The following is a 72,089-nucleotide window of genomic DNA, read 5'->3' as shown; positions in this document are numbered from 1 at the left end:
AGGGGAGATTGAACATAAGCAGCAGGCATACACGCACAGGGTCATGTGCCCAGTGTAATTACTGACACACAGGGCATGTGCCCAGTGTAATTACTGAAACGAAGGGTGATGTGCCCAGTGTAATTACTGACACGCAGGGTGATGTGCCCAGTGTAATTATTGACACGCAGGGTGATGTGCCCAGTGTAATTACTGACGCGCAGGGTGATGTGCCCAGTGTAATTACTGACACGCAGTGTGATGTGCCCAGTGTAATTACTGACGCACAGGGTGATGTGCCCAGTGTAATTACTGACACGAAGGGTGATGTGCCCAGTGTAATTACTGAAACGAAGGGTGATGTGCCCAGTGTAATTACTGACACGCAGGGTGATGTGCCCAGTGTAATTACTGACACACAGGGCATGTGCCCAGTGTAATTACTGACACACAGGGCATGTGCCCAGTGTAATTACTGAAACGAAGGGTGATGTGCCCACTGTAATTACTGATACGCAGGGTGATGTGCCCAGTGTAATTACAGAAACGAAGGGTGATGTGCCCAGTGTAATTACAGAAACGAAGGGTGATGTGCCCAGTGTAATTACTGACACACAGGGTGATGTGCCCAGTGTAATTACAGAAACGAAGGGTGATGTGCCCAGTGTAATTACTGACACACAGGGAGATGTGCCCAGTGTAATTACAGAAACGAAGGGTGATGTGCCCAGTGTAATTACTGACACACAGGGTGATGTTCCCAGTGTATATTTTACCTGGGTGAATTCTTCCACAGGACATTGGTTGGTAGAATATCTATGAAGATATTGCACAGACCGTCAAGTTTGGGAGCTCCATGCTGGGTAAGGTCTCTCTCATTGTCATGTAGATTGGCAGGGTTTAGAAGTTTGATGGCTCAGATCATGCTCTGCGAATCTGTCGTTTATGCCCTGGATCAGGTGTGAGATGAAGTCTGTGCACACTCGCCTTTATGCGCTCACATTGCCATCCCCGCTGAATTGGAGTTTGTGGAGCACTGAGTAAAGACAAGCTGCATACTCAAAGTACTTGTATATGTTGTTTCCGGTGTCTTTGTTTCTAGCAATTTTCTCTGTGCCGTTTGACGTGTTGGAGGCCACAAGCGCAACATGATGCGCACCACAGTGCACTTGGAGCAGGTACAGGTTTCTGACCCACCCCTGTGCGTTTTCCAGTCATGACACTTGCACCGTCGCTGCCCAGTCCCGCCACGTTCTTAAAATTGATACCCTTTGTTTTGAATGTTGCCAGAATGGCATTTGTGATTGTTTCGGCATCTACATGCGGTATCATTACATATGTTAAGAAGATAGTATTTGCCTGGCCCTCATGCACATACCTCACGGCCATCACAAGTTTCGTCTCGACTGCAACTATCACAGACTCGTCTATGATTATTTAAACACAGACTACGTTCTGTTTCCTGTATGTCCTTCTCAGTTAGTGTTTGACCTATGTGTTTTGGTGGTACCCGACTGAAGGGCAGGGCAGCCGTTTTCTTTTTGCAGCTCTATCAACACTGAACTTGCTGTCTGGTATGTCCTCTATTTCCATATAGTATACAGTTCGCAGTTGCACCATTTTGTAGTCGTTTGTTTGCTTTTCTCCATATTCAAATGTTTGTCTAAGTGACAGAGACTGTCTCTGTCACATTCTGTCGCAGTCTCTCTCACAGTCTCTGTCACTGTCTCTGTTACATTCTGTCGCAGACTCTCTCACATTCATTTTGATTTGCGGAGGCTATAAAGAACCCTAGTAGTGTTCTTTCTGTGAATTGACTCATCATTGTTTATGTTGGCTAGCCATTACATTAATTTAAGCTTTTTCCTGCGGTTTAAACGTAACCTAGCAATGAAAGTGTTACTCCCACCACACACACCCTCCCTGCACTGCCGCAGACAGGCAGAGAGAAAGTGTGTGGTTTGGAGGATGAATGAGACGTTTCGGATAATCACAGAGATTAAATATAAACATTTGGAACTTGAAATTGAATGTCATGGACAGTACAAATGCGTTTTCAGAATGCAACACACATTTTTTTCTGCGTAAAATAAATAAATAATAATTGCATAATTAAGGTCACCTCTGCTCTAGTTGCACATGTAAAATGCTGGTAGAAATGAGGTAAAACAGATTTCAGTTTTCCTCAGTGGTGGAAAAAGTACCCAATAGTCATATTTGAGTAAAATTAAAGATACCTTAATAGAAAATGACTCAAGTAAAAGTGAAAGTCACCCAGTAAAATAGTACTTCAGTAAAAGTTTTAAATATAAAGTATCAAAAGTAAATGTAATTGCTAAAATATACTTAAGTATCAAAGTAAAAATAAAAGTATAAATCATTTCAAATTCCTTATATTTAGCAAACCAGATGGCACACGTTTTTTTTACATTTACGGATAGCCAGGGGCACTCTCCAAAACTCAGACATAATTTACAATCGAAGCATTCGTATTTCGTGAGTCCGCCAGATCAGAGGCAATAGGGATGACCAGGATGTTCTCTTCATAAGTGCGGGAATTGGACCATTTTCCTGTCCTGCTAAGCATTCAACATGTAACGAGTTCTTTTGGGTGTCAGGGAAAGTGTATGGAGTAAAAAGTACATTATTTTCATTAGGAATGTAGTGAAGTAAAATAAAAAGTTGTCTTAGGGTGAGAATTTTCTTGTTTGCTTATGGCGTTATACAGCTTGTTGAGTGCGGTCTTAGCATCGGTTTGTGGTGGTAAATAGACAGCTATGAAAAATATATATCTTATCTCTTGGTAAATAGTATGGTCAACAGCAGTGGTTCCCAAACGTTTTATAGTCCCGTACCCCTTCAAACATTCAACCTCCAGCTGCATACTCCCTCTAGCACTAGGGTCAGCGCCCTCTCAAATGTTGTTTTTTTCCATCATTGTAAGCCTGCCACACACACACTATACGATACATTTATTAAACATATGAATGAGTGTGAGTTTTTGTCACAAGCCGGCTCGTGGGAAGTGACAAAGAGTTCTTATAGGACCAGGGCACAAATAATAACATAATAACCAATACTTTTACTCTTTTATTTAACCATCTTACATATAAAACCTTGTTTGTTCATCAAAAATTGTGAATAACTCACCACAGGTTAATGAGAAGGGTGTGCTTGAAAGGAGGCACATAACTCCGCAATGTTTGGTTGTATTAGAGAGAGTCTCAGTCTTAAATGATTTTCCACACACAGTCTGTGCCTGTATTTAGTTTTCATGCTAGTGAGGGTTGAGAATCCACTCTCACATAGGTACAGTTGAAGTCGGAAGTTTACATTCACCTTAGCCAAATACATTTAAACTCAGTTTTTCACAATTCCTGACATTTAATCCTAATAAAAATTCCCACATTATTTTAAGAATGTGAAATGTCAGAATAATAGTATAGAAAATTATTTATTTCAGCTTTTATTTCTTTCATCACATTCCCAGTGGGTCAGAAGTTTACATACACTCAATTAGTGTTGGGTAGCATTGCCTTTAAATTGTTTAACTTGGGTCAAACGTTTCGGGTAGCTTTCCACAAGCTTCCCATAATACGTTGGGTGAATTTTTGACCATTCCTCCTGACAGAGCTGGTGTAACGGAGTCAGGTTTTGTAGGCCTCCTTGCTCGCACACGCTTTTTCAGTTCTGCCCACAAATTTTCTATAGGATTGAAGTCAGGGAATTGTGATGGCCACTCCAATACCTTGACTTTGTTGTCCTTAAGCCATTTTGCCACAACTTTGGAAGTATGCTTGGGGTCATTGTCCATTTGGAAGACCCATTTACGACCAAGCTTTACCTTCCTGACTGATGTCTTGAGATGTTGCTTCAATACAACCACATAATTTTCCTGCCTCATGATGCCATCTATTTTGTGAAGTGCACCAGTCCGTCCTGCAGCAAAGCACCCCCACAACATGATGCTGCCACCACCGTGCTTCATGGTTGGGATGGTGTTCTTCGGCTTGCAAGCCTCCCCCCTTTTCCTCCAAACATAACAATGGTCATTATGGCCAAACAGTTCTATTTTGTTTCATCAGACCAGAGGAAATTTCTCCAAAATGTACGATCTTTGTCCCCATGTGCAGTTGCAAACCGTAGTCTGGATTTTTTATGCCGGTTTTGGAGCAGTGGCTTCTTCCTTGCTAAGTGGCCTTTCAGGTTATGTCAATATAAGTCTTGTTTTACCGTGGATATAGATACTTTTGTACCTGTTTCCTCCAGCATTTTCACAAGGTCCTTTGCTGTTGTTCTGGGATTGATTTGCACTTTTCGCACCAAAGTAAGTTCTTCTCTAGGAGACGGAATGCGTCTCCTTCCTGAGCGTGATGATGGCTGCGTGGTCCCATGGTGTTTATACTTGCGTACTATTGTTTGTACAGATGAACTTGGTACCTTTAAGCGTTTGGAAATTGCTCCCAAGGATGAACCAGACTTGTGGAGGTTGTTGTGGAAATATTGAGTCAAATATTTGCACAGGTACCGGAACTTGTTGATTCAGTTAGACTTTATTACAAAGTAACAGAGCCGAGCAATTCCATGGAACATCTAAATTCTCATATCACAGAGCCCTGCCTTTATAGTATTCTGTCTTTGCATAACATATAGAATCCCCGCCCTACATATGAAAATAGCTTCCCTTGACCTTTCTCCACCATTATCTTTCCATCTCAGTTCTTGCTTGTTAACGCCCACATCTGACAGCTGTATAGATTATTTTATTTTATACCTTTATTTAACTAGGCAAGTCAGTTAAAAACAAATTCTTATTTTCAATGACTGCCTAGGAACAGTGGGTTAACTGCCTTGTTCAGGGGCAGAATGAAAGATTGGTACCTTGTCAGCTCAGGGATTTTAAATTGCAACCTTTCAGGTTACTAACCCAAGGCTCTAACCACTAGGCTACCCTGCCACCCCGTTATAATCGTAGTGGACAGTCTAGATGCTGCTAATAATAGAAATGTAAAGTCATGAGTTTTGCTCCCACAAGGTCTACAATTGTTTTTCTGAGGTCTTGCCTGATTTCTTTTGATTTCCCCATGATGTCAAGCAAAGAGGCACTCAGTTTGAAGGTAGGCCTTAAAATACATCCACAGGTACACCTTCAATTGACTCAAATGATGTCAATTAGCCTATCAGAATCATCTAAAGCCATGACATCATTTTCTGGAATTTTCCAAGCTGTTTAAAGGCAAAGTCAACTTAGTGTATGTTAACTTCTGTCCCACTGGAATTGTGATACAGTGAAATATAAGTGAAATTATCTGTCTGTAAACAATTGTTGGAAGAATGACTTGTGTCATGCACAAAGTAGATGTCCTAACCAACTTGCCAAAACTATAGTTTGTTAACAAGAAATTTGTGGAGTGGTTGAAAAACTCGTTTTAATGACTCCAACCTAAGGGTATGTAAAACTTCTGACTTCAACTGTACGTGGTTGCAAAGGGCCATCATTGTCTTAACAGCGCGATTTGCCAAGGCAGGATACTTTGAGCGCAGCCCAATCCAGAGATCTGGCAGTGGCTTCTGATTAAATGAAATTTTCACAGATCCGCTTGTTGCAATTTCGATGAGGCTCTCTTGTTCAGATATCGATAAGTGGACTGGAGGCAGGGCATGAAAAGGATAACAAATCCAGTTGTTTGTGTCATCCGTTTCGGGAAAGTACCTGCGTAATTGCGCACCCAACTCACTCAGGTGCTTCGCTATATCACATTTGACATTGTCCGTAAGCTTGAGTTCAATTCCCGTGAGAGAGTAACTTTTAATGTGATTGGATGTTAATTACTTGACTAGGCTACCTGTATTTGACATTGTGTTGTTATTTCGCTGAACACTAGATGGTTTAATTTTATTTTTGGCAGTGAAACGAGCCTACTTAGGCGAGGAAAAAAACCTCATCCAAATGTATAGCCCTGTTGGAAAATATAAACGGACTGTTTGAAGATTTGAAGATTTTTTTTTACAAAAAAAAGTATTAATCCTCAATTTGGGAATACCTGGTCTACAGCTTATTATGAGGTATTCTAACTCCGATAAGGAGAACCTTGAGACTTCCTTACTATTAGAGATTGCACACCAACTGTTGTTAACAAAGAGATTAACCTCTTCTGAGCTTCCCTGGCGCTGCCGTTCGGTCCTGCAAATGTATAGAAAAACCAGCTAGATTTATATTTTCCAGCTAGATTTATATTTACCATGTCCTTGTTCAGCCTTAACTCAGCAAAACATAGGATATTACAGTTTTCAGATCATGTTGATAGGATAGTCTCGAACGGACCTCATCCAGTTTATTCTCCAGTAATTGTACGCTCGCCAATAGAAAAAGGGTAAAGGCGATTTATCCACTCTCCGACGTAGTTTCTCCAAGTGTCCTGCACGCCGGCCTCTATAGCTCCGTCTCCTCCTTCTTCGAGTGTTGGGGATTTGGGCCTGGTAATCAATGTCTTTCGCCTCCGACTTATTGAAGTAGAAGGCCTCATCCAAATCGAAGTTAGTGATAGCTGTTCTGATGTCCAGAAGCTCTTTTCGGTCATAGGATACGATGGAGGAAACATTACATGCACAAAAAATAATCTGATCAGTAAAAATAAGACACAAAATAGCATAATTGGTCAGGAGTCCGTAAAACATCCGCTATAGCTTCCAGTGGTCACATGGTACAAGTAGAGTATAACTTGTCACTGGCTGTTTAGTGCTAAATTATTACATGATTGTGAGGGGTTCTGTGTTTTTGGGAGAGTTGGAAATGGAGGAAAGATGAGTTTGAGATCCTAAGAAAATGGTGGGAGATGGGTAATATACTAAGGGTGTTTTGCCAGCAGCACTCTGCCCATGGGACAGCTAGGATAAGGTCTACTATTCAGAGGCTGGAGCAGCATATTAAAGACAGGGTCCTGATTCCAACCAGAGTTAAGCATGCATAAATGGAACAAAATTCCCTTTTTATGCCCTTTTCTCTCTATGCGTATTCTGACCTTGAACATGAGAATAGTGTGCTATTCACCTGCTTTTCATTTTGGGTGAAGATCGAATAAATAAAGGTGTAGCAAGAGATACACCTTATTCTGACCTTGGCTTAATTCCCTAATAATTCCACCACCTTTACGCGCGAGGATGAATAAGGTCTAGCGAACCTACCGACTCTTCTCTGAGAGGTTGTTGGTACTCATAGAGAAACGTGTTGCTGCTATTGCTACGAACAGGTAAGTGTCGGATCTTGAGTCATTAGTGGGGAGGGGTGCCTGTTCTGTGGGGATGAGGAGACAGTGCAGCATCTGTTTTTTCTTTTTCCAGGATGGAAGGGTTGTTTCTGTCCTGGGTGGGTGGTGGACAGGCCTAGGTTTGGGGATGACTCTGGACCTACAATTTGGAGGGCCTAGGAATAGCATAGCCAACAGGCTAGTAAACTACCTGTTGGGGCAGGCAAAAATGCCAATGTGCCAATGACCAGGAAACATGAGGTGAAGTGAGCGGGGTGTACAGACCCCAGGGGCTGGTGAACCATCTGGGGGATTTTGTAGTGGTGTGGGAAGTCAGGGGGGTTCGATGTACAGTGGACAAGGAGTGGGGATTATTTCTAACTTTCTAGGTCTGTTAAAATGAAATAAAGTTTTATTTTAATGTAACTATTGGGTCAATAAAGGTATTTTTTAATCTCTCTCTCTCTCTCTCTCTCTCTCTCTCTCTCTCTCTCTATGGGCCTAAAGACAACAGGAGTGTAGAGGCTGCATCTTCACCCCTGACAATTGCTCTCCAAATAGGTCCCTTTGACTTGAACTCTGGTCCAGGTGAAGCACCATTTATCCTCCATGGTCCTCCCAGCTGATAATGTTCCTACTCTCCTGCCATACAATTGCCATCCATCTCAACAGCACCCAAAAGAGGTGCTCCAAAACATTGCCCATGTAGAGCCTCTCCCTCATCCCTATGAGGTGGAGGGACATTACAAGGCCTATAAAAGATAGCCTCTCCCTCCCACATTCTTCAACACTAGGAGGAGCACTCAAGAGGAGAGGTAATGGTGGAGAGTGTGTGTTTGTGTGTGTGGGTGTCTGTATATTTGTATGTGTGTTTGTATGTGTATTTGTGTGTGTGTGTGTGTAGTGTGAGTGGGGGTTTCACTTAGACGGAGTTAAATGATATACAGAAGTGCTGTAGCAATTTATTTGCATTGGTAACCTCCATGGGATGCCAAGTTGATACCCAGGCAGTTCAAAACCCTGTAAGATAAATGTGCTGCCTCCCAGCTAGTCGAAGGCAGGCACACTGTGGCTGTGCTGCGAAGGCTACAGCCTATACTCACTGCATCCAAACCACCGAGGAACCAGAGCCAGCTTTGTTCTCTTTCTGTTTGCTGGCAGAGTTACGTGTGCAGAGTAACTTACAGCAAAGGTCAATCATGTCATAGCCCATTACATTTTTGATTAAATTGATCAATTGTTATGATGAGTTCATAATATTCGCCACGTCTCATAGGTCAGCTAATGGAGACATTATAATGATGCTCATGGAGCAGCTGCAGCATCTCCAACAGTAAAATCACTAGATTTGTCGCTAAAATGGAAAATACTTAGACCAAGACAAGAGATATTAGCAGTACTAGCACCATAGCATTGTCTCTATTTCTTATAACTATTGCTAGGCAGATGGCTGATAAAATGCTATATCATCAGACACAGACACATTCAGGCACAAACTGCTAGTTAGTTGATTCTGGGCTTTTTGAATTGGCAGCTCTTCAGCCGTAGCTCACTATTATTCCAACCCACTCATACTGAGGAGAGTGTGGAAAGCACAGCTTAAGAAGGAGATGCATGACCAAACTCCCAAATATTCGTAATTTGTTCTATGAAATTAAGACAGGTGATAGGTGAATATCTGTGATTACTTTATATTTACATGCCCATCCACCACCACCATCCAGCCTCAGAAGGAAAAGAGAAGATTTCACTTGGGCGCAGGCAGAATGCTTTAGCCATTGATTTTATTTGCTCATGGAATGCAGATATATTGAATGGGTTCTTTCTCATGTTATATGACTTGACCAGGGCATCCACCAATACATTAGCTGACCCATCAAATAGGCAGCAGTTAATACCTGCATTATAATTTATATTTTCCTAAATGGGATCTTTCCAGCCATTCCTTATCCATGTAGCATTCCAATCCTATGCCCTCTCTCTACCTCTCTTTCTCCCTCCTCAGTGCCTGTTGTTGACCCTGTTAATGATTGTGTTGCTGCATTATTGATCAGCCTGGCAGCAAGGTAAATGAAGGAAGTATAACTTGACATCATGGCCAGGGGTGGTCTGGCCAGCGAGCAGCGGACAGACGGGCCTACGGGGTCAGAGTGGAGGGGAGTTATTTTCTCCCTCATAATTCACAGGTTACTGAGACTGCTTTGACCTTGCTGCTCTGACGTCAGCCCCACCCACCCGGCTGACACACTGGGGGAGGGAGGGAGGGAGAAACAGGAGGAGGGAGAACGAGAGAGAAATTGGAGAAATACGAATTGTGGTGCATCAGTCAGTCCCCACGGTTGTCCATTTGTACGGCCCCTACGCATGCGCGCACGCACACACACACAGAGTCTTATGTAGCTAACCTTGTGGGGACATACAATTCAGTCCCATTCAAAATCCAATTTTCCCTAACCCTTAACCTTAACCCTGAAATAGAACCTTAACCTTAACCCTAAAACTAACCCTAGCTCCTAACCCTAAACCTAATTCTAAACCTAACGCTAATTCTAACCTTAACCCTACACCCATTACAAATATAATTTCACCTTGTGGGGACCAACAAAAATGTTATGTCCCCAGTTGGTCAAATTTTTGTTAGTTTACTATTCTTGTGGGGGCTTCTGGTCCCCACAAGTATAGTTAAACATGTCCACACACACACACACACACACACACACACCCAGGCACGCACGCTGACACACGGACACACACATTCAGACAACATCCATATTCTTAGACCTGGTTGCTAAGCAGTATTTGAGGCAACATTTTAAGAGTGATGTTTCAATTCTAAAGAAACAGCAGCGGCCACTGATTGGCTGAAAACACGGTGCGCGAGGTGGTTGTCAACAGCATGACAGAAATATGATGCCAAGTTTTCGAACTACCGGTAGTTTCTTTGAGAAGATATAAAGTGATCTGTGCATTTCAACAAAGCATAAATATAGTGAACAAAAATATAAATGCAATGCAATGTAAAGTGTTGGTTGGTCCCATTTTTCATGAGCTAAAATAAAAAAAAATCCAGAAATGTTCCATACTTTACAAAAAGCTTATTTCTCTCAAACGTTGTGTAAAAATGTGTTTGCATCCCTGTTAATGAGCATTTCTCCTTTGCCAAGATAATCCATCCACCTGACAGGTGTGGCATATCAAGAAGCTGATTAAACAGCATGATCATTACACAGGTGCTGGGGACAATAAAAGGCCACTCTAAATGTGCATTTGCTGGATGCGGAGGTCCTGGGCTGGCGTGGTTACACGTGACTACGGTTGTAAGGCCGGTTGGATATACTTCCAAATTCTCTAAAACGACGTTGGAGGCGGCTTCTAAACAGCTCTGTTGGACATTCCTGCAGTCAGCATGCCAAGTGCACTTTCCCTCAAAACTTGAGACATCTGTGGCTTTGCCAACGTCGTTTTAGAGAATTTGGAAGTATATCCAACCGGCCTTACAACCGTAACCACGTGTAACCACGCCAGCCCAGGACCTCCACATCCAGCTTCTTCACCTGCTGGATCGTCTGAGGAGGGGGAGGAGGGGTGCTGAGGAGTATTTCTGTCTGTAATAGTGCCATTTTGTGGGGATAGAATCATTCTGATTGGCTGGGCCTGGCTCCCCAATGGGTAGACCTGGCTCCCAAGTGGGTGGGCCTTCCTAGGCTGCACCCCTGCCCAGTCATGTGAAATCCATAGATTAAGGCCTAATTTATTTATTTCCTCATATGAACTGTAACTCAGTAAAATCTTTGAAATTGTTGCATGTTATGTTTATATTTTTGTTCAGTATACATCTACAGTATTTCACTTTTGCATGTCAAAAACTGAATGACCAAAGTTGCACCTGCTACTACTGTTTTGAACAGATTAGATTATATTATTTAGAACAAGCAGCCAACTCACGAAATAATGAGTGCACCAGGGAGAACGCAACAATGCAATAAGTGATAACACATTATCTAATTGGGGATAGCTAACTAACATAATGACACAAAGCATGACGCGCTAGCCAGTTAACTTTCATTCTGAAATAACTTAATATTTCAGAGTTACTCAGATATTAGATTAGAAAGATTTGCTAGTGTTTGTTATTGTTCCCCCCCTTGTGTCTGTGTGTGTGTGTGTGTGCATGTGTGTTTGGTGGGGATGGGGAGTTCTTCCGTGGGGTTTTAGGGTGAATCGGAGGACATGCACCAGCGGGGTGCCAGCAGCTATAGGTAGCTGCTTATTTAAGGTAGATAGCTAAATGGTTAATTTTACCAAAAAATCTACCAATTTCTCAATGTTTCTCAAATTACCGTAGCTGGCTAATTAATTTGATCATGCTTTGTGATACACCCGGTTATATGCTGTTTTAGCCCTATCACTTACAACAAGAACATTAGCCATGCTTTTTGTCCTACCAGAGCTTAATGTAAGGTTCTAACTAGTGTATCCTTCTGTCCTTCAAATCTTATTGGATGTAGTGGTCCGGTTTATCAGGTCCCAGGATCCCATGACTGTTAGGATTATTTATTTACAAGTTAATTACAATTAGCTTTTTGCATCTGTACCTGATAGAGCAGATCTAGTCTCACGTGTGGAAATAAGCTGTCTGGCGCGAGAGACTAAATGGGGAAGGGAGACTACAGCAGACCCAGAAGTTCTGACTGAACGGATTTGACCCCCCCAGGATGGTCCATTTACTTATGCTATTTTCATTGGGGCAGTTCCCCCTCATAGCAAATAGCTGGCACAACAATCAAAGCAATGTTCGTATGACCTATGCTCCCACGAAGCTGGCAGTCACTGAGGGCCTGAGTAGTAAGTAACTGAACAGCTTGTTTTGAACAATATATTTTTTTAACAATCCATGAATTATATAATATACACTGCTCAAAAAAATAAAGGGAACACTAAAATAACACATCCTAGATCTGAATGAATGAAATAATCTTAATAAATACTTTTTTCTTTACATAGTTGAATGTGCTGACAACAAAATCACACAAAAATAATCAATGGAAATCCAATTTATCAACCCATGGAGGTCTGGATTTGGAGTCACACTCAAAATGAAAGTGGAAAACCACACTACAGGCTGATCCAACTTTGATGTAATGTCCTTAAAACAAGTCAAAATGAGGCTCAGTAGTGTGTGTGGCCTCCACGTGCCTGTATGACCTCCCTACAATGCCTGGGCATGCTCCTGATGAGGTGGCGGATGGTCTCCTGAGGGATCTCCTCCCAGACCTGGACTAAAGCATCCGCCAACTCCTGGACAGTCTGTGGTGCAACGTAGCGTTGGTGGATGGAGCGAGACATGATGTCCCAGATGTGCTCAATTGGATTCAGGTCTGGGGAACGGGCGGGCCAGTCCATAGCATCAATGCCTTCCTCTTGCAGGAACTGCTGACACACTCCAGCCACATGAGGTCTAGCATTGTCTTGCATTAGGAGGAACCCAGGGCCAACCACACCAGCATATGGTCTCACAAGGGGTCTGAGGATCTCATCTTGGTACCTAATGGCAGTCAGGCTACCTCTGGCGAGCACATGGAGGGCTGTGCATCCCCCCAAAGAAATGCCACCCCACACTATGACTGACCCACCGCCAAACCGGTCATGCTGGAGGATGTTGCAGGCAGCAGAACGTTCTCCACAGCGTCTCCAGACTCTGTCACGTCTGTCACATGTGCTCAGTGTGAACCTGCTTTCATCTGTGAAGAGCACAGGGCGCCAGTGGTGAATTTGCAAATCTTGGTGTTCTCTGGCAAATGCCAAACATCCTGCACGGTGTTGGGCTGTAAGCACAACCCCCACCTGTGGACATCACGCCCTCATACCACCCTCATGGAGTCTGTTTCTGACCGTTTGAGCAGACACATGCACATTTGTGGCCTGCTGGAGGTCATTTTGCAGGGCTCTGGCAGTGCTCCTCCTGCTCCTCCTTGCACAAAGGCGGAGGTAGCGGTCCTGCTGCTGGGTTGTTGCCCTCCTACGGCCTCCTCCACGTCTCCTGATGTACTGGCCTGTCTCCTGGTAGCGCCTCCATTCTCTGGACACTACGCTGACAGACACAGCAAACCTTCTTGCACCAGCTCGCATTGATGTGCCATCCTGGATGAGCTGCACTACCTGAGCCACTTGTGTGGGTTGTAGACTCCGTCTCATGCTACCACTAAAGTGAAAGCACCGCCAGCATTCAAAAGTGACCAAAACATCAGCCAGGAAGCATAGGACCTGATAAGTGGTCTGTGGTCCCCACCTGCAGAACCACTCCTTTATTGGGGGTGTCTTGCTAATTGCCTATAATTTCCACCTGTTGTCTATTACATTTGCACAACAGCATGTGAAATTTACTGTCAATAAGTGTTGCTTCCTAAGTGGACAGTTTGATTTCACAGAAGTGTGATTGACTTGGAGTTACATTGTGTTGTTTAAGTGTTCCCTTTATTTTATATTAGAGTTCGGCCGTTTATGATTTTTCAATGCCGATACCGATTATTGGAGGACCGAAAAGGCTGGTACCGATTAATCGGCCGATTTTTTTGCAATTTATTTATTTGTAATAATGACAATTACAACAATACTGAATGAACACTTATTTTAACTTAATATAATACATCAATAAAATCAATTTAGCATCAAATAAATAATGAACAATTTTCAATTTGGTTTAAATAATGCAAAACAAAGTGTTGGAGAAGAAAGTAAAAGTGCAATATGTGCCATGTAAGAAATCTAACGTTTACGTGCCTTGCTCAGAACATGGGAATATTTGAAAGCTGGTGGTTCCTTTAAACATGAGTCTTCAATATTCCCAGGTAAGAAGTTTTAGGTTGTAGTTATTATAGGGATTATAGGACTATTTCTCTCTATACGATTTGTATTTCATATACCTTTGACTATTGGATGTTCTTATAGGCACTTTAGTATTGCCAGTGTAACAGTATAGCTTCCGTCCCTCTCCTTGCTCCTACCTGGGCTCGAACCAGGAACACATCAACAACAGCCACCCTCGAAGCAGCGTTACCCATGCAGAGCAAGGGGAACAACTACTCCAAGTCTCAGAGTGAGTGACGTTTGAAACGCTATTAGCGCGCACCCGCTAACTAGCTAGCCATTTCACATCGGTTACACCAGCCTAATCTTGGGAGTTGGTAGGCTTGAAGGGGTGGGTATAATTTGTGGAATGTTCCAACAGGAATCTGTTCCAAAAAAAGTAAAGTAAAAGGTTGCCAACCAACAACGCATACAAAGTAGCAACGCATACAAACCTAGCTAACTAGCTGCCGAATAGGCATAAACTCACCACGTAGCTTATTCTTAATGTTTGTCCATAGGCAACCAGAGTGAGGACAGACATTTTTCGGAATAAACGTGATGAGTGAATAACGCAATGAAATAGACCACTCCCTACCCGGTATCTTATTCTGCCGCTATACAACTTGTATGTGTTGTTTTTTGGCAACCTTGTTATTTACGATGGTTTTGGAATAGATTCCTGTTGGAACATTCCACAAATTATACCCACCCGGCTTGAAGTCATAAACAGCTTGAAGCACAGCGAAGAGCTGCTGGCAAAACGCACGAAAGTGCTGTCTGAATGAATGCTTATGAGCCTGCTGGTGCCTACCACCGCTCAGTCAGACTGCTCTATCAAATATCAAATCATAGACTTAATTATAACATAATGACACACAGAAATACGAGCCTTAGGTCATTAATATGGTCGAATCCGGAAACTATTATCTCGAAAACAATTTTTTTTTCTTTCAGTGAAATACGGAACCGTTCCGTATTTTATCTAACGAGTGGCATCCCTAAGTCTAAATATTCCTGTTACATTGCACAACCTTCAAAGTTATGTCATAATTACGTAAAATTCTGGCAAATTAGTTCGCAACGAGCCAGGCAGCCCAAACTGTTGCACATACCCTGACTGCGTGCAATGAACGCAAGATAAGTGACATAATTTCATGTTAGCAGGCAATATTAACTAAATATGCAGGTTTAAAAATATATACTTGTGTATTGGATTTAAAGAAAGGCATTGGTGTTTATGGTTAGGTACATTGGTGCAACGACAGTGCTTTTTTCGCAAATGCGCTTGCTAAATCAACAGCCGTTTGTTGAAGTAGGCTGTGATTCAATGAGAAATTAACAGGCACCGCATCGATTATATGCAACGCAGGACACGTTAGATAAACTAGTAATATCATCAACCATGTGTAGTTAACTAGTGATTATGTTAAGATTGATAGTTTTTTATAAGATAAGTTTAATGCTAGCTAGCAACTTACCTTGGCTTCTTGCTGCCCTTGCGTAACAGGTTGTCAGCCTGCCATGCAGGCTCCTCGTGGAGTGCAATGTAAGGCAGGTGGTTAGAGCGTTGGACTAGTAACCGGAAGGTTGCAAAAACGAATCCCCGAATCCCCCCTGAACAAGGCAGTTAACCCCCGTTCCTAGGCCGTCATTGAAAATAAGAATGTGTTCTTAATCTGACTTGCCTAGTAAAATAAAGGTGCAAAAAAAATAAAATAATGATAATATATATATTTAAAAAAAAAAAAAAAATCTGCAAATCGGTGGCCAAAAATACCGATTACCGATTGTTATGAAAACTTGAAATCGGCCCTAATTAATCGTCCATTCCGATTAATCGGTCGACCTCTAATATATATATATATATATATATATATATATATATATATATATATATATGTATATATATTTAAATAAAAGTGTTTATTTGTATTTTTTGGGACCAATCACAAGTGGAGCGCGGCCCCTAACGCCCTTATGGGTGAGGCGCCGCTGGATGTTAACGTGGTGTCTCAGCCAGTGAGCTCTGCCGGGTGGTGTGTGTGTGTGTGTGTGTGTGTGTGTGTGTGTGTGTGTGTGTGTGTGTGTGTGTGTGTGTGTGTGTGTGTGTGTGTGTGTGTGTGTGTGTGTGTGTGTGTGTGTGTGTGTGTATTTATGTTGGTGTACTTGTGTGTGGTGGGGAGGGTGATGACAGAAATAATACACACAGTTGCCGCGAGGGGCAGGCTCCATCCGTGCTCCGTCCGTGCTCCATCCATGCCTGGCATGCAAACCAGCAACAGGCTGAAGAGATCTCTTTTCTCTCTCTCCCCCCTTTTCTATCTCTCTCTCTCATATTCAATGTGCATACAGTTGGGATCTCATGTCCTTTGGTGAAATGTACACTATGAAATATAATTTTTTGCAAGCTTAGACTATAGTAGAAGACAGGAGGAGGTGGCGGTGATGAAGGTAACAGGTCCGTTCATGTTCTGTAGAAGATGACGAGGCATAACAGGGATTTGAGGCATGTGTCACATAACATACTGGGAGAGAATCTACAGTTGAAGTCGGACGTTTACGTACACCTTAGCCAAATACATTTAAACTCAGTTTTTCACAATTCCTGACATTTAATCCTAATAAAAATTCCCTGTCTGAGGTCAGTTAGGATCACCACTTTATTTTAAGAATGTGAAATGTCAGAATAATAGTAGCGAGAATGATTTATTTCAGCTTTTATTTTTTTCATCACATTCCCAATGGGTCAGAAGTTTACATACACTCAATTAGTGTTGGGTAGCATTGCCTTTAAATTGTTTAACTTGGGTCAAACATTTTGGGTAGCCTTCCACAAGCTTCCCAAAATTAGTTGGGTGAATTTTGGCCCATTCCTCCTGACAGAGCTGGTGTAACTGAGTCAGGTTTGTAGGCCTCCTTGCTCACACAAGATTTTTCAGTTCTGACCACACATTTTCTATATGATTGAGGTCAGGGCTTTGTGATGGCCACTCCAATACCTTGACTTTGTTGTCCTTAAGCCATTTTGCCACAACTTTGGAAGTATGCTTGGGGGTCATTGTCCATTTGGAAGACCCATTTGCGACCAAGCTTTTAACTTCCTGACTGATGTCTTGAGATGTTGCTTCAATATATCCACATAATTTTCCTGCCTCATGATTACATCTATTTTGTGAAGTGCACCAGTCCCTCCTGCCGCAAAGCACCCCAAAACATGATGCAGCCACCCCCGTGCTTCATGGTTGGGATGGTGTTCTTTGGCTTGCAAGCATCCCCCTTTTTCCTCCAAACATAACGATGGCCATTATGGCCAAACAGTTCTATTTTTGTTTCATCAGACCAGAGCACATTTCTCCAAAAAGTACGATCTTTGTCCCCATGTGCAGTTGCAAAGCATAGTCTGGCTTTTGTTATGGCGGTTTTGGAGCAGTGGCTTCTTCCTTGCTGAGCGGCCTTTCAGGTTATGTTGATATAGGACTCATTTTATGCTTCTACACCTGCATTGCTTGCTGTTTGGGGTTTTAGGCTGGGTTTCTGTACAGCACTTTGAGATATCAGCTGATGTAAGAAGCGCTATATAAATACATTTGATTTGATTTGATTTTACTGTGGATATAGATACTTTTGTACCTGTTTCCTCCAGCATCTTCACAAGGTCGTTTGCTGTTGTTCTGGGATTGATTTGCACTTTTCGCACCAAAGTACGTTAATCTCTAGGAGACAGAACGCGTCTCCTTCCTGAGCGGTATGACAGCTGCGTGGTCCCATGGTGTTTATACTTGCCTACTATTGCTTGTACAGATGAACGTGGTACCTTCAGGCGTTTGGAAATTGCTCTTTCTGAGGGCTTGGCTGAGTTCTTTTGATTTTCCCTTGATGTCAAGCAAAGAGGCACTGAGTTTGAAGGTAGGCCTTGAAATACATCCACAGGTACACCTCCAATTGACTCAAATGATGTCAATTAGCCTATCAGAAGCTTCTAAATGCATGATACCATTTTCTGGAATTTTCCAAGCTGTTTAAAGGCACAGTCAACTTAGTGTATGTAAACTTCTGACCCACTGGAATTGTGATACCGTGAATTATAAGTGAAATAATCTGTCTGTAAACAATTGTTGGAAAAATGACTTGTGTCATGCACAAAGTAGATGTCCTAACCGACTTGCCAAAATTATAGTTTGTTCACAAGAAATTTGTGGAGTGGTTGAAAAATGAGTTTAATGATGCCAACCTAAGTGTATGTAAACTTCCGACTTCAACTGCACATTCCAAATGGCACCCTATTCTCTATGTAGTGCACTACCTATGTGTCACGCCCTGACCTTAGAGAGTCTGTTTTGTTCTCTATTTGGTTAGGTCAGGGTGTGGCTTGGGTGGGCAAATCTATGTTTATATTTCTTTGTTGGCCTAGTATGGTTCCCAATCAGAGGCAGCTGTTCATCGTTGTCTCTGTTTGGGGATCATACTTAGGCAGCCCTTTTTCCCACCTATGATTGTGGGATCTTGTTTTTGCATTGTACTGTCTAGCCCTGCAGAACGTTACGGTTGGTTTTTGCATTTTCTTGTTTGTTGGTGTTCATTATTAAAGTTAATGATGTACGCCTACCACGCTGCACCTTGGTCTCCTCTTTCAAACGACGAGCGTAATACTATGACCAGTGTAGTGCACTATATAGGGAATAGGGTGCCATTTGGGACGTAGATTCTCTCCCAGTACGTAATGTGACACATGGCATTCCCACCAGTTATTTGTGCTGTTCTCCATCTCTGTAGTGACAAATTGCATGTTGTTTCTTGAAGTGTTTTTAGTTTGTCGCTCTTATTTGTTGTTTTGTTTGATTCTTTAAGGCTATTGTTAATGATTCTATTGGCAAGCTGTCAAAGCTGAAGTGACTTCTCAGATTCTAGTGTTGTGCAATTGGACTGTGCTATAGTAGCCACCAGGGCTTTTAAATCATGATTTGTACCCACTTTGACAGCTGCAAGGTTTGGTTCACAAGCCATTAGTCAATGCAGTGTTGATTATGAGATTGCAGTAAGAAACCCAATGGCACCAAATGAGATAAGTAACCTAGAAGTGAAATAATGATTTATATTGTCAGCATATAACATTGCTGGTATAATATTGTGATAGCATAAATCTTGAGAACGAGGGATTGTTTTGTTCATTTACAGTGTTATTTTCTGTACATGCAATATACGCTCCATTATCAAAGTAGACACTTGACTTGTGGCCTTCTATGTAAATTGTTCTTCCAACGCAATACTGCATGAATTGGGTTCCGATTTGATTCATCTGGCATAAATGTACACATCAATAGGGGTATTTTACATCAATGAGCCAACACACTAGTAGGCATATAGAGTTGAAGTCGGAAGTTTACATACACCTTAGCCAAATACATTTAAACTCAGTTTTTCACAATTCCTGACATTTAATCCTAATAAAAATTCCCTGTCTTAGGTCAGTTATGATCACCACTTTATTTTAAGAATGTGAAATGTCAGAATAATAGTAGAGTGAATTATTTATTTCAGCTTTCATTTCTTTCGTCACATTTCCCAGTGGGTCAGAAGTTTACATACACTCAATTAGTGTTTGGTAGCATTGCCTTTAAATTGTTTAACTTGGGTCAAACATTTTGGGTAGCCTTCCACAAGCTTCCCACAATAAGTTGGGTGAATTTTGGCCCATTCCTCCTGACAGAGCTGGTGGAACTGAGTCAGGTCTGTAGGCCTCCCTGCTCTCACACGCTTTTTCAGTTCTGCCCACAAATTTTCTATGGGATTGAGGTCAGGGCTTTCTGATGACCACTCCAATGCTTTGACTTTGTTGTCCTTAAGCCATTTTGCCCCAACTTTGGAAGTATGCTTGGGGTCATTGTCCATTTGGAAGACCCATTTGCGACCAAGCTTTTAACTTCCTGACTGATGTCTTGAGATGTTGCTTCAATATATCCACATAATTTTCCTGCCTCATGATGCCATCTATTTTGTGAAGTGCACCAGTCCCTCCTGCAGCATAGCACCACCCAACATGATGCAGCCACCCCCGTGCTTCAAAGGTTGGGATGGTGTTCTTCGGCTTGCAAGCATCCGCCTTTTTCCTCTAAACATAACGATGGTCATTATGGCCAAACAGTTCTATTTTTGTTTCATTAGACCAGAGGACATTTCTCCAAAAAGTACGATCTTTGTCCCCATGTGCAGTTGCAAACCGTAGTCTGGCTTTTTTATGCCGGTTTTGGAGCAGTGGCTTCTTCCTTGCTGAGCTTCCTTTCAGGTTATGTCGATATAGGACTCATTTTACTATGGCTGTGGATATAGATACTTTTGTACCTGTTTCCTCCAGCATCTTCACAAGGTCCTTTGCTGTTGTTCTGGGATTGATTTGCACTTTTCGCACCAAAGTACGTTCATCTCTAGGAGACAGAACGCCTCTCCTTCCTGAGCGGTATGACAGCTGTGTGGTCCGATGGTGTTTATACTTGTGTACTATTGTTTGTACAGATGAACGTGGTACCTTCAGGTGTTTGGAAATTGTTCCCAAGGATGAACCAGACTTGTGGAGGTCTACAATTTGTTTTCTGAGGGCTTGGCTGAGTTCTTTTGATTTTCCCTTGATGTCAAGCAAAGAGGCACTGAGTTTGAAGGTAGGCCTTGAAATACATCCACAAGTAAACCTCCAAATGACTCAAATGATATCAATTAGCCTATCAGAAGCTTCTAAAGCCATGACATCATTTTCTGGAATTTTCCAAGCTGTTTAAAGGCACAGTCAACTTAGTGTATGTAAACTTCTGACCCACTGGAATTGTGATACTGTGAATTATAAGTGAAATAATCTGTCTGTAAACAATTGTTGGAAAAATGACTTGTGTCATGCACAAAGTAGATGTCCTAACCGACTTGCCAAAACTATAGTTTGTTAACAAGACATTTGTGGAGTGGTTGAAAAACTCGTTTTATTGACTCTAACTTAAGTGTATGCCTACGGAGCTGTGAAGGAAACGGCACCTCCGTACCTTCAGGCTCTGATCAGGCCCTACACCCAAACAAGGGCACTGCGTTCATCCACCTCTGGCCTGCTCGCCTCCCTACCTCTGAGGAAGCACAGTTCCCGCTCAGCCCAGTCAAAACTGTTCGCTGCTCTGGCACCCCAATGGTGGAACAAGCTCCCTCACGACGCCAGGACAGCGGAGTCAATCACCACCTTCCGGAGATACCTGAAACCCCACCTCTTTAAGGAATACCTAGGATAGGATAAAGTAATCCTTCTAACCCCCCCCCCCCCCCAAACATTTAGATGCACTATTGTAAAGTGGTTGTTCCACTGGATATCATAAGGTGAATCCACCAATTTGTAAGTCGCTCTGGATAAGAGCGTCTGCTAAATGACTTAAATGTAAATGTAAATGTAAACTTCCGACTTCAACTGTACGTCTACACACAATATAGAGATCATACCTGATCTCACTGCAGCTAGGCAGGAAACAATCATGAGAAGAAGGAGATGATAATATAATAGTGGAGTAAAAGATAACAGTATCCCATTTTTCTCAGAGCAGGTTTGGGCTTAGGTTTTCCTCAAACCTTAGGAAATAAGTGTCTGTATGCTAGAAGCAACGGGGTAGTTCCTCAGCTCCAGACGTCAAGCCATTCTGGCAGTGGAGGCTCATCATAAGAGGCGTTTTTCCTTGCGCTGCTCTGCATTTGGGAGAGCAAACAGAGATCACAGGACAGAATGAGGCTTGTGAAGTGTCACAGTCAGACATTAGGAATCAGCACAACAGGCACTCCTTTGGTTCTCACTGAGCTTGGTCTGCCGAGCTGAGACGAGACGAGGGGACCTGCAGCTAGCCTATTTACTGTAGTACAACAGAACCTGTAGAACATGGCTGTGAAGTGGGCTGCTTTCTCTGTCTCTCTGACAACCCTTTCTATTTCAATTCACAGCTCAAGAGTTGCAATAGTTCAAAGAGCTTTGCTGGAACAGAGGCAGAGCGCGGAGCAAGGATACGTTTCTTCAGGAATGACTAATGAACATTGGGAGTTAAAAGAACTCTGTTACAGATATAGGATCTTTTTTGAGCCTGTTTGCTACAGAAGGAAAATAATTCTGCAGCAACAGGAAATGTGAATGATTACATGGATTTTAATTCATGTAGGTGTTGATACATTTTTCGTAAGGGAAAATCAAGCCTGATATGTCAAAGTGGAAATTACAAACTTCAAAAACCTTTTTAAACCTCAAATACACTACAAGATCCTACATCTGTAGTGGGAATCTATTCCCTACGGCTTTATAATGAAAAGTTAATACGACTGCTAACACAGACATCAGCCGCATAGCATAGATACTGTACAGTAAAAGTCAAATTAATATACTTGACTTGCCAATGATCTTAGAGCCTTCTTGGACTAACTGCGATATAGCCAAGGTGGGCGTTTAGAAATTGCATATGCAGCAAGTGTCATTGTGAGTCTTACTCAGGCAGGCTGTTCAGCACAGCTCTCAGCTGCACAACTCAAGAGCATGTCAAGGGCAGAAATGTATTACCTTGGTTTTCACTCAGCTTTAGTTCAAAAGTGACATTAAAAGTTGAAGTAAAAAACTGTCGGTGAATGTAAAGAGGGTAGTCCCTGTTCCACCTAAGTCATCCAGACAGTCACATCCTTGATCTCTCATGGGGGAAGAAGGAAGTGCTGTAGCAGCAGAAACATCTTCTATTTGTCTTCTAGTCCTTCTGAGCTCTGACTCGGCCATTATAGCTTCAACTTGAACTGTTGATCAACTCTCTGTTTGCAAGAAAACATTGGTCACATGCAAGCATGCATGCACAAATGCACACGTACTCCACTGAGAGATGAAGGAAACAGAATGTTCACGAGATCCAGGGCTAATACTGTACATTACTGATGGCTGATGGATAAATAACTCTCTCTTTATCTCTTTCTATCTCTGTAGTTCATTTGTCTAATGTTATTTTATAACGCTATAAATTGGAATTTGGTTATTACAGTACAGACCTTTTTCAGAACATCTCAGTGTAATTGCTAATCCAGATATATGGTTAGCCTGAACTGAAGCCTGTAGTTATTTCAAAAGCAGAAGTAGGCCTACAACAAGCGATATGGCTCACGTATTGTACAAGTCATAGTATCAAACACCAGGCATCTGTGTGTCAGGGGTTATCCAGGTTACGGAGGGAGTGTATTTCTTGGCTGAGTAGTGGACACCTGTAACAAAGTGGTTTCAACGATCTAAGGATATACAGTGCCTTCAGAAAGTATTCATACCCCAAAACGTATTCCACATTTTCTTATGTTACGGCCTAAATTCAAAATGGATGAAATGCCTTTATTTTCTCACCCATCTACTGTACACACAATACCCCATAATGACAAAGTGAAAACGTGTTTTTAGAGATAAAATGCAGAAATATTTCATTTACATAAGTATTCACACCCCTGAGTCAATACTTTTACATCTGCATTGCTTGCTGTTTGGGGTTTTAGGCTGGGTTTCTGTATAGCAATTCGTGACATCTGCTGATGTAAAAAGGGCTTTATAATACATGTTAGAATCCCATGTAAGAATCAAAGCGATTATAGCTGTAAGTATTTCTGGGTAAGTCTCTTAAGAGCTTTGCACACCTGGATTGTACAATATTTGCACATTATTCTTTTTAAAATTCTTCAAGCTCTATCAAGTTGTTGTTGATCATTTCTAGACAGCCATTTTCAAGTCTTGCCATAGATTTTCAAGAAAATGCAAGTCATAATTGTAACTAGGCCACTTATGAACATTCAATGTAGTCTTGGTAAGCAACTCCAGTGTATATTTGGCCTTGAGTTTTAGGTTATTGTCCTGCTGAAAGATTAATTTGTCTCCCAGTATCTGTTGGAAAGCAGACTGAACCAGGTTTTTCTCTAGGATTTTGCCTGTGCTTAGCTCTAATCCATTTATTTTTATCCTAAAAAACTCCTTAGTCCTTGCAGATGACAAGCATGCTCATGCAGCCACCAACATGCTTGACAATATGAAGAGTGGTACTCAGTAATGTGTTGTGTTGGATTTGCCCCAAACATAATGCTTTGTATTCAGGACATAAAGTACATTTCTTTGCCACATTTTTTGCCGTATTACTTTAGTGCCTTATTGCAAACAGGATGCATGTCTTGGAATATTTTTATTCTGTACAGGCTTCCTTCTTTTCATTCTGTCATTTAGGTTAGTATTGTGGAGTAACTACAATGTTGCTGATCCATCCTCAGTGAACTCCTATCACAGCTTGTTTTAAAGTCACCATTGGCCTCATTGTGAAATCCCTTCACCATGCTCTACGGTGGCCTATTACAAAACCTCCCTGGTGTTTGTGGTTGAATCTGTGTTTCAAATGCAGTCCTCGACTGAGGGACCTTACAATTATATGCATGTGTGGGTAACAGAGATGAGGTAGTCATTCAAAAATCATGTTAAACACTATTATTGTACACAGAGTGAGTCCATGCAACTTATTATGTGACTTGTTAAGTAAATTGTTACTTCTGAACTTATTTAGGCTTGCCATAACAAAGGCGTTGAATACTTATTGACTCAAGACATTTAAGCTTAACATTTTTTTATGAATTTGTACAAATTCTGACATTGTGGTGTATTGTGTGTAGGCAAGTGACACAAAATCTCAATTTAATCAACTTTAAATTCAGGCTGTAACACAAAAAAGTCAATGGGTGTGAATACTTTTTGAAGGCACTGTAAATAAAATACAGAGAGGGTGAAGATAAGATGTTTGCTTTGAAACTGGGGCAAACAATGGTGATGGAGTTCTGTGTCATGGCGGGGATAGAGGGGATGGAAGGGATTTCACATTTCAGAATGGGATTGAAGCTAGAGAATAAACTAGCTGCTTGATGAAAATGCCACCAGGGACAAGAAATGGGTTCTAGAATTGTGGTCGCATTCTGACAATGAATGAAGCTCCAATGATGGTACTGGGATGAGAAATGGAATTGAAAATAACATAGGAGGGGGATGACTTGAAGAGTTAAAAGTGCTGATTCAAACATGTTTGTTTGGGTGTAGGGTGGGAGCAGAATACATACAGTACACTACATGACCAAAAGTATGTGGCTCACAGTCGGCGTTCCAGTCAATGTTCCAATTAATCCCAAAGACGTTTGATGGGGTTGAGGTCAGGGTTTTGTGCAGGCCGTTCAAGTTCTTCCACACTGATCTAGACAAACCATTTCTGTACGGACCTCGCTTTGTGCACGGGTGCATTGTCATTCTGAAAAAGGAAAGGGATTTCCCCAAACTGTTGCCACAAAGTTGGAAGCATAGAATTGTCTAGAATGCTGTAGTATTAAGATTTCCCTTCATTGGAACTAAGGAGCCTAGCCTGAACCATGAAAAAAAGCCCCAGACCATTATTTCTCCTCCACCAAACTTTACTGTTGGCACTATGCATTCGGGCTAGAGGTCGACCGATTATGATTTTTCAACGCCGATACCAATACCAATTATTGGAGGACCAAAAAAGTTGATGCCGATTAGTCGGCCAATTTGTTTTATTTATTTGTAATAATGACAATTACAACAATACTGAATGAACACTTATTTTAACTTAATATAATACATCAATAAAATCAATTTAGTCTCAAATAAATAATGAAACATGTTCAATTTGGTTTAAATCATGCAAAAACAAAGTGTTGGCGAAGAAAGTAAAAGTGCAATATGTGCCATGTAAGAAAGCTAATGTTTAAGTGCCTTGCTTAGAACATGGGAACATATGAAAGCTGATGGTTCCTTTTAACATGAGTCTTCAATATTCCCAGGTAAGAAGTTTTAGGTTGTAGTTATTATAGGACTATTTCTCTCTATACGATTTGTATTTCATATACCTTTGACTATTGGATGTTCTTATAGGCACTTTAGTATTGCCAGTGTAACAGTATAGCTTCCGTCGCTCTCCTCGTTCCTACCTGGGCTCGAACCAGGAACACATCGACAACAGCCACCCTCGAAGCAGGTTACCCATGCAGAGGAATGGGAACAACCACTCCCAAATCTCAGAGCGAGTGACGTTTGAAACGCTATTAGCGCGCACCCGCTAACTAGCTAGCCATTTCATATCGGTTACACCAGCCTAATCTTGGGAGTTGACAGGCTTGAAGTCATAAACAGTGCAATGCATTGCGAAGAGCTGCTGGCAAAACACACGAAAGTGCTGTATGAATGAATGCTTACGAGCCTGCTGGTGCCTACCACCGCGCAATCAGACTGCTCTATCAAATCATAGACTTAATTATAATATAATAAACACACAGAAATACGAGCCTTAGGTCATTAATATGGTCGAATCCGGAAACTATCATCTCGAAAACAAAACGTTTTTTTCTTTCAGTGAAATACGGAACCGGTCTGTATTTTATCTAACGGGTGGCATCCCTAAGTCTAAATATTGCTGTTACATTGCACAACCTTCAATGGAATGTCATAATTACATAAAATTCTGGCAAATTGGTTCGCAACGAGCCAGGCAATGAACGCAAGAGCAGTGACACAATTTCATGTCAGCAGGCAATATTAACTAAATATGCAGGTTTAAAAATATATACTTGTGTATTGATTTTAAAGAAAGGCATTGATGTTTATGGTTAGGTACATTGGTGCAACAACAGTGCTTTTTTCGCAAATGCGCTTGTTAAGTCATCACCCGTTTGTTGAAGTAGGCTGTGATTCGATGAGAAATTAACAGGCACCGCATCGATTATATTAAACGCAGGACACGTTAGATAAACTAGTAATATCATCAACCATGTGTAGTTAACTAGTGATTATGTTAAGATTGATCGTTTTTTTATAAGATAAGTTTAATGCTAGCTAGCAACTTACCTTGGCTTCTTGCTGCCCTTGCGTAACTGGTAGTCAGCCTGCCATGCAGGCTCCTCGTGGAGTGCAATGTAAGGCAGGTGGTTAGAGCGTTGGACTAGTAACCAGAAGGTTGCAAAAACGAATCCCCGAATCCCCCCTGAACAAGGCAGTTAACCCCCGTTCCTAGGCCGTCATTGAAAATAAGAATGTGTTCTTAATCTGACTTGCCTAGTAAAATAAAGGTGTAATTATATATAGATTTTTTTATAAAAAACAAAAAAAATCGGCAAATCGGTGCCCAAAAATACCGATTGTTATGAAAACTTGAAATCGGCCCTAATTAATCGGCCATTCCGATTAATCGGTCGACCTCTAATTCGGGCAGGTAGGTTCCTCCTGCCATCCGCCAAAACCAGATTTGTTTGCCGGACTGCCAGATGGGGAAGCGGGATTCATCACTCCAGAGAATGCATTTCCACTGCTCCAGGGTCCAATGGCGGTGAGCTTTACACCACTCTTGTGTGCGGCTGCTCGGCCATGGAAACCCATTTCATGAAGCTCCTGACAAACAGTTCTTGTGCTGACGTTGCTTCCACAGGAAGTTTGGAACTCAGTAGTGAGTGTTGCAACTGAGAACAGACCATTTTTACACGCTACGCGTTTCAGCACTTGGTGGTCCCGTTCTGTGAGCTTATGAGGCCTACCACTTTTCGGCTGAGCCATTGTTGCTCCTAGACGTTTCCACTTCACAATAACAGCACTTACAGTTGACCGGGGCAGTTCTAACAGGGCAGAAATTTGACTGGACTGACTTGTTGGAAAGGTGGCATCCTATGGCATTGCCATGTTGAAAGTCAATGAGCTCTTCAGTACTCTACTGCCAATGTTTGTCTATGGAGATTGCATGGCTGTGTGCTCGATTTTATACACCAGTCAGCAACGGGTGTGGCTGAAATAGGCAAATCCACTAATTTGGAGTGTCCACATACTTTTGTATATATAGTGTACATATCCTGGACTTCAAAGATTGAAAAATTATAACATTTATGAAATAGCCTTAGAAACATCTAGTCATTTACCCATGGTTCAGCAAAGCTTATCTAATTCTCTTGCTTTTTTTCTCCAGCTAACTTAAACACACACACGCACACGCACACACGCACACACACACACACACACACACACACACACACACACACACACACACACACACACACACGATTGATAGTTCCCCCAGGGCGTTCTATTTCCACTGCATTAACAACATGATTCCCAACACAGCTCCACCTTTCCAAATACCAACTCAAAGTGCACACACACACTTTCGGCACAACTCAAAGCACAGGCTGTTTAGAACAAATTGGAAAAAATTCTCTAGATGAGCTTCTGTAATATTTCCCAGCTTAGCGTTGATAAAGAAAATATTTCCAGATAGATCAATACCTGATGTTTTTTCCTTACACATGCACAAATGGACAGGCCCCAGATGTAAATTAATCCTTTGCTCCACTTGGCTATGTTCTGTAATCTGCACCAGAGAGGCATCTATTTTAAAATAACGCCACACATTATCTAAAGCTGTTTATTATACCCCATCGGCTTTGATCACAGTAATACTCCAGCAACCAAATACATGACTCCCCCTTTGAAGATAATACCAGAGGAACCAAGGAGTCTAATGCTATACTTTCCTGGAAAACAAAACACATAGTTGTTGCTCCGTGGGTGTTTTGTATTTAAACTCCCCCATCCCCGGATCTGTTTCGGTCTGCAGCCAAAAGATTACTTGTCAAATATGTCTCTTTCTTCTTTCTTTTACTCTAAATGTCAACAAATAACTGGAGTTTTAGACAGTTCCTGTAAAATATGCATAGATCTCTTTTCCTCCCAACAGCATGGTGAGACCCCCCCCCATGAAGATGTTAACTCATAATTAATGAAATACTTGTATTTCGAAACTATTTCAAACAGTCGTCTGGCATAATCTTTATGGGGGTGTCCTAGCTTTAGGGGAAAGCTGGTTCCACCATTGGGGTGCCAGGACAGGGAAGAGCTTGGACTGGGATAAAAACTTTTAGATCAGCGTGTTATGAAAATGAAGTGCAACCAGCAAGGTTCTTTGGATGATTCACATTCTAACTGCCACATACTGTATATCTCATGACAAGAACATTAGTCTGAATAAACCCTATGTCAGTGTCAAGGGTAAAGATCATAAGAAATGGGAGAATAACTCTCACATAGAGCTGGACAGTTGACAACCATACATTTAAAGGAAGAAAAGGATCAGGGAGAAAAGTTCCCAAATGATCATTTTATCCAATTGAGCTCAGCTAAATGGAAGCTTCATGCTTGAATTATTAATCAACTTTGATAGCTTTACTCACATACAGTATTACAGCTTAATAATATTCCTTTGACATTTTAGCTTTTGAAAATGCAATGTGAGGCAGTAGTGGCTAGCTAGTTGTTAGTCTATGTTGAATGAGATGTCTTTTAGCCAGGGGTGTAAAGTACTTAAGTTAAAAAACTTTAAAGTACTACTTAAATAGTTTTTGGGTGTATCTGTACTTTACTTTTTATATTTTTGACAACTTTTACTTCACCACATTCCTAAATAAAAGAATGTACTTTTTACTCCATATATTTTCCCTGACACCCAAAGTACTCATTACATTTAGAATGCTTAGCAGGACAGGAAAAATTCACACACTTATCAAGAGACCAGCCGCGAGCTGCCCAGTGAAGCAAGCCTACCAGACGAGCTAAATGCTTTTTATGCTCGCTTCGAGGCAAGCAACACTGAAGCATTCATGAGAGCACCAGCTGTTGCAGATGACTGTGATCACCCTCTCTGTAGCCGTTGTGAGCAAGACCATTAAACAGGTCAACATTCACAAGGCCGTGGGGCCAGACGGATTACCAGGATGTGTACTCAGAGCATGTTTTCACTGAGATTTTCAACCTCTCTCTGACCGAGTCTGCAGCACCTACATGTTTCAAGCAGACCACAATGTCACTATGCCCAAGAAAGCGAAGGTATCCTGCTTAATGACTACTGCCCCTTAGCACTCACGTCAGTAGCCATGAAGAGACTTGAAAGACTGGTTATGGCTCAAATCCACACCATCATCCCGGAAACCCTAGACCCACTCCAATTCGCATACCGCCCCAACAGATCCACAGATGGCGCAATCTCAATCACACTCCCACCTGGACAAAAGGAACACCTATGTGAGAATGCTCTTCATTGACTACAGCTCAGCGTTCAAAACAATAGTGCCCACAAAGCTCATCACTAAGCTGAGGATCCTGGGACTAAACACCTCCCTCTGCAACTGGATCCTGGACTTCCTGACGAGCCGCCCCCAGGTGGTAAGAGTAGGCAACAACACATCTGCCATGCAGATCCTCAATAACCTCTCCCTCAAGGTGAGCAAGACAAAGGAGCTAATCATGGACTAAAGGAAAAGGAGGGCCGAACAGGACCCCATTCTCATCGAAGGGAATGTAGTGGAGCGGGTCGAGAGCTTCAAGTTCCTTGGTGTCCACATCACCAACAAACTATCATGGTCCAAACACACCAAGACAGTAGTGAAGAGGGCACGAAAACACCTTTTCCCAATCAGGAGACTGAAAAGATTTGGCATTGGTCCCCAGATCCTCAAAAAGTTCAACAGCTGCACCATTGAGATTATCCTGATTGATTGTATGGCAACTTCTCGGCATCTGACCGCAAGGCGCTACAGAGGGTAGTACGCACGGCCCTGTACATCACTGGGCCTAAGCTTCCTTCCATCCAGGACCTATATACTAGGTGTTGTCCGAGGAAGGCCCAAAAAATGGTCAAAGACTCCAATCACTCAAGTCAGATTCAGATCAACTTCATTATCCCACTAGGGGGAAATTCATTTGGTCATGTGCTTAAAAAGACAGTACATAAAACATGAACACACAAACTACACTAAATAATTTATTCAAAGTGCTACAGCTACACATTTAAAGTGAAAGTGCAATATACTGTATACTCAAGAGACGAACAGTCAATTTATTATACAGCCTAATGGCTGTTGGAATTAAAGAGTCCACATATCTATCTATCTGTTTTAATTTTATTTTGAAGAAGTCTTTCCCCTTGCTGCTGCTGTGGTGTAATGTTGAGTGAAGGGGGATGAGTACTGTCCTAATCGTCTTAATCAAACGCTGAAGCTTGACTTGGTCTTGCACTCGCATGTTTCCAAACATGCATATCAGACCACAGGACAGCGCACTCTGCAGGACACTCTGTAGGACACTCTGCAGGACACTCTGCAGGACAGATTTATTGAACATTTGTAATATATGGTGGTCGACATTAAAATGGATCAGTTTGTGTAAAAAAACATTCTCTGTTGAAATTTCTTTATCTTTGGAAAGGCATAGTCACTGAATTTCAGTTTATTGTCTATTTCGATTCCCAGGTACTTATGTGGTCACTCTATCAACTGATTCCCCATTGATCTTCGTAGGGGGTACTGGAGTTTTGTTCCTTCAATCTCCATCTCTTTTGTTTTCTTAACGTTTATTTCACAAAAGTTATTATCCCACACCATTGGACACATTTTTCTGTTTCTCTGTCAAAACCTTGTGGAGAGACTGGGTGGAAGAAACCCTAAACAGAGGTGTCATCTGCATATTTACAGTGTCATCTGCGTCAGAGGCTTGACAATCGTTTGTGTACAGTGTGTACTGCATCGATGAAAGTATGCAACCTTGAGGGGCTCCCGTATTCACCGTTCTAGAGATGGCGGAGTTAAACTTCGCTTGTTGGGTACGGTTCACAAGGAAACTATTAATCCACTTGATTAGTAGAGAGTTGACACCCAAATGTACCACTTTATCCACCTGTAGGTGGGGTTGGATTGTGTTAAACGCACTAATGAAATCAATTAATACAATTTTCATTAGGCTATTTGCCTTTTCTAAATGTTTGTAGATATTGTTCAGCATGAACAGTAACGCATTATCAACACCCCTGGAGGCACCGTAGGCGAATTGATTTGAGTCTAATTGGGATGAGAGACCAGAGAGAATTTGTTTTTGAATAATTGGGACAATCAGCGACTTCTTCCATAAGTCTGGAATTATCCCACTGTTCAGTGACAGCTGGAAAAGTTTCTGTAATGGTAATGTGAGCTAGTCTGCGCATGCCTAAAATGCCTTACTGCTGACGCTGTCTGGACCATATGATTTTCGTGGGTTGACATGTTGAATGTGTTGCTTGACGTCATTCACAGAGATCTGTATTTCAACAGCTGGTATGCTGTCTATACTGTGCAAGGCCACGTTCTGCTGCGATGTAAAATCACACATGTCAAACCTGTTCAAATCATTTGCAAAAGCAAGGTCATTTTTGACGGTCATACAATGTCTCTTTGATTTGTAGTCTGTGATGGTTTTTAGCCCTTGCCAGGCTTTTCTGCTGTCCTTGAAAAGGTTTTCTATTTTGTCTTTGTATGCTGCCTTGCGTCTGAATATTTTTCCTTTTCTCTTTACTGTCACCTGATTTAAACATAATTTTTTTCTGGTTGGGGAGTTTTTTTAATTCCTGAGTTACCCACAGTTTATTATTGGGGTAGATGTTAACTTTCTTTTTGGGAATAACGAGATCCTCACAGAAACGGATGTACTCAGAGACGGTATCCATTGCCTCTTCCAGGTCATCGGCGCTGTCCATCAGGGCTGCCCAGTCAGTGGACTCAAAACAGTCCTGGAGGGCTTCAGTTGCTTCTGGAGTCCAGCTTTAATTCTCCACCTTTTTAGCCTTCTCTCGCTGCAGACGCACTTTGTAGACTGGGATGAGCTGAGTCGTAGACTGTTCTCTCTGCTACCGCACGGCAAGCGGTACCGGAGCACCAAGTCTAGGTCCAAAAGGCTCCTTAACAGCTTCTACTCCCAAGGCATAAGAGTGCTGAACAATTAATCAAATGGTCACCCAGACTATTTACATTGACCCCCCCCCCCCCCCCTTTGTTTTTACACTGCTGCTACTCACTGTTTATTATCTATGCATAGTCACTTTACCCTTACCTACATGTACAAATTACCTAGACTAACCCCACATATTGACTCGGTACCAGTGCCCCCTGTATATAGCCTCATTATTGTTATTTTATTGTGTTACTTTTTATTGTATTTTTGACTTTAGTTTATTGAGTAAATATTTTCTTAACTCTATTTCTTGAACTCCATTGTTGCTTAAGGGCTTGTAAGTAAGCATTTCAATGTAAGGTCTACACCTGTTGCATTTGATTTGATTTGACATCCCTGGTCATCCCTACTGCCTCTGATTTGGCGGACTCACTAAACACAAATGCTTCATTTGTAAATGATGTCTGACTGTTGGAGTCAGCCTCTGGCTATCTGTAGATAGAAAAACAAGAACATTGTATCGTTTGGTTTGCTTAACATAAGCAATTTCAAATGATTTATACTTTTACATTTGATACTTAAGTATATTTAAAACGAAATACTTTTAAACTTTTACTCAAGTAGTATTTTACCCGGTGACATTCACTTTTACTTGAGTCATTTTCTATTAAGGTATCTTTACTTTTACTCAAGTATGACAATTGGGTACTTTTTCCACCACTGCTTTGAGCCTCTAAGTATTCATTTAAATGATTTTAGATGTATTCATCTTTGATTTCATTTTCAAGGTTAAAATTAATATGTAAATGTCTTTAAAAAAGAAATACATGCATTCAGCAAACTGGTACATTTACATGAGCATGTACCTTTCAAACAAATACAGTTGAAGTCGGAAGTTTACATCACTTAGGTTGGAGTCATTAAAACTCGTTTTTCAACCACTCCACAAATTTCTTGTTAACAACCTATAGTTTTGGCAAGTCGGTTAGGACATCTACTTTGTGCATGACACAAGTCATTTTTCCAACAATTGTTTACAGACAGATTATTTCACTTATCATTCACAGTATCACAATTCCAGTGGGTCAGAAGTTTACATACACTAAGTTGACTGCCATGATGTCATGGCTTTAGAAGCTTCTGATAGGCTAATTGACATCATTTGAGTCAATTGGAGGTGTACCTGTGGATGTATTTCAAGGCCTACCTTCAAACTGAGTGCCTCTTTGCTTGACATCAAGGGAAAATCAAAAGGAAGACCTCAGAAAACAAATTGTAGACCTCCACAAGTCTGATTCATCTTTGGGAACAATTTCCAAACGCCTGAAGGTACCACGTTCATCTGTACAAAGAATAGTACGCAAGTATATACACCATCGGACCACGCATCCATCATACCGATCAGGAAGGAGACGCGTTCTGTCTACTAGAGATGAGCGTACTTTGGTGCGAAAAGTGCAAATCAATCCCAGAACAACAGCAAAGGACCTTGAGAAGATGCTGGAGGAAACGGGTACAAAAGTATCAATATCCACAGTAAAACGAGTCCTATATCGACATAACTTGAAAGGCTGCTCAGCAAAGAAGTAGCCACTGCTCCAAAACTGCCATAAAAAAGCCAGACTACAGTTTGCAACTTATTATGGGAAGCTTTTGGAAGGCTACCCCAAATGTTTGATGTAAATTAAACAATTTAAAGGCAATGCTACCAAATACTAATTAAGTGTAAGTAAACTTCTGACCCACTGGGAATGTAATGAAAGAAATAAAAGCTAAAATAAATCATTCTCGCTACTATTATTTTGACATTTCACATTCTTAAAATAAACTGGTGATCCTAACTGACCTTAAACAGGGATTTTTTACTAGGATTAACTGTCAGGAATTGTGAAAAACTGAGTTTAAATGTATTTGGCTAAGGTGTATGTAAACTTCCGACTTCAACTGTATACATTTTAAAAAATATTTCTCAATAACACAGGCCTACTGTACTGAAAACGTTCAATATTAAAAAAGTCACTCTTCTTTGTAAAAGTTAGAAATATATATTTTTTTATAAGAAACCACCTTGATTTCAGTCACAATTGAAAAAACGTGCCTGCCTGTTCCACAGTGATAGCCAAATATAAATCCTCTACCATAAGATTAGATTTTTAATAGACTCAATGATTAATCACCTTTCATCTTCAGCTCTATTATCTAAAATACTTTTTTTTTGCTTTTCACTTGGCAAAATAGTCTTGTGCTGAATCAGACTTTCTTTTCACTTGTGGGCCTATAAAACAACCTTTCATCCTCCTTTGAGCAAATAATCCCTAATTTAGGTGTTATAATTCTGCTCTGGTCTATCTCGGTGGAGCAGACCCTGGCTATCATCCTTCCTTCTTATTCCAGAACTGAAAGGTGTGATCCAGTTTAGAGCTAAATAGCTTTAATGCTTTCCGCCTGCTCACCCCCTCCCTCTATATAATATTAATTTTGTAAAACATTGAGGCCATATGAAGGGAAATGATACAGCATGCATACTGTATGTATGTGACACTTCTGTCCATAAATCGTTGTGATTTAAAAAAAATGTATGAATAAATACCAAAATAACATCAAACACAAAGTATCATGCCAAGTTCACAATATTAAAATAATTTTCCTGCAACTGTTTACTTATTGACACTTATCTCATACTCTTATACTTACTGCATCTCATAAGTGTCACAAATATGAAATTGTGTTTCCCCCCGTAACACAAAGCAGAGACTATTTCAGACCGTTTGAATATGCAAACTGCAATTAAAAAGGTATAATTCACATGATGCACATACACAGCATTGAGGTGGTGGTGAGCATCTGTGAGGAGATTTTTAATAACAGAAAATGCAAAGCCATCTTGATCCTTGTTAAGCTGGATTGCATCTGATATATTAATCAGGCCACAACAGCAGCAGTTGGATTCATGGGTCATTTTACAAATGAAATTAAAGTTTACCTAATTTTGTCCGCTTCCCTTAGCTCTTCTCCCTTCCCTTGGTATAGGGTTCTCTTTAGGTAGTTTCCTAGATACAGTAAATGTGCAAAATTTGATGTAAAAAAAAAGATGAAATGAAAAGTGCTGTGTGGTGTATAGAAGGGATAACATACACATCCCTGTTCAACCCTAACCCTAACTCCAGGTCCACATCCCAGTTCAACTCAAACCCTGACCCTGGCTTCATGTCCACAACCTGGTTCAACCCTAACCCTAACCCTAGCGTCATGTCTTCATCTCGGTTTAACCCTAACCCTCAAACTCAACCCTAGCCTTGTTGAGAACCAGGCATCCATCCTTAATCAGAAAGCCTGGTGAAGTCAATAGCAGAAAGTAGCTACAAAGTGGTGGAAACCCAGTGTAAATAAGTGACGCCTCACAACATGTCAAACCAATCAAATGCCTTGATTGGACGGTGTTCAAAAGGTGTCCACTAGATTAGTGCCATAGGAGCAACAGCGTGAGGATGGCTGTGAAATTGCTGATTAAAACCGTATGACTCTAAAAGGAAGAAACAAGCTTTTATTGTTTAAAGAACTTATGAAAGAGATTGGTGTGTTTTTTTTCAATATCTTTTCAAGGCATGGGGTTATTCAATGGCAGATAAGTATTTGTTTGAAATCTATCACTTGATGGTTTCATTTCAGAGAGACAAATAATCATGTTTTTTTTTGCAAAACTCTATATACAGTGTCCGCCTCACTCTCAGAGAAATAAGTAGTACTACTAGGTTTTACACAGTCAAATGTAACAAATAACTACATTTTTAATAAAGAACTGTACACATCTTACATGTGACATCAATAATTTAAAAACATGTTTTTAAAAAATGAATCAATAAAGTAGTATGAGATCTGTATGTAAAACATTTACATTTGAAAAGTGTAATTTAGCATATGCTCTTATACAGAGTGACTTACAGTGAGTGCATTCAACTTAAGATAGCTGCTACAAGACCATGGTGCTTGCCTACGAAGCTGTGAGGGGAACGGCACCTCCGTACCTTCAGGCTCTGATCAGGCCCTACACCCAAACAAGGGCACTGCGTTCATCCACCTCTGGCCTGCTGGCCCCCCTACCTCTGCGGAAGCACAGTTCCCGCTCAGCCCAGTCAAAACTGTTCGCTGCTCTGGCACCCCAATGGTGGAACAAGCTCCCTCACGACGCCAGGACAGCGGAGTCAATCACCACCTTCCGTAGACACCTGAAACCCCACCTCTTTAAAGAATACCTGGGATAGGATATAGTAATCCTTCTAACCCCCCCCCCCCCCCCCCAAAAAAAAATATATAGATGTACTATTGTAAAGTGGTTGTTCCACTGGATATCATAAGGTGAATGCACCAATTTGTAAGTCGTTCTGGATAAGAGCGTCTGCTAAATGACGTAAATGTAAATGTAAATAGCTAGATGAGACAACCACATATTACAGTCAAATATACAGCAAATTAATATTCCGTTCCAGCTAAACATTGAATATAAATCTAATAATAAAAAATCTGAGAACATTAAACATTAACATTAAACATTAATACATACACATGAAGGTACCTATAGGCAATCATTTCTGGTGAAAAAACACAAATGTAAAAAATTGGTGGACATAGCGTACTAGAAATAAACTCTTAATTTGCACCTGAAAACCCATGTCCCTGGTCTGGTACCCAGTAAGGTACATCCCTTGTAGCTTTAGTTATAGGTACATAATTGTACCCCATATTTCAGATAGTACTTTTCTTACATATAGTTCACAGGTACAAAAGTGTACTTTTAGAAAATGTTGCCTTTATAAGGAACCACCACAGTGACAAAGCAATTTGTTCCTTGAAAGTGGCAAACATGTACCTCTACCACAGACCATTTAAACTGATACAACACTTACAATCACAGGTGGCAAAAAATAACGAACTTAAAATGACGCCCCTACTAAGCCACACCTCCAATATAATTTCCCAGTGTGCCTTGCCTTTTTGAGTAATTTGTAAAGTTCCAGCCAGAGTTAGGATATCCAACGGTTGGAATTTTTATTCACCCACAACCGGCATTCAGTTTGACTGCCAGGGTTAGGAACATTGTGAGGAGACTACCTAAGCCATTTAAAGTAGAAGGGGCAAAAAAAATCCATCTAACTGATTGGATTATTTTAGAAAAATGTATGTTATTTGTCTTTGTACAGCATAAGATTAATCAATCAATGTACATGAAAAAACACAGATATTAAAAACAATCCCAGAAAATCCACCTGCGGTAGAGCATGCTGGGAAATAAAATAATGATCATGGTACTTAAATGCAAGTAAAACTAAATGCATGCTCTTCAACCGATCGCTACCCGCACCTGCCCGCCCGTCCAGCATCACTACACTGGACGGTTCTGACTTAGAATATGTGGACAACTACAAATATCTAGGTGTCAGGTTAGACTGTAAACTCTCCTTCCAGACTCACATTAAACATCTCCAATCCAAAATTAAATCCAGAATTAGCTTCCTATTTCGCAACAAAGCATCCTTCACTCATGCTGCCAAACAAACCCTCTTAAAACTGACTATCCTACCGATCCTCGACTTTGGCGATGTCATTTAAAAAATAGCCTTCAACACTCTACTCAACAAATTGGATGCAGTCTACCACAGTGCCCTCCATTTTGTCACCAAAGCCCCATACACTACCCACCACTGCAACCTGTATGCTCTCGTTGGCTGGCCCTCGCTTCATACTCATCGCCAAACCCACTGGCTCCAGGTCATCTACAAGTCTCTGCTAGGTAAAGCCCCGCCTTATCTCAGCTCACTGGTCACCATAGCAGCACCCACCTGTAGCACACGCTCCAGCAGGTATATCTCACTGGTCACCGCCAAAGCCAATTCTTCCTTCGGCCGCCTCTCCTTCCAGTTCTCTGCTGCCAATGACTGGAACGAACTGCAAAAAACACTAAAGCTGGAGACTCTCACCTCCCTCACTAGCTTTAGCACCAGCTGTCAGAACAGCTCACAGATCACTGCACCTGAACATAGCTCATCTGTAAACAGCCCATCCAATCTACCTTATCCCCATACTGTATTTATTTATCTTGCTCCTTTGCACCCCAGTATCTCTACCTGCACATTAATTTTCTGCACATCCTACCATTCCAGTGTTTAATTGCTATATTGTAATTACTTCGCCACCACGACCTATTTATTGACTTACCGCTCTTATCCTACCTCATTTGCACATGCTGTATATAGATTTTTCTACTGTATTATTGATTGTATGTTTGTTTATTCCATGTGTAACTCTGTGTTGTTGTGTGTGTTGAACTGCTTTGCTTTATCTTGGCCAGGTCGCAGTTGCAAATGAGAACTTGTTCTTAACTAGCTTACCTGGTTAAATAAAGGTGAAATAAAAGAAAAAGATTTTCCAATGACTCTCAAAGGAGGGCACCTATGGGTAGACGGGTAAAAATAAAACCAGACATTGAATATCCCTTTGAGCATGGTGAAGTTATTAATGATATTTTGAATGGTGTATCAATAGACCCAGTCATTACAAAGATACAGGTGTCCTTCATAACTCACTTGCCGGAGAAGAATTAAACCGCTGCTCAGGGATTTCACAATGAGGCCAGTGGTGACATTAAACAGTTATAGAGTTTAATGGCTGTGATAGGAGAAAACTGAGGATGGGTCAACAACATTCTAATTCTCCACAATACTAACCTAAACGACAGAGTGAAAAGAAGGAATACAAATATTCCAAAACATGCATGCTGTTTGCAATAAGGCACTAAAGTAAAACTGCTAAATAAATTGGCAAAGAAATTAACTTTTTGTCCTGAATACAAAGTGTTATGTTTGGGGCAAATCAAACACAACACATCACATCACTGAGTACCACTCTTCATGTTTTGAGACATGGTCGTGGCTGCATCATGTTATGGGTATGCTTGTCATTGACAAGGACTAAGGAGTTTTTAGGATACAAATATCTGGAATAGAGCTAAGCACAGGCAAAATCCTAGAGAAAAATCTGGTTCAGTCTGCATTCCATCTGACATTGGGAGACCAATTCATCTTTCAGCAGGACAATAACTTAAAACACAAGGCCAAATATATGCTGGAGTGGCTTACCAAGATGACATTGAATGTTCCTGAGTGGCCTAGTTACAGTTTTGACTTAAATCGGCTTAAATCTATGGCAAGATGGCTGTCTAGCAATGATCAACAACCAACTTGAAGAATTAAAAAAAATATTAATATGCAAATATTGTACAATCCAGGTGTGCAAAGCTCTTAGAGACTTACCCAGAAAGACTCACCACTGTAATCGCTGCCAAAGGTGATTCTAACATGTGTTGACACAGGGGTGTTTACACAGGGGTGTAAAATATTTATTTCATTTTCAATAAATTTCTAAAATTGCTAAAATATTTTTCACTTTGTCATTATAGGGTATTGTGTGTAGAAGTGTGGGGAAAAAATGAATTCAGGCTGTAAGACAACAAAATGTGAAATAAGTCAAGAGGTATGAATACTTTCTAAAGGCACTGTATGTACCTTTCTTTAATACGTTGTGTTTCTGCTAAGCAAAGGTACAGATCAGTACCATCAAATGTTGAGGGTACACAAATTATATTTGTACCCTGGGAAACAGAAATGTACATTCACTGTACGTTGAGATTGAGAATGTGATGATTGTACCTTTTATTTATTCAAAATATTGGGTAAAAAAATGTACCATCATACTCTTTATCCGCATATAGGAGGAGGCTGGTGGAGTGGGCTATAGGAGGATGGGCTTATTGAAATGACTGGAATTGAATAAATGGAACGGTATCAAACACAACAAACATATGAAAACCACATGTTTGACTCCGTTCTATTTATTCCATTCCAGCCATTACAATGATCCCTTCCTCCTATACCTTTTCCCAAGGAGTTGCAATGCCTTCACCGACTTGATTTTATGTGTATAGCACACACTTTTAGCAAAACTTCAAATGTATGCACGTGACTAAGTCTCTTTGGAGAAAGGTGTCTACTAGTTGGCATATACCCATGTGAGAGACGCAGACTTGGTCTCAACCTTTAAGTCTTTATTGAAGACTCATCTCTTCAGTAGGTCCTATGATTGAGTGTAGTCTGGCTCAGGAGTGTGAAGGTGAACGGAAAGGCACTGGAGCAACGAACCGCCCTTGCTGTCTCTGCCTGGCCGGTTCCCCTCTCTCCACTGGGATTCTCTGCCTCTAACCCTATTACAGGGGCTGAGTCACTGGCTTACTGGTGCTCTTCCATGCCGTCCCTAGAAGGGGTGCGTCACTTGAGTGGGTTGAGTCACTGACATGATCTTCCTGTCTGGGTTGGTGCCTCCCCTTGGGTTGTGCCGTGGCGGAGATCTTCTTGGGCTATACTCGATCTTGTCTCAGGATGGTAAGTTGCTGGATGAAGATATCCCTCTAGTGGTGTGGGGACTGTGCTTTGGCAAAGTGGGTGGGGTTATATCCTGCCTGTTTGGCCCTGTCCGGGGGTTTCATCGGATGGGGCCACAGTGTCTCCCGACCCCTCCTGTCTCAGCCTCCAGTATTTATGCTGCAGTAGTTTATGTGTCGGGGGGCTGTGGTCAGTCCGTTATAGCTGGAGTATTTCTCCTGTCTTATCCGGTGTCCTGTGTGAATTTAAGTATGCTCTCTCTAATTCTCTCTCTCTTTCTTTCCCCCTTTCTCTCTTTCTTTCGTTCTTTCTCTCTCTCGGAGGACCTGAGCCCTAGGACTATGCCTCAGGACTACCTGGCCTGATGACTCCTTGCTGTCCCCAGTCCACCTGGCCGTGCTGCTGCTCCAGTTTCAACTGTTCTGCCTGAGGCTATGGAACCCTGACCTGTTCAGCGGACGTGCCACCAGTCCCAGACCTGCTGTTTTCAACTCTCTAGAGATAGCAGGAGCGGTAGAGATACTCTGAATGATCGGCTATGAAACGCCAACTGACATTTACTCCTGAGGCGCTGACCTGTTGCACTGACGACAACCACTGTGATTATTATTATTTGACCCTGCTGATCATCCATGAACATTTGAACATCTTGGCCATGTTCTGTTATAAGCTCCACCCGGCACAGCCAGAAGAGGACTGGCCACCCCTCATAGCCTGTTTCCTCTCTAGGTTTCTTCCTAGGTTCTGGCCTTTCTAGGGAGTTTTTCCCAGCCACCATGCTTCTACACCTGCATTGCTTGCTGTTTGGGGTTTTAGGCTGGGTTTCTGTACAGCACTTTGAGATATCAGCTGATGTAAGAAGGGCTTTATAAATACATTTGATTTGATTTGAATTTGATATTATATATTAAAACAGAATATTAAAACAGTGGCTACACTAACTCTAACCCTAGCTGTTTTAGACCTAGAGTTACATACTAAGGCTGGAATTCTATTTAATCAAACACACAATGCAACTATAACAGCATTGCTGAAAAAAATACAAGGTTTACAGGGTCAAACTAATTAAAACAAAAACTTCCAATTAAAAGGAACATGTCTGATGCATTTTGCCTTAAGCTACAATAATGACACATTTTCCATAAGATGTCCTGAAATTCAACTTTTTACATTACTTTAAGTGAAATGATCATGAGTCATTATTCTTTATTTTGAAGCTAGAAAAAGTTATCATGACTGTGCAGACAGCAACTTCTTTTGTGTTGTAAATCAAATACAGTGCCAGAGTAATGCGGACAAAGTGTGAGCCAAGTGGTTTTGGAGTAACAAAGGTCTCGCCGTGTTTGGCTTTAAAACTGAATAAACAGTAATGAACTTGATAACACATTACACCACTATCTCAACCTATTCTCTCACCTGGGTATGGTGACACAATTAGCTTTTGTGAGCTATAGCCGCTCTGTGCGTCATTTACAAGGAAAGCCGATATCAGCATCTTCTGAATGGGAGATGAAGAGAACTGCAAACCCCGGTGATGCACACAACTCATTTGGATTGAAATGTTCAAAGCAGGGACTCTTGTCTCTGTCAGACGGCACATAATTCAAACTTCTCAGGAATAGAAAGGAGAAGAAACATCTTCCCTGACTAATTTACGGAGTGATGCACGTGCGCACACACACACACACACACACACACACACACACACACACACACACACACACACACACACACACACACACACACACACACACACACACACACACACACACACACACACACACACACACACACCTGTTTACTTTGAAGGCCAGACACATAAATCTCTCAACATGATGTTTAGGGGCTATAGAGTGTTATCGTTTCACCAGATACTATTCACTACAGTGTACGTTATTTCAAAGTTTTTTTTAGTTCATGAATAGAGGTGCCTATTTTTATTTTAGTAAGTCCACGTGAAAAAACTCCTATTGAGTCTGAATGTGTTTGTGTGTGTGAGTGCATTAGTCAGTGTGTTTGCGTGTGCGTTCTTGTCTGCGTGCGTACATGTGTGCGTGCGTACATGTGTGCCCCCATGATTCAGTGCAATCCTGTCTCACAACCTAGACAAGTAACTGCTCACATTGTGATAAGAAGCCTCCAATTCAATAAAGCTTTGCATCCATTGAGGAGAAAATGACGATATAAAAGCACAACCATAGTTTACCTTTTTGTTATAATTTCAAAACACTAAGACATTCTCATAGCTCAATATCAATACGGAGTGTGTTGTGTGTTGCTTTGAGATACGCAGAGCACTGAGCAACCACTTTTATCCTGTTTGGTGACAGAGAGAGAGAGGAGAGATAGGGAGAGAGAGAGACAGAGAGAGAGAGAGAGAGAAAGCGAGAGAGAGAAATGAGCTAGAGTGAGTCGCGGATCCAGAGCATCCCTACATCCTTGCTTGCCTGCAGAGTGGTTCTGCTTGTTGCATGCTGGGTGGTTCTGCCTGCTGGATGGGTGGCTGTTCCCCTGCTGGGTGTGATCTTCCTCATTGGGGCTAGTCTGATATGTAACCGTGATTTGATATGTAATGGCTCTCCGCAGGCATCCTCCCGGCTCACACAGCTGGAGGAGCTATGGCTCCAGGAAGTTCTGAGCCCAGCGGGCTAGCAGCAGTCAAACTGACATCCACTGAATAAAAATGTACTATAAATTACATCCATCATACACAAATGACAAAACGTGTTAACCAATGCACATGTTATGTATTTCCTCTTAGATAACACCCATTACAAATGTGACTTCCAACTTCCACTCAACAGCAGCCAATGCAACGCTACAACAAAAGGAGCTGTATATAAAAATGCACAAGGTTATAGTGTGGTGAGACGTACTGTGAAGGAAGACTATCACTTCATACTTTAAACTGTTGATCAAAAAATAGGAAATAACCGCAAACAAGTAACCGCAAACAAGTTTTGTAATCTTCATTAAACCACACTTTAATTAAACTAAATGTGAAATTGTTTACTGGGCATGCTAGCTATTTGTTACACTGAACACAGATTCAATTAAAGTACATTTGCAGCCAGGTGGGTAAACCTGAGCGTTTCTCTCTAGGAAGAATTAAAATGCTTGACTCTTAAAATGGTCCTCAATACTGATATTTAACTGGAGAAATTTTGGCTTTGCTTTTTCTTAATTTGTGGACACTTTCCTCATTTTAAAACATTGTTGTCTGATTACATGTAATTTACAACATTTAATTTGGATTAAGTTGGATTTTGATTGACTTTGGTGTCTCTTGCTAGATCAGGGCCTTATTCGATGAAAAGCTGTTTCCAGTACAGGCTAAATTAAATGTGGATTTTATAGTCAATATCTACCAGCCCTCCTCTCTCTATCTACTCTGAGACCTAGTGTAGATAGATGAAAAGGGTCAGTAATATTAATGCTAACCAACCACAGAGGTATGTACATATGAGAACAGATGTAAAAACCCAGTCAGCCATCACTTTGGGCCCCTGAGGTGTACAGAGGCACAGGTCTGTAAGTAATATGTGGTAGCAGTACCGACGAGGAAGGCATCAGGGCCGCCCCCAGAAATTGTGAATAAAGAGGATAATTCGTTCAAGGAGGCTTAGGTTACATTATTCTATTTGGAGAGGAGGAGAAAGAGAAGAGAAGAACAGGGTTTAAAATTGCCCAGGCAGCACAACCTGAGATAAAGTTTTTCTGAGGCGTGAAAATGATAAAGGGAAATGAATAATGGAAGGAAGGTACACAGAGTACCTTGCTCTACTGAACAAGAATGCCCCCTTGGCTGACAGACAGCAGTATTTATGTTTGCTCTAGGTCTGAACCAGGTCTACATCTGAAATATCACCCTATTCCCTATGTCAGAGGTCTTGAACGTTTTCTGCCCCAGGGACTCCCGCCCAGGCAAACGCCAATCCAGGACCCCCATCATACATTAGCAAAAATAATTTTTTAACATGTCTTGTCTTATCAGTAAGTAATAAACAGTTTAAAATGAATAGATTTGGTAGATGATAGTTTTTCATCCTTTTGTCCTCCCCACATTATAAATGGGGGTGGATCGTAATGTATAGAATGTGTACCTGGAGGAAAATGGGGGAGGATTTAGTATTTTTGTTTATCTAGTCCAGGGGAGGGTCATGTAACTTGTAATTGACGAAGTTTCAATATTTCTCAGTGTTTTAGAATTAGATGTTTATTAGGCTATATATCGGTGTGTACCCGATGCCGCCCCTCATCTCTGATTCTCCGCTGGGCGCACCATATCAAGTATAGGCTATTTAGTGTAGTCTCAATCAAAATGATCCATAGCCTATAGGCTACGAAATGTATGCTTGGAGAAGCACATTTAAAAGTTATATTTATAAGATAGCTGCTGGGATGGTGTAAATAAAGTTAGGCTGCATTACACACGGCAATGGATACTCAAACCCTGAGCCCCGGCCTGCTCAGCTCTTGCTGATCAAAACATTTTTTGTGTGCTGTGTCACCAATTCTGTGCTGTGTAGGCCTACAGTGGCAGTTCAGGAGGAGAGTCAAAGGCTTCTTCACAAATTATTGGGGGATTAGGCCTAGTCCCAAAAATGCAATATCTTGTGCGTGGACTAGCCTATAGCCTATGTTCTGTTCAGTTTGAGAAGGAGAGCGAGAAGATCAGTGTGGATGACGGATCACCAGCTCAAGCTGAACCTCGGCAAGACGGAGCTGCTCTTCCTCCCGGGGAAGGACTGCCCGTTCCATGATCTCGCCATCACGGTTGACAACTCCCTTGTGTCCTCCTCCCAGAGTGCTAAGAACCTTGGCGTGATCCTGGACAACACCCTGTCGTTCTCCACTAACATCAAGGCGGTGACCCGATCCTGTAGGTTCATGCTCTACAACATTCGCAGAGTACGACCCTGCCTCACACAGGAAGCGGCGCAGGTCCTAATCCAGGCACTTGTCATCTCCCGTCTGGATTACTGCAACTCGCTGTTGGCTGGGCTCCCTGCCTGTGCCATTAAACCCCTACAACTCATCCAGAACGCCGCAGCCCGTCTGGTGTTCAACCTTCCCAAGTTCTCTCACGTCACCCCGCTCCTCCGCTCTCTCCACTGGCTTCCAGTTGAAGCTCGCATCCGCTACAAGACCATGGTGATTGCCTACGGAGCTGTGAAGGGAACGGCACCTCCATACCTTCAGGCTCTGATCAGGCCCTACACCCAAACAAGGGCACTGCGTTCATCCACCACTGGCCTGCTGGCCCCCCTACCTCTGAGGAAGCACAGTTCCCGCTCAGCCCAGTCAAAACTGTTCGCTGCCCTGGCACCCCAATGGTGGAACAAGCTCCCTCACGACGCCAGGACAGCGGAGTCAATCACCACCTTCCGGAGACACCTGAAACCCCACCTCTTTAAGGAATACCTAGGATAGGATAAAGTAATCCTTCTAACCCCCCCCCCCCCCCCCCCCCCCCCCACCCCCCCCCCCCTTAAAAAATTTAGATGCACTATTGTAAAGTGGTTGTTCCACTGGATATCATAAGGTGAATGCACCATTTTGTAAGTCGCTCTGGATAAGAGCGTCTGCTAAATGACTTAAATGTAAAATGTAAATGTAAGATGAGAACACAGCAGCACAATCAATCAGAAATGTTCATGGTGCTGAAAGTACGCAAATTCAAGTAGGCATAATTAATTAATCTTCATTTTAATTAGACTTTACTAACTACAAGAGGGCTTTGTGTTGGAGCCGATATCTTATTATTTAAGAAAAAAGAGGTAGTTCTACCTGTTTGACAGACAATTAGGTTATAGGCTGCTTAATCCATATATTTATCTGCCAATTCTTCCACCTACCATGCACTCTTTAAATAGCCTACCTCTGTGTCAGTGAGGGGATTGAGGGGATATGAGAGGGTATGCCATCGGCCAACCTTTTATTAAAGAAAATGACAAAAAGAACAGGCCTACCCCTTGTTAGCTTATGACTCTGTAACAGCGCTTTGGTCCAAAATGCTTTAAGGTAGAAAAAGCTGTAAAATACTTGGGAAAGAAGTTACTCCGATGGATATGGGGATATCATTGTTTTGTTTCTTCGACATTCAGAGGCTGAGCTACAACCTTCTATAGCCGAAGGAGACAGAATATGTACTTTGCTTGGGAAGTAATCTAATTCTGTCACTATCAATTGATAACTACTAGCAGGTGCTTTTTCAAAGCCTATGCAAGATACTCCAGTGAGTGTAATTTGATCAATATTAGGATTTCAGAAAAATATATATTCTCCTCTTTTATACTGTTGGTATGTAATTCAGACTTAGTTTATTCTGTTGTAGCTAGCAATATATTCTTTCCTCATATTTTCGCGGACCCCCTGCAGTATCTCCGCGGACCCCTAGGGGTTTCCATTTTAAAGCACCATTAATTTATTGATATTTTTCATCCTGCCCTATGTAAGTATGCACACATTCTGTATAAAACGCGAAATTGACGTTTAAATAATTCTAATGGTCCTTAAATTGTTGGTTATAGTCTCTTTTCAACTAGTATAGGGAGGATCAGTGGGGTTATAGCAGTCTCTCACAACAGTCCAGCAGCCAGTTATTGCCCTCAATAGACCCACCTAAGATGTGCAACCTACTCTCTTTCGACTACTCTGTCTCACAGTACAGTCCAGTACCCAATAATTGTCCTCAATGCACCCAGGTAAGGTGTGCAAACTACTCTCTTGTCTTAGACCAGTGGGGTTGTTTCAGTCTCCCTAAGCAGTCCAGTACAGTGGGGTTGTTTCAGTCAGTAATCAAGTCTATTGGAGGGTATGACTAGCTACAGGAGTTAATTGGCCGTTAGAACCCTAAATGTTATTAAATACTTCATCAGCCCGATGTAGGGCACCATCATCAATTACAATTATCAAGGTCAGCCTAGTATAATACTGGGGTAATGAGAAGAAATCCACCAAGTACTATTCTATAATTTGTTTGGATGATTATATTTTGTATATTAGAGACTTTTTGCACCATATTAATGTGCCCTCACCTAACCTGTAAAAAATACCCTGAAACACCTGTCACTTAATAAGTTCTTAGTCCCGCCCATAAAACTAGTTCATGCAGTGCATTGGTCAGTGGAGTTGGATTTGAACCAACGATCTAAAGATACACAGTGCCTTTCAGAAAGTATTCATACATTTTGTTGTGTTACAGCCTGAATTCAAATTGGATTAAATATATGTTTTTCTCTCACAGATCTACACACAATACCCCGTAATGGAATAAGTGAAAACATGTTTTTAGACATTTTTACAAATTTATTTAAAATAAATACAGATATATATGCTAGTTTGCAACATTGCAAGCTAGCATACATAATATATATATACTGAACAAAAATATAAATGCAACATGGAGTAATTTCAATGATTTTACTGAGTTACAGTTCATATAAAGAAATCAGTCACTTTAAATAAATAAATTAGGCCCTAATCTACGGATTTCACATGACTGGGCAGAGGTGCAGCCATGGGTTGGCCTGGGAGGGCATAGGCCCACCCACTTGGCAGCCATGCCCACCCACAGGGGAGCCAGACCCAGCCAATCAGAATTAGATGTTTCCGGACTTTTTTATTTCAGCTCATGAAACATGGGAACAACACTTTACATGTTGCGTTTATATTTTTGTTCAGTGTAATATAATATGATGTATATGCCATTTTGCTGCCACTTTTATCCAAAGGGACTTACAGTCATGCGTGCATACAGTACATTTTACATTTTGACAGACGTGTGCTCTACACACAAAATCAAGTCGAGGAAGGCATTACAACGCCTCTGCTTGAAACCTTCTTATGGTGTGTCTACCAACAGACTACAGTCTTAGAAATAAGGGTACAGTATTGTTCCCTGTGATACAAAAAATATAAAAATACACAATCTACCTTCAGAGGTACACATAGGATCTCACATGTTACTGTTTGGTACCTTTTAGAGTACATGTGCGATAGTGAAGGCTGGTGGGAGGAGCTATAGGAGGACATGTTCATTGTAATGGCTGGAATGGAATAAATGGAACATATCCATATGTTTGATGTGTTTGATACCATTCCATTTATTCAATTCCAGCCACTACAATGAGCCCATCCTTCTATAGCTCCTCCCACCAGCCTCCTCTGATGTGCAGATAAAGTGCATGATGGTACATTTTTGTACCTATTATTTTGAATACAAAAGTTACAATCATTACACTCTCAATGTATGGTAAAGGTACATTTCTGTTTGCCAGGGTAAAAATGTATGTTGTGTACTCGCAACTCTTGATAGTACTCATCTTTACCTTTGCTTAGCAGACATGCAATCTATTAAAGAAAGGTACATACAGTGCCTTTAGAAAGTATTCATACCCCTTGACTTATTCCATATATTGTTGTGTTACAGTCTGAGTTCAACATTTATTAAGTATACTTTTTTTTCTCACCCATCTATACACTATACCCCATAACGACAAAGTGAAAACATGTTTTTTGACATTTTTATGTATTGAAAATAAAATACAGAGATATGTTATTTACATAAGTAATCACACCACTGAGTAAATACATGTTAGAATCATCTTTGGCTGCTATTACAGCTGTGAGTCTTCTTGGGTAAGATTCTAAAAGCTTTGCACATCTGGATTGTACAATATTTGCACATTATTCTTTTTAGAATTCTTGAAGCTCTGCCAAGTTGGTTGTCTTGCAATAGATTTTCATGCCGATTTCAGTCAAAACTGTAACTAGGCCACTCAGGAACATTCAATGTCATCTTGGTAAGCAACTCCAGTGTATATTTGGCCTTGTGTTTTATGTTATTTTCCTGCTGAAAGGTGAATTTGTCTCCCAGTGTCTGTTGGAAAGCAGACTGAACCAGGTTTCCTATACACTGCATGCACAATTATTAGGCAAGTGAGTATTCTGATCTTATCATTGTTTCTATTCACATTTTCGAACTCCAAACCATATAAACTTGAATGCTTATTGGATTTAATCATTTTCAGGTGATATGTATTTGTGTAATGAGGGAGGGTGTGGCGCAAGTGAATAACACCTTATATCAAGGTGTGCATAATTATTAGGTAGCCTCATTACCTCAGGTAAAATGGGCCAAAAAAGAAATTTAACTGACACTGAAAAGCCAAAAATGTAAAATGACTTTCAGACGGATGCGACACTCTTTAAATAGCTAAACTATTGAGGTGTGACCACCGGACATTCAAAAGTTTTGTTGCGAATAGTCAACTGGGGCGCAAAAAATGCATGGGGAAGAAAAGGCGCAAATTAACTGCAAAAGACTTGAGAAGAATTAAACGTCAAACTACCAGGAACCCATTATCCTCCAGTGCCAGCGTATTCCAAGGACAGGATGTTTGCTAAGCTAGCAGATGAAGTCAAGGCCAAGGAGGACCTCCAAGGTAAGCAGAGTAGTCAGCTGTTCAATAGTAATTCCTCTGATCACGGTGGGTAACAAAACAACGTTTGTTTCATAATGTACATAAAATGAAGGTCTATTGAAAGACGCTTCAATAGCTGTTTTCATGATAACAGACAATTTTTACATTTTAGTAATTTAGCAGATGCTCTTATCCAGAGCGACTTACAGTTAGTGCATTAATCTTAAAATAGCTAGGTGAGAACCACATATCGCAATCATAGTAAGTAAACGTTTTCCTCAATGAGGTAGCTATTAGCAAAGTCAGTGCAAGTAGGAAAAGACAAATACTAGGGTTAGTTCAAGAAAAGCGAGGGTGTTTTGGGAATAATCCAGATGCAAAGACAAAAGGTCGGTTTCCCAGACACAGATTAAAGGGATACTTAGCATTACTAGTAAATACCCATAGACTTCCAGTTATTGCACTAAAGCTAGTTAGCATTTGTTCGTGAAACTACCTCTCACTTCCTTCATACTGGACAGAGATACATTAAACTGGTATCCAAGTTCATCTGACTTTGGGGAAGTCGATTAAAGGGCCTCATTACCAAAATCCCAAAGTATCTCTTTGAGCCTAGACCTGGACTAAACAGCTTTACTGTTGTGTTGCAGAGGGGGTTAAGAAACTGGAGAATGAGAAGGCCTCTCTGCAGACAGACAGTGAGAAGTACACGGGCCAGGTGCAGAGACTCCAGCAGAAACTGCAGATCATGACAGAGATGTTCCAGGAGAATGAGCTCAAACTACACAGGTACTCTACGGGAGCCACACCAACGCTGACCCAAATGCACAGCTTCATCTATAAACATTCAAATCAAATAACATTTTATTGGTCACATACACATGATGTTATTGCGGGTGTAGCGCAATTCTTGTGCTTCTAGCTCTGACAGTGCAGTAATATCTAACAAATAATAAATTACACAACATATACACACATCTAAGTAGGAATGAATTAAGACTATATACATATGGACGAGCGATGTCAGAGCGGAACGGACTAAGGTACAGTAGAATAGTATAGAAAAACAGTATATACATATGAGATGAGTAATGCAAGATATGTAAGAATTAAGTGTCTAAGATACCATAGAATACAGTATATACATATGAGAAGTGTAATGCCAGATATGTAAAACATTATTCAAGTGACTAGTGTTCCATTCCTTAAAGTGGCCAGTGATTCCTAGTCTATGCCTATAGGCAGCAGTCTCTAATGTGCTGTGATGGCTGTTAGAAGCTGTTTTTCAGTCTCTCGGTTCCAGCTTTGATGGACCTGTATTGACCTCGCCTTCTGGATGATAGCGGGGTGAACAGGCAGTGGCTCAGGTGGTTGATGTCCTTGATGATCTTTTTGGCCTTCCTTACTCCCTGTTCAAAAAATGTAGAACCAAGAAACAGATATAGCCCTTGGTTCACTCCAGACCTGACTGCCCTTGACCAGCACAAAAACATCCTGTGGCGTACTGCATTAGCATCAAATAGCCCCCGTGATATGCAACTTTTCAGGGAAGTTAGGAACCAATATACACAGGCAGTTAGGAAAGCAAAGGCTAGGTTTTTCAAGCAGAAATTTGCATCCTGTAGCGCAAACTCCAAAAAGTTCTGGGACACTGTAAAGTCCATGGAGAATAAGAGCACCTCCTCCCAGCTGCCCACTGCACTGAGGCTAGGTAACACTGTCACCACCGATAAATCCACGATAATTGAGAATTTCAATAAGCCTTTTTTTACGGCTGGCCATGCTTTCCACCTGGCTACCCCTACCCCGGTCAACAGCTCTGCACCCTCCACAGCAACTTGCCCAAGCCTCCCACATTTCTCCTTCACCCAAATCCAGATAGCTGATGTTCTGAAAGATCTGCAAAATCTGGACCCCTACAAATCAGCCGGCTAGACAATCTGGACCCTCTCTTTCTAAAATGATCTGCCGAAATTGTTGCAACCCCTATTACTAGCCTGTTCAACCTCTTTCGTATAGTCTGAGATCCCCAAAGAGTGGAAAGCTGCCGCGGTCATCCCCCTCTTCAAGGGGAGACACTCTAGACCCGAACTGCTACAGACCTATATCTATCTTACCCTGCCTTTCTAAGGTCTTCAAAAGCCAAGTTAACAGATCACCGACCATTTTGAATCCCACCGTACCTTCTCCGCTATGCAATCTGGTTTCTGAGCTGGTCATGGGTGCACCTCAGCCACGCTCAAGGTCCTAAACGATATCATAACCGCCATCGATAAGAGACAATACTGTGCAGCTGTATTCATTGACCTGGCCAAGGCTTTCGACTCTGTCAATCACCACATCCTTATTGGCAGACTCAACAGCCTTGGTTTCTCAAATGACTGCCTCGCCTGGTTCACCAACTACTTCTCTGATAGAGTTCAGTGTGTCAAATCGGAGGGCCTGTTGTCCAGATCTCTGGCAGTCTCCATGGGGGTGTCACAGTGTTCAATTCTCGGGCCGACTCTTTTTCTCTGTATACATCAATGTCGCTCTTGCTGCTGGTGATTCTCTGATCCACCTCTACGCAGACGACACCATTCTGTATACACTGCGTGCACAATTATTAGGCAAGTGAGTATTCTGATCTTATCATTGTTTCTATTCACATTTTCGAACTCCAAACCATATAAACTTGAATGCTTATTGGATTTAATCATTTTCAGGTGATATGTATTTGTGTAATGAGGGAGGGTGTGGCGCAAGTGAATAACACCTTATATCAAGGTGTGCATAATTATTAGGCAGCCTCATTACCTCAGGTAAAATGGGCCAAAAAAGAAATTTAACTGACACTGAAAAACCAAAAATGTAAAATGACTTTCAGACAGATGCGACACTCTTTAAATAGCTAAACTATTGAGGTGTGACCACCGGACATTCAAACGTTTTGTTGCGAATAGTCAACTGGGGCGCAAAAAACGCATGGGGAAGAAAAGGCACAAATTAACTGCAAAAGACTTGAGAAGAATTAAATGTCAAACTACCAGGAATCCATTATCCTCCAGTGCCACCGTATTCCAGAACTGCAACCTACCTGGAGTGTTAAGAAGTACAAGGTGTCAAGTGCTGAGAGACATGGCCAAGGTCAAGAAGACTGAAACAAGACCACCACTAAATAAGGTTCACAAGTTGAAGCGTCAAGATTGGGTAAAGACATACCTGAAGACAGATTTTTCAAAGGTTTTATGGACAGATGAAATGAAAGTGACTCTTGATGGACCAAATGGATGGGCCTGTGGCTGGATCAGTAATGGACACAGGGCACCACTTTGAGTCAGGTGCCAGCAAGGTGAAGGAGGGGTACTGGTATGGGCTGCTATCATTGAGGATGAGGTAGTTGGATCTTTTTGGGTTGAAGATGGACTGAAACTCAACTCCCAAACCTACTGCCAGTTTCTGGAAGATTCTTTCGTCAAACAGTGGTACAGGAAGAAGTCCTCAGCATTCTAGAAGGCCATGATCTTTATGCAGGACAATGCTCCATCACATGCATCCAAGTACTCCACTGCTTGGCTAGCCAGCAAGGGCCTCAAAGATGCCTGAATAATGACCTGGCCCCCTTCCTCACCTGACTTAAATCCTATTGAGAACTTGTGGGCCCTTCTCAAACGTGAGATTTACAGTGATGGAAGACAATACACCTTTTTGAACAGCATTTGGGAGGCTGTGGTTGCTGCTTCAGCGGAAATTGATCGTGAACAGATCAAGAAACTGACAGACTCCATGGATGGAAGGCTCATGGCAGTTATTGAAAATAAGGGTGGCTATATTGGTCACTGAATATTTTTGAAAGGCCAAAAATGTTATATAATTGTTATTTTGTGTTACTTATCTGTTACACTTACTCTAAAAATTGAGAATAAACAAGTGAGTTGAGAGAAATAATTTTTGTAATTTAGCCTAATAATTCTGCACACTAATAGTTGCCTAATAATTGTGCACACTTATATCTTTCCCTGAGAAAGACAAAACTCACTTTTCCTTTGTTAAACATTCAGGTTTGAGGTTCAATAACATTTTGGATTGACTGAGAGCATTGTGTTTGTTCAACAATAAAATTAATCCCAAGGAATACAATTTGCCTAATAATTGTGCACGCAGTGTATACTTTTGCCTGCGCTTAACTCTATTCCATTTAGTTTTATTCTAAAAATCTCCCTAGTCCTTGCCAATGACAAGCATACCCATAACATGATCCAGCCACCACCATGCTTGAAAATATGTAGAGTGGTACTCAGTGATGTGTTGTTGGATTTGCCCCAAAGATAATGCTTTGTATTCAGGTCAAAAAGTTAATTTCTTTGCCACATTTTTTTCAGTTTCACTTGAATGCCTTATTGCAACAGGTTGCATGTTTTCGAATATTTATGTACGTACGAGCTTCCTTCTTTTCACTTTGTTATTTAGGTTAATATTGTGGAGTAATTACAACGTTGTTAATCTATACTCAGTTTGCTCGTATCACAGCCTTTAAACTCTACTTGTTTTTGCCTCCCTGAGTGGTTTACTTCCTCTCCTGCAACTGAGTCTGGAAGAGCGCCTCTATCTTTGTAGTGACTAGGTGCATTGATACACCATCCAGTGTGATTTAATAACTTCACCATGCTCAAAGGGATTTTCAATATCTGCTTTTTTTTCACCCACCTACCAATAGGTGGCATTCTTTGCGAGGCATAGGAAAACTTCCCTGGTCTTTGTGGTTGAAACTGTGTTTGAAATTCACTGCTCGACTGAGTGACCTTACAGATAATTGTATGTGTGGGGTACAGAGATGAGGTAGTCATTAAAAAATCATGTTAAACACTATTATTGCACACAGAGTCCATGCAACTTATTATTTACTTGTTAAGCAAACCTTTACTCCTGAACTTATTTAGGATTGCCATAACAAAGGGGTTGAATACTTATTGACTCAAGATATTAGTTTTTCATTTTTAATTAATTTGTAAAAATGTCTAAAAATGTAATTTCACTTTGACATTATGGGGTATTGTGTGTAGGTCAATGACACAACAATTAAATTTAAAATTCATGTTGTAACACTAAAAATGGCACTGTACAGGCCACCTATTCCTCTACTAAATTGTGGTCCTTCAAGCCGGAATTCAACCAGTTTCTGTGTATTTCTTTGATCACATTAGCTGTTACCAACACAGTAATTATTAGTTCAGAAATATATTTTCTACAGCTTTAAACAGCCTCTACTGTAGGTGTATACTTAATTGGAGAATCTTTAACCCATAACAACCTAAGTGGGGCCTTACTACTATTAGCCCAATGCAAAGGCATGGAATAAGATATTTACTACAGTGGCTTGCGAAAGTATTCACCCCTCTTGGCATTTTTCCTATTTTGTTGCCTTACAACCTGGAAGTAAACTAGATTTTTGGGGGGTTTGTATCTTTTCATTTACACAACCTGACTACCACTTTGAAGATGCAAAATATTTTTTATTGTGAAACAAACAAGAAAAAAGACAAAACAACGGAAAACTTGAGCGTACATAACTATTCACCCACCCAAAGTCAATACTTTGTTGAGCCACCTTTTGCAGCAAGTCTCTTGGGGTATGTCTCTATAAGCTGGCACATCTAGCCACTGGGATTTTTTGCCCATTCTTCAAGGCAAAACTGCTCCAGCTCCTTCAAGTTGGATGGATTCCGCTGGTGTACAACAATCTTTAAGTCATACCACAGATTCTCAATTCGATTTAGGTCTGGGCTTTGACTAGGCCATTCCAAGACATTTAAATGTTTCCCCTTAAACCACTTGAGTGTTGCTTTAGCAGTATGCTTAGGGTCATTGTCCTGCAGGAAGGTGAACCTCCATCCCAGTCTCAAATCTCTGGAAGACTGAAACAGGTTTCCCTCAAGAATTTCCCTGTATTTAGTGCCATCCATCATTCCTTCAATTCCGACCAGTTTCCCAGTCCCTGCTGATGAAAAACATCCCCACAGCATGATGCTGCCACCACCATGCTTCACTATGTGGATGGTGTTCTCGCGGTGATGAGAGGTGTTGGGTTTGCGCCAGACATAAAGTTTTCCTTGATGGCCAAAAAGCTCCGTTTTAGTCTAATCTGACCAGAGTACCTTCTTCCATATGTTTGGGGAGTCTCCCACATGCCTTTTGGCGAAAACCAAACACGTTTGCTTATTTTTTTCTTTACGCAATGGCTTTTTTCTGGCCACTCTTCCCTAAAGCCCAGCTCTGTGGAGTGTATGGCTTAAAGAGGTCCTATGGACAGATACTCAAATACGCTTTGCAGCTCCTTAAGGGTTATCTTTGGTCTCTTTGTTGCCTCTCTGATTAATGCCCTCCTTGCCTGGTCCATGAGTTTTGGTGGGCGGCCCTCTCTTGGCAGGTTTGCTGTGGTGCCATATTCTTTCAATTTTTTAATAATGGATTTAATGGTCCTCCGTGGGATGACTTGTTTGGAGAGCTCCTTGTTCTTCATGGTGCCCCTTGCTTGGTGGTGTGGCAGACTCTGGGGCCTTTCAGAACAGGTGTGTATATACTGAGATCATATGACAGATCATGTGATACTTAGATTGCACACAGGTGGACTTTAATTAACTAATTATGTGACTTCTGAAGGTATTTGGTTGCACCAGATCTTATTTAGGGGCTTCATAGCAAAGGGAGTGAATACATATGCACGCACCACTTTTCCGTTTTTAAGTAATTTTTTTTATTTGACTTCACCAATTTGGACTATTTTGTGTATGTCCATTACATGAAATCCAAATAGAAATCAATTTAAATTACAGGTTGTAAAGAAATAAAATAGGAAAAAGGCCAAGGGGGATGAATACATTTGCAAGGCACTGTACATGGAACAACAGATAATTCCCCCCCCCCCCCCCCAAAATATAAAAGGAAGTTTGTTCTGAGGTGTCTGTCCTATATTTATTTTACCTTTATTTAACTAGGCAAGTCAGTTTAGAACAAATTCTTATTTTCAATGACAGCCTAGGAACAGTGGGTTAACTGCCTTGTTCAGAACAACAGATTTGTACCTTGTCAGCTCAGGGATTTGAACTTGCAACCTTTCAGTAAATAGTCCAATGCTCTAACCACTAGGCTACGCTGCCACTAGGCTATGCTGATATCTGAGATATCTCTAGCTTAAACTGACAGATTTTTATGGGGATTTTTTTATTATGCTAATTATTTTTACGTGAGGTGTGGACATCGACTATGAGGGTTTTAAAGGGTAGGTAACATAAACGTAACCACATGTAACATATATGCAAAGTTACCTCACATTTATCTATTTTTCGAGTTATTACACAAAACCGATCAGAATTCTGAATAATGCCTAAGTCATGCCGGAAAATGTTTGGTAACACTTTATTTGCATTGTCCATCTGTAGATGCTCTACAGACTATCAGTAACATTTCAACTAACTACTTACTAACCCTAACCATAGCTCTAACCCTAACCTTAACCCTTATCCTAACCCTAAACTTAACCCTTACCCTAACCTTATCCATAACCTTAACCCTTACCCTAATCCTTATTCTAACCCTATGTCACACCCTGATCTGTTTCACCTGTCTTTGTGATTGTCTCCACCCCCCTCCAGGTGTCATCCATCTTCCCCATTATCCCCTGTGTATTTATACCTGTGTTCTCTGTTTGTCTGTTGCCAGTTCGTTTGTTCATTCAGACCTACCAGCGGTTTTCCCCTCGCTCCTGTCCTGTCTATAGTGCCTGCTTCCTAGTTTTCCCGGTTTTGACCTTTCTGCCTGCCCTGAACCTGAGCCTGCCTACCGTCCTGTACCTTTGCCCCACTACTCTGGATTACCGACCTCTGCCTGCCCTTACCCTGAGCCTGTCTACCGTCCTGTACCTTTGCCCCACTACTCTAGATTACCGACCTCTGCCTGACCTGACCCTGAGCCTGCCTGCCATCCTGTACCTTTGCCTGCCCGTGTTCGATTTAATAAACTTTAGTTACTTCGAAATTGCATGCACTTGGGTCTTACCTTCAAACCTGATACCCTAACCCTAAACTTAGCAAGCTGTTGCTTAACAACAGATAGACTGTTGATAGTATGTCCATCTGCAGAGCATCTATAGATGAAGAATCCGTACTATCCGAATAAAGTGTAACCAAATGCTTTTGCGGGGTGTGGCATAATATGGAGGAACCGGAAAGCCAGCCTATTCCCTATAATGTAAACTCTAACAGAAATAACTTCAGATTAAACCAAATCATTTGACTACTGGTTTCAAATTCATTTCCAGCCAATTTACAAGCAAATATAAATTTGTTACAAATCAGCTGTCAAGGTTGCTAGCCGAAGTAATCTGCTAACGTTAGCCCTACTAGCCTGCTAACTTTAGCCCTACCAGCAGGCTAACATTACGTTAGCACTGCATGAATCAGCCAGTTGCTATCAACGCCTACCTTACAGCTACATTAAAGTAAACCAATGTTTTGGAATTACATTACTGTTGTGTATTGATATTCTAGGTTGTCCCTTTAGGGCACCTGCAACACCCCCCTACTTACATACATTGGAATGCTCCACGAGGTGTCATCAAAGGTGAAGGCCATCGCGGAAGCTCCATCCGCACAGAACATGAGTCAGCTGAGATCATTCTTAGGGCTACTGACATACTACGCAAAGCTAACTGCATGAACTTTTGAACAAACCAAACAGTGGAAGTGGACAGACAGATGTGAGGAGGCCTTCAAGAAAGTGAAAACAGCTTTAGCTAAGTCGGAGGCCCTAACACACTTGCAAGCCAACTTTCCATTGCAGTTGGCATGTGATGCATCACCTTATGGCGTTGGTGCTGTTGTCTCACACAACATACCATCAGGTGAAGAAAGGTAAATTACTTTTGCATCCCGGACCAATCACATTGACCAATCACACGCATCACGGAGAGCAATTATGCACAGATAGAGCGTGAAGCGCTTGCCATCGTGTTTGGAGTTAAGAAATTTCATCAGTTTCTGTTTGGCCAACAATTCACACTGCTGATGGACCAAAGACCCCTCACTTCCATCTTTGGTATGAACACCGGCATTCCGTCGCTCGCAACCAGCCGCATGCAGGACCTCTATAGTAGGCCGTGTCAGAGGAAGGCCCTAAAAATTGTCAGACTCCAGCCACCCTAGTCATAGACTGCTCTCTCTGCTACTGCACGGCAAGCGGTACCGGAGCGCCAAGTCTAGGTCCAAGAGGCTTCTACCCCCAAGGTATAAGACTCGATAACAGCTAATCAAATGGATACCCAGACTATTTGCATTGCCCCCCATCCTCTTCTATGCTGCTGCTACTCTCTGTTATTACCTATGCATAGTTACTTTAATAACTCTACCTGCATGTACACTACCGTTCAAAAGTTTCGGGTCACTTAGAAATGTCCTTGTTTTTGAAAGAAAAGCACATTTTTTGTCCATTAACATAACATCAAATTGATCAGAAAAAAAGTGTAGACATTGTTAATGTTGTAAATGAGTATTGTAGCTGGAAACGGCAAATTTTTAATGGAATATCTACATTGGCGTACAGAGGCCCATTATCAACAACCTTCACTCCTGTGTTCCAATGGCACGTTGTGTTAGCTAATCCAAGTTTATCATTTTAAAAGGCTAATTGATCATTAAAAAACTATTTTGCAATTATGTTAGCACAGCTGAAAACTGTTGTTCTGGTTAAAGAAGCAATAAAACTGGCCTTCTTTAGACTAGTTGAGTATTTGGATCATCAGCATTTGTGGGTTTGATTACAGACTCAAAATGGCCAGAAACAAAGACCTTTCTTCTGAAACTCGTCAGTCTGTTCTTGTATCTGAGAAATATAGGCTATTCCATGCGAGAATTGCCAAGAAACTGAAGATCTCGTACAAAGCTGTGTACTGTACAACTCCCTTCACAGAACAGCGCAAACTGGCATAACCAGAATAGAAAGAGTGCGAGGCCCCGGTGCACAACTGAGCAAGAGGACAAGTACATTAAAAGGTCTAGTTTGAGAAACGGACACCTCACAAGTCCTCAACTGGCAGCTTGATTAAATAGTACCCACAAAACACCAGTCTCAATGTCCACAGTGAAGAGGCAACTCCGGGATGCTGGCCTTGGACCTTTGAAGGCCGAACGATTACGTCATCAGTGCCTCGTTCGGGTCGCTTTTTCTCCAATGACCCTAAGCCGTAGCACGAAATCCGAGAAAGTTTTTACTGTCAGCAAAAGGGTCACGTGATTGTGGACTGCCCAGTTTTGAAATAAAAACCCGAAACAGTCCCCATCACCATCCCCTCTATTAAAAAGCGTGGGTTTAGTTCAGTCTTTGGCTTGTCCAAATTATTGATTCAGAATTTGGGAAACCGGATCCTATCTGTGCTCCGTTTATCTCTGCCAGTTATGTTTCCTTAACCTCTTGACGGTCGCCTAGGATAGGGGGCGCCACAGCGCATTTTGAAAAAAAATTGTGCCCATTTTAAACGGCCTACTACTCAAACTCAAAAGCTAGGATATGCATATAATTAACCTGTTAGGGCTAGGGGGCAGTATTTGCACGGCCGGATAAAAAAACGTACCCGATTTAATCTGGTTACTACTCCTGCCCAGTAACTAGAATATGCATATAATTGTTGATTTGGATAGAAAACACCCAAAAGTTTCTAAAACTGTTTGAATGGTGTCTGAGTATAACAGAACTCATATGGCAGTCAAAACCCTGAGACAAATCCTGACAGGAAACTGAAATCTGATGTGTGGATATCACTTCAAACATTTGCCATTGAAACACACAGGGGCTTGTGATTCATTTAGCACTTCCTATGGCTTCCACTAGATGTCCCCAGTCTTTACAAAGTGGTTTGACCCTCCTACTATCAAAATTGACTGAAAGAGAGGATGTTTACCTTGGTCACAGGGTATGGGCCATTACCATTGTGACGTCGGCGCCCATGGGTACTCTCCCTTTTCGAAACGTTTTGAAAGAAAATGCAACCGTCCCAATGGAATATTATTGAAGCCCTGGTTGAAAAAGCCCCTAAAGATTTATGTTATACAACGTTTGACATGTTTGAACGAACTTAAATATATATTTTTTGCTCATTCCTGACGACAAGTCAGACGCACACGGTACATTTTCACTAGCCTTCGGAGCGCGCTAACACTATTGGGACATAAATTAACTTTTTTGAACAAAACTACATTTGTTATGGACCTGGGATTCCTAGAAGTGCCTTCTGATAAAGATAATCAAAGGTAAGGGATTATTTACAATAGTATTTTTGATGGTTGATCGTTCCAAGATGGCTCCAACATTTATAGCCTAGACTTTTTTTCTGGGCATACCACGTCGTTTATTGCAAAGTGTGATTTCCCAGTAAAGTTATTTTTAAATCTGGCAAAGAGATGGCATTCAAGACATGTTAATCTATAAGTCTTTGAATGACAATATTACATTTTAACAATGTTTTCGAATAGTAATTTTGTAAATTGTAGCGCTGATCATTGGAAGCATTTGAGGGAAAAGATTTTCTGAACGTCATGCGCCGATCTAAAATGCTGTTTTTATATATAAATATGAACTTTATTGAACAAAAAATGCATGTGTTGTGTAACATGATGTCCTAGGAGTGTCATCTGATGAAGGTTGTCAAAGGTTAGTGCTGCATTTAGCTGTGTTTTGGGTATTTGTGATGCATGCTAGTTGCTTTGAAAATGGCTGTGTGATTATTTCTGGCTGGGTACTCTGCTGACATAATCTAATGTTTTGCTTTTGCTGTAAAGCCTTTTTGAAATCGGACAACGTGGTTCGATTCAGGAGAGGTGTATCTATAAAACGGTGTAAAATAGTCATATGTTTGAGAAATTGAAGTTATAGCATTTATGAGGTTTTGCATTTAGCGCGACGCGATTCCACTGGCTGTTGATTAGGGTGGGACGCAAGCGTCCCACTGGCCCAGACAGGTTAATACTTGTGGATAGAAAACACCCTAAAGTTTCTAAAACTGTTTGAATGATGTCTGTGAGTATAACAGAACTCATATGGCAGTCAAAACCCCGAGACAGATCGAAACAGGAAGTGGAATTCTGAATTGCGGACTCAACTTCATCACGTTGCCTATTAATCACACCGTGAGCTATGGTTCATTGAGCACTTCCTATTGCTTCCACTAGATGTCCCCAGTCTTTACAAAGTGATTTGAGTCTCCTACTGTGAAAACTGACAGAATGACACGCTGTGGAACGTGGTCACATGGAGAGGGCCATCACCATTATGACGCCGGCGCCCCTGGCTACCCTCCCCTTTCTAAACGTTTTGAAACACAATGCAATCGTCCCCCTTGAATCTTATTGGAGCTCTGGTTGAAAAAAGCCCTAAAGATTTATGTTATACAACGTTTGACATGTTTGAACGAACCTAAATAAGAAAAAAATGCATTTTGTTGAAAGAGTAGCCCCGCGCACGTCGGAACTTTTGGTGCAGTCTTCAGAACGCGTTAACAACAACAAGCTAATGGAACATAAAGGATGAACTTTTTCGAACGAAAATACATTTGTTGTGGACCTGGGATTCCTGAAAGTGCCTAAGGATGAAGATAATCAAAGGTAAGGGATTATTGACAATAGTATACAAGACTAGATTTGATATGCGATTGTTCCAAGATGGCTAGCCTATTGCTATTGCTAGCGTATTGTTCTGAGTATCGCATCCCCTTTTATCGCAAAGTGTGATTACCCAGTAAAGTTATTTTTAAATCTGGCATTACAGGTGCTTTCAAGAGATATTCATCTATAAATCTTAGAATGACAATATTACATTTTAAAAATGTTTTCGATTAGTAATTTAGTAAATTGTAGCGCTGTTTCATAGGATGCATTTGAGGGAAAATAGTTAGTCAACGTTACGCACCGATGTAAAATGCTGTTTTATATATAAATATGAACTTTATCGAACAAAAGAATGCATGTATTGTGTAACATGATGTCCTAGGTGTGTCATCTGATGAAGATTGTCAAAGGTTAGTGCTGCATTTAGCTGTTTTTTGGTTATTTGTGATGCATGTGGTTGGTCGGAAAATGGCTATGTGGCTACTTTTACGATATACTCCTCTAACATAATCTAATGTTTTGCTTTTGCTGTAAAGCCTTTTTGAAATCAGACAACGTGGTTCGATTCAGGAGAGGTGTATCTATAAAATGATATAATTTGAAAAAAAAATTGAAAAAAAAAAAGTATTAAATTTTGTTTTGCTAATGGCGATAGGATTTTTCGCTGGATGGGTTAACTGGAGAACAAGCTGATCAAAAGCCCATACAAATCTTACGAGACATCGGGGCGACGCAGTCAGTAATCGTTACTGATGCTTTACTCTGGTCCCCTGAAACGTATTGTGGCTCGCATTTTATATTACAGGGCATAGAGACAAAAACCGTACCTGTACCATTACACTGGTATCAGGACGTTTGCGTGTTGGTGTAGTGTCTACCCTGCCAGTAAAAGGAGTCACATTGCTAATATGGAACGATATCTCTGGTGGTAATGTGACTCCTGTGTTAGAAGTAGTAGACAACCCAGAAATCAAAACTGCAGGTGATAAATTGGTTCAAGCATTTCCTCATGTTTTTCCTGCTTGTGTGTTAACCTGTTAGGGCTAGGGGGCAGCATTTGCACGTCTGGATAAAAAAAATGTACCCGATTTAATCTGGTTACTAATCCTACCCAGTAACTAGAATATGCATATACTTATTATATATGGATAGAAAACACTAAAGTTTCTAAAACTGTTTGAATGGTGTCTGTGAGTATAACAGAACTCATTTGGCAGGCAAAACCCTGAGACATTTTCTGACAGGAAGTGGATACCTGATGTGTTGTATTGACTTTAAACCTATCCCATTGAAAAACACAGGGGCTGAGGAATATTTTGGCACTTCCTATTGCTTCCACTAGATGTCACCAGCCTTTACAAAGTGTTTTGAGTCTTCTGGAGGGAGATCTGACCGAACAAGAGCCATGGAACGATGATGTCCCATTAGACACCTGGCGCGCGAGTTCATGTTGGGTACCCTCGTTCCAATACGTTATAAAAGAGTATGCATTCGTCCACCTTGAATATTATTCATGTTCTGGTTAAAAAAGGCCCTAATGATTTATGCTATACAACGTTTGACATGTTTGAACGAACGGAAATATATTTTTTCCCCTCGTTCATGACGAGAAGTCCGGCTGGCTTAGATCATGTGCTAACTCGACGGAGATTTTTGGACATAAATGATGAGCTTTTTTGAACAAAACTACATTCGTTATGGACCTGTGATACCTGGAAGTGACATCTGATGAAGAGAATCAAAGGTAATGGATTATTTACATAGTATTTTCGATTTTAGATCTCCCCAACATGACTTCTAGTCTGTATCGCAACGCGTATTTTTCTGGGCGCAGTGCTCAGATTATTGCAAAGTGTGATTTCCCAGTAAGGTTATTTTTAAATCTGGCAAGTTGATTGTGTTCAAGAGATGTAAATCTATAATTCTTTAAATGACAATATAATATTTTACCAATGTTTTCTAATTTTAATTATTTAATTTGTGACGCTGACTTGACTGCCGGTTATTGGAGGGAAACGATTTCCTCAACATCAATGCCATAGTAAAACGCTGTTTTTGGATATAAATATGAACTTGATAGAACTAAAAATGCATGTATTGTCTAACATAATGTCCTAGGAGTGTCATCTGATGGAGATTGTAAAAGGTTAGTGCATCATTTTAGCTGGTTTTATGGTTTTGGTGACCCTGTCTTTGACTTGACAAAACATTACACACAACTCTTGTAAATGTACTGTCCTAACATACTCTAAATTTATGCTTTCGCCGTAAAACCTTTTTGAAATCGTAAAATGTGGTTAGATTAAGGAGATGTTTATCTTTCAAATGGTGTAAAATAGTTGTATTTTTGAAAAATTAGAATTTTGACATTTATTTGGATTCAAATTTGCCGCTCTTGAAATGCACCTGCTGTTGATGGAGTGCACCACGGGTGGCACGCTAGCGTCCCACCTAGCCCATAGAGGTTAACGAGGGCACAATCTCGCAAGCTGGGAGATGTGGTGGAAATGTCTAGTTCCATTTTTGAGTATTCCTTCTGCAAGGCCAACGGTTTTAACCCGAAATTGCGCCCAAATTACATGACATTCTTTTGTCTGTGATAATCGATTGTGTAGGTCCGTTGCCGAAAACCAGGTCAGGTAACCAGTTATTACTAACAATAATGTGCAGTGCTACTCGATACCCAGAGGCGATCCCTCTCCGTACTATAATGGCTAAGACTTTGGTGAAGGCACTAGTTAACACTAAGAAAAGGGAGGTAATGAAAAGTGAGGTATCTTATTTATTACAGAATGACATGGCAAAACCCAATAACAGCTCCTGGAGTTCCCCGTGTATTCTGGTTACTAAGCCTCACGGTACGGCCCGCTTATGTACAGACTATAGTTGCGTAAATTCCGTTACAAAATCGGATTATTTTCCTCTACCTCGCTTAGATGACGGCATTGATAGAATTGGCTCTGCTGCTGACGTTAGTAAGTTAGATTTGCTAAAAGGTTATTGGCAGGTGTCTCTGACCTCTCGAACTTCTGACATCTCGGCTTTCGTTATGCCTGATAGCTTCGTACAATACACTGTGATACCCTTTGGAATGTGTAATGCACCTGCTACTTTTCAGCGCCTAGTTAACATTGTGTTCACGGATGTGCCAAATTATATTGCTTACCTTGACGATGTGGTGATTCATTCGTCTACTTGGTCTGATCATCTCGCCACCTTGAAATGGGTGTTTCAGTGGTTGGAGAATGCTTCTTTAACCCTCAGTTTGGCCAAGTGTGAGTTTGGGAAGGCTACTGTGACTTACTTGGGGAAGCGGGTGGGACGAGGTCAGTTACCAGTTGCGCAGATTCCTGGGGATGGTAGGGTACTATCGTACATTCTGTAAGAATTTTTTGACGGTAGTAGCTCCCCTTACATCTCTGCTCAGTCCCAAAGTACCATTTAAGTGGTCCCAGGAATGTAACTATGCTTTTGAGTCTGCCAAAGCGCTACTTTGTAGTGCCCCAATGCTTGCCGCCCCCAACTTTGACAAACCCACCTCGGGTGCGGTTCTCTTGCAGGAAGATGAGGAGGGAGTGGATCGGCCCGTCAGTTTCTTCTAAGTTCAACTCGTGTCAGTCAAGGTACATTACATTTACATTTAAGTCATTTAGCAGACGCTCTTATCCAGAGCGACTTACAAATTGGTGGATTCACCTTATGATATCCAGTGGAACAACCACTTTACAATAGTGCATCTAAATCTTTTAAGGGGGGGGGGGATTAGAAGGATTACTTTATCCTATCCCTGGTATTCCTTAAAGAGGTGGGGTTTCAGGTGTCTCCGGAAGGTGGTGATTGACTCCGCTGTCCTGGCGTCGTGAGGGAGCTTGTTCCACCATTGGGGTGCCAGAGCAGCGAACAGTTTTGACTGGGCTGAGCGGGAACTGTGCTTCCTCAGAGGTAGGGAGGCGAGCAGGCCAGAGGTGGATGAACGCAGTGCCCTTGTTTGGGTGTAGGGCCTGATCAGAGCCTGAAGGTACGGAGGTGCCGTTCCCCTCACAGCTCCGTAGGCAAGCACCATGGTCTTGTAGCGGATGCGAGCTTCAACAGGAAGCCAGTGGAGAGAGCGTAGGAGCGGGTGATGTGAGAAAACTTGGGAAGGTTGAACACCAGATGGGCTGCGGCGTTCTGGATGAGTTGTAGGGGTTTAATGGCACAGGCAGGGAGCCCAGCCAACAGCGAGTTGCAGTAATCCAGACGGGAGATGACAAGTGCCTGGATTAGGACCTGTGCCGCTTCCTGTGTGAGGCAGGGTCGTACTCTGCGAATGTTGTAGAGCATGAACCTACAGGATCGGGTCACTGCCTTGATGTTAGTAGAGAACGACAGGGTGTTGTCTAGGGTCACGCCAAGGTTCTTAGCACTCTGGGAGGAGGACACAATGGAGTTGTCAACCGTGATGGCGAGATCATGGAACGGGCAGTCCTTCCCCGGGAGGAAGAGCAGCTCCGTCTTGCCGAGGTTCAGCTTGAGGTGGTGATCCATCATCCACAATGATATGTCTGCCAGACATGCAGAGATGCGATTCGCCACCTGGTTATCAGAAGGGGGAAAGGAGAAGGTACTCCACCATTGAACAAGAGACGCTGGCTTTATTGCTAGCCTTACAGTTTTTTGAGGTATATGTGGGCTCCGGTGCCTTACCTGTTCTGGTCTTCACGGACCATAATCCTTTGGTGTTTCTTAGGCAAATGTACAATCAGAACTGCCGCCTTGCGGTGGGCTCTGATTGTACAGCAATACAATTGACATATTCACTATGTGAAGGGAGCGGCGAATGTGGTCGCTGATGCTCTATCACGGGTTTAGTAACTGGGGGTGTGTGTTGGTTTTTGTTGTTGCAAACTGGGAGTTTGAAAGTTTTGGGTTGGGCGTGTTACGTTCCCCAGTTTCTGTGTTGCTTTGGGTTTGTATGTGTGTGTATGTGTCTATTTCATGAAATTGTTGGTTGTTAGTCCGTGAAAGTTCTGCCTGCCCTGACCTTGAATCTGCCTGTCAATGGTGTGCGTACTGGGAGCGTAGTCAGGTGCAGAGAGCTGTGAACAGGGACACACTTTATTGAGGCAGGAGAAACCAACAGACGGACACCATTGCATCAAAACCTCCAGCCAATTGGCAAAAGTGCAAAACGCGCAAACAGTCACAATAATTATGTTCAAACAAATAAACATACCTCGTGACAAAACATGGAATAAACAAACACCAGTCTAGCACATCAAAAATTGACGTAACACAAAACAATTCCACACAAAGACATTAGGGGGAACAGAGGAATAAATACATGTATTGTGATTGGGGAATGAAAACCAGGTGTGCAGGGAACAAGACAAAACAAATGGATAAATGAAAAATGGAGCGGCGATGGCTAGAAAGCCGGTGACGTCGAGCGCCGAGCGCCGCCCGAACAAGGAGAGGAGCCGACTTCGGCGGAAGTCGTGACAGCCTGCTCTTCGGTACCTATTGGACTCTGAACTGGTTTTTCCCTTTTGCCTGTACATGACCATTCTCTTGCCTACCCCTTTTTGGATTAATAAACATTGTAAGACTCCAACCATCTGCCTCCTGTGTCTGCATCTGGGTCTCGCCTTGTGCCTTGATACCTTTATTAAGGGGTCTATTTTTCTCCACTTCCTGTCTGACTGACGTGCCCAAAGTAAACTGCCTGTTACTCAGGCCCAGAAGCCAGGATATGCATATAATTGGTACCATTGGATAGAAAACACTTTGTAATTTGTAGAAATGATAAAATAATGTATGAGACTATAACCCAATTGATATGGTAGGAGAAAATCCAAAGAAAAACAAACCAGAATTATTTTTTTTGAGAGCCCATGCTCTTACAATGGAAAGCTATGGGGCATATGCAAATCCATCTCCCAGATTGCAATTCCTATGGCTTCCACTAGATGTCTACAGTCTTTGCTCAAGGTTTCAGGCTTGTTTCTTCCCAAACAAGGAAGAATTTTGAGTTTTGGTACAGGGAGTCAGAGTTGGAAATCAGTCTGTGCTCGCGCGACGAAGAGGATTTGCTCCTGCTAATATTACTTTCCTATTGAACATACTTCTTTCCGTATGAAATATTATAGTTTAATTACATTTTGGGGTACCTGAGGATTAAATAGAAACATATTTGACTTGTTTTAACATAAAATCGATGGCGCCAACTAAACAGACTTTTTGGGATATAACGAACGATTTTATCTAACAAAACGACCATGCATGTTGTAGCTGGGACTCTTTAGATTGCAAATCAGAAGAAGATTTTCAAAAAGTAAGTCAATATTTAATCGCTATTTTTGAATTTATAAAACCCTTGCTGGTTGAAAAATATTTTGATGTGGGGCGCCGTCCTCAAACAATCGCATGGCTTTCTTTGCCTGTAAAGCCTATTGTAAATTGGACAATGCAGTTAGATTAACAAGAATTTAAGCTTTTAACCAATATAAGACACTTGTATGTGCCTAGATGTTTAATAGCCATAATTATTTATGATTATTTATTTGAATTTGTCGACAGGTGTCCTGCTGGCGGGACGCCTAGCCCCAAGCTTAAACATTCTGAATTAATGCCTAAACTTAACAGTGGAGGAGTTTTTGTTTTAACCCTAAATAAACCTTTAATCTTAACCATTCGGAATTAATGCCTAAACTTAACCTTCGAAATTTTACGTGTATGAACAAGGGTTTGGATGTCTGATTCTGCAGTGAGACTAGTCTGTGAGAGCTTGTTGAACATGATGACCCCTCAGATGTTCACAGATGTTCAAAGAGCTTTATGAAATATTCCAGAAGGAAATGTTATTGATATTTTCATGAGGAGTACAATCTCTCAAGAAGTTTGTTTCCCTACTGTCGAATTGATAATTTCATACTGCAAGGAAAGTTTATATTTTTGTGTGGGCGTATTTTAAAATGTTAAAGTGTTCTTGTGATTCATACTGAAACAGAATATTTAGACATATCTTCTCACATAGCTTATTAATATTCATATAAGCTAGTGATTCATACTGAGACAGAATATTGAAACGTCTTCTCACATAGCTTATTAATATTCATATAAGCTAGTGATTCATACTGAGACAGAATATTGAGACATATCTTCTCACATAGCTTATTAATATTCATATAAACTACAATTACCGCAGTACTAAACATCAATTCTGTCTATGAACTATCAAATCACTGATTGCAGAATGTAATATTAAACGACTTTCAAAAGCATATGATCCTATTTCCCATGGCTACAGATGAGCAGAAATGTGAAGAGATTGACAAGGAATAAATATATTACTGTATCATGTGAAAAGTTAAAAACATTTACGTTTATAATTCATCAATGGTGTTTCAATAATACATTATGTAGTGGGTTCCATCGTACAACTACTAGGACTCCCTGATGCTGTATTCTACTTTGTGACATGAATTAAAGTGCACCAGAAGTGCCTCCTTCTATTACCACAGACAGCAGTGTGAATGGTGAAATGCCCCCCAGCACTGGATCATAAAGGTGAAATATTTATTAACCAGAATACTGTATATACAGTGGAGTCCGAAATTATTGACACCCTTGATAAAGATTAGCAATATTGACTGTATTCAAATACTAAACTCAAATTATATTATTTTATACTAATACAATTGTTCATAGAAAGAGATTTTGTTTAACAAGTAATTTTTCTCACCCCTAAAGAGTCTTATAAATAAAGTAGTCAAAAGTTTAATATTTGGTCCCATATTCCTAGCACACAATGACTACGTCAATCTCGTGACTCTACAAACTTGTTGGATGCATTTGCAGTTCGTTTTGGTTGTGTTTCAGATTATTTGGTGCCCAATAGAAATTAATGGTAAATAATTTATCGTGTGATTTTGGAGTCACTTTTATTGTAAATATAAATCATAATACATACTGATTTACTGTGTGTCCAGTCGTGGTTCAAAAGACCGTACCATACGATCTAAAATGACATTCAGAAAATATTCCAGTAATCACAGTAACAAAAACAGGAGTCTTTATAATGTCTCTGCCACCGTCTCTTATGACCGAAAAGCTTCTGGATATCAGAACAGCGCTTACTCACCTTGAACTGGACTATGATTTTTCTTTAACTAGTCGGACGCAAAGGATTTAGTCGAGATACCTGACCAGGCCCAAATCCCTGTCATTCGAATGAACAGAAGACGCCGATACAGGGGATCAGGCTGGAGTGCCAGCGTCTGGACGAGAAAAATAACAACTTCAATTTATTTTACTAGGCAAGTCAGTTAAGAACAAGTTCTTATTTTCAATGATGGCCTAGGAACAGTGGGTTGACTGCCTTGCTCACGGGCAGAACAACAGATTTCTACCTAGTCTGCTCAGGGATTTGATCTTGCAACCTTCGGTTACTAGTCCAATGCTCTAACCACTAGGCTACCTGCCGCAATGCTGACACAGTGAACAAACTGAGGAGCAGACAGATACAGCTGAAGTTGGAAGTTTACATACACCTTAGCCAAATACATTTAAGCTCAGTCTTTCACAATTCCTGACATTTAATCCAAATAAAAATGTCTTGTCTTAGGTCAGTTAGGATCACCACTTTCTTTTAAGAATGTGAAATGTCAGAATAATAGTACAGAATGATTTATTTCAGCTTTTATTTCTTTCATCACATTCCCAGTGTGTCAGAAGTTTACATACACTCA

General features: G+C 41.2%; 1 long non-coding RNA gene across 1 annotated transcript; it reads left to right on the top strand.

The window, feature by feature from the left end:
- Positions 1-50,690: 50,690 nt before the first annotated feature.
- On the top strand, positions 50,691-52,156 carry LOC123724121 (uncharacterized). The gene is made up of 2 exons (XR_014378740.1): positions 50,691-50,749; positions 51,379-52,156. It is a non-coding gene; the product is annotated as an uncharacterized LOC123724121 (long non-coding RNA).
- Positions 52,157-72,089: the final 19,933 nt, after the last annotated feature.

This window comes from Salmo salar, chromosome 09, assembly GCF_965601325.2.
Source record: "Salmo salar chromosome 09, fSalSal1, whole genome shotgun sequence".
In the NCBI taxonomy this organism is placed as follows: Eukaryota; Metazoa; Chordata; class Actinopteri; order Salmoniformes; family Salmonidae; genus Salmo; species Salmo salar.
The sequence above is the reverse complement of the archived record's forward strand: the minus strand, read 5'-3'. Positions and strand labels throughout refer to the sequence as shown.